Consider the following 60,948-nt stretch of genomic DNA (forward strand, 5'->3'; position numbering starts at 1 on the left):
AACGAATCTGGATCACTTCGTTTGTAGTATCTTTACAACAACTTGTAACAACTATAGAATAGGTTGCATCCAATAGTGTTACCAGAATAAGGTACCCAACCTTAATTATATACTATAGACCGTTTTGGCTATTTACTCGAACTTGATCCATTTTTATGTCTCTACATAAAGTTCAAGTATTCATATAATAGTTGTCACACCCCCTCCCAGATTATCCTTTAAACCTGCAAGGAGATGTGACTGCAGTAGTTACCAACCCTCTCCCTGGCACTTACTACCACTAACCTACTTAACCTGACTTTAAGTCCTGAAATGCATATATACTCAACCATAACTAAAGAACGTGGCAACCATTAATAGAGTTCCACATTACTCTTCAATAATACAACATAAACACTTTACATAAGCAGTGAGCCTAAGACACTCAACTAGTCCCTACATGACATAATACATGTGTATTACTTTATACATAACCCATGCTTAGACTTTCTAACTTATGGCCTTGTGTGGTAGAGCAACAACAAAATCGTCTTCTGGGGAGTAACCACTACCTGTGTAGAAGACATTTAAACAGGGTGAGCTAGAAGCCCAGTGAGTGACTAACCTTTGAAACATAAAAGACATACATATCAATCATACTTAACAAAGAGATCATGAACTGAAAAGTGTAGCTGAAAATTGAGACATTAGTCGAGCAAGTATTTACATAAAACTTCTTTACTAGAATTAAACATAACATAGACATCATAGATATCAGCTCTGGGAGGCCCTTATGCCTCAACTTCCACATTAAATATCTTTACAAGAGAGCGACTTCCACTACAACCTTAGTCGAGGTATGTCACTTCTGACCATTTCTTATATCTTTAACTGTAACTCATCGAACAACTTCTATAACACTTGAAGCATAAAACATAGTAACATTCTGTGAATACCTCTTAAATTTTAGTTAAGAACGAGCATTCATTGCTCAAACTCCCAACGTCCATATCACACTAAGAGACCCATACTTCGGCCTCAGGTTACCGAAATATGGCCTAGGAGACCCATACTTCGGCCTCTCACATATGGCTTAACAGACACATACTTCGGCCTCCCAAATATGGTCTAAGAGACCCATACTTCGGCCTCTTCTTTAGAATTTTCTACGGGAAAATGGAGTTACTAAGTACCGTTAACACTTTAGGTACTTCCTGGACACATTCCTTGCTTTCAGTATCCGACTTACTAAAAACATATCATGCTTTAAAAATCATACATATTATGAATCTTTCTGGACATGGCTTTAAGCTTAGCATTTGTAGAAACTTAGCTACAGTCTTTAGAACGCATAGTTCAATATAGAATACTTAATCTGAAATAAGACTAACATATCACCTTGGCATGCGATAAAACACGTACATACTTGAGGAAAATGCTAAGCAATCTCATGAAACTCAATTGCTTGAAAACATATAAACTTATCAACAATTATCATTGAAATCACATAGTTTGTTCTTCTTCATAGTTCTTTCTAACGCGAAACCAATTCAACGCATATCATTCTTCATTAACCAGTTTTATTGAAACTTGAGTTCATCCCTTGGGATGTGGCTCCTCTATCCATCACTTTCCCAGTCCCACTTGCCCTACGTGTATGTAGCTAGAATCCTATCATCAATCATCTTTAAGCCTGGTTACCACTTCGAGGTATTGAGCTAAACATACTTTACTAAGTGTCCTTCACATAAACCTCACACTTAGATTTGTCTTATAGACTTAGCTTTCCCTAATGGCATACGCTAACCATTTGAGCTTTGTCTAGGGGAATATACTTTACAAGCATTAGACATTAATCACTTAAGAACATCATAGCTGGACCATACCTATCCATACTTTATAAGTTATTAATCTATCAAGCATTCATAAACATCAGTAAAGTAAATAGCTTGGCCAACGTTTGAGGCTAACTATCAATAAGTAACTTTCATAAAAGCATGACTTGCTAAATCATTCATAAACATTTGTAGATATTAGAGTCACTCAGAGTCTTTGGGAAATATTTTTAAGATTGATGAGCTTCTCCTACTAATGTCAACCCTATGAACATATCAAAATACTTTAGTTACTAGCCATGGTTTTCCTTTTTAGACTTGTTTTCAGAATTAAGCTCACATTTATTCCTTTCGCTTTCAATTCTTCGTAACTTTCCTTAGGGCATCGTGTACTTAGCCGAATTTGAAAGGGCTTTAAACTTCAATTGGTTGCCTCCTTTCTAATGCACACACTTTTTACTTATTAGGATTTTTGGGGCGCCAAACCCACGTTTAGCAAATAGTTGCCTGTTCGCCCAACAAATTCCAGATCCAGCTTCTAATGTCAATAACTCAAAATCCACAACTCATTTTAAGAAACTTCCATCTTCAAACTTGTTCATAATTGTTTTAACATATTACCTCAAAATATTAGCCTAAAAATCTTTGTGTCTTGGTCTGGAGCTTTAAGTTTTCTTTTATCTAGGTCTTCTACAAAGCTAACATCCACATATCCATAGAGTTCTTCATTAGAAGGATCATTCCTTTTGCAGATTAGTTTAGAACCCCTTGAATACTTTAGGTATCTGAGAATCCATTTGGTAGCTTCCTAATGTCATTTGCCTGGAACAGCTATATAACAACTGAAGGGAATCGAATTCCCGCGAAAGCGTGAGATCGTCTTGCATTTTATTTTTCAGTTTTTAAGGAAACAAAAGCAGCAAAGAAAGCAGAAATAATAATGAATAAACATTACAGAAAGCATGCTTTAAAAGAAGAAACAAAAGGATAAAGCAACAAACCTTTGTCGAATCCCGAACTCTTCACGTTTTGCTCTCTATCTTCTCATGAACATTTCTTCAATGAACAAGGGACACCACCGCAAGTGCAACCTTGTTATTCTCTAGGAATGCAAGGGTAGAAAAGTGGTGATGCATTTTGATGTGTTTTATCTATACGATGATTTAAGCGTTTTGTACTATCTAATAAACGCATTTTTTTTAGCTAGTTAGACTAAAGTATAAATCCAACTAGAATCCTGATAAGTCCAGGGTCGAACTCAGGGATTGCGTTCTTTTGATGTGGCCCTAAATCGAAAAGTTGCCTGCTTGTTCAACACTTTCTAGGTTTAGCTTCCAAAATATGTAACTCGAACCCTAGACCTTTTCTTGCTAAAGTTCCTTCTACAAACTTACTTGAAATGGTGTTCACGATAATACTTTAAACTTTTGGCTTGAAAATCCAAGTGGTTCGGTCTATATCAACGTTTCTTCGTCGAGTTCCTGGAAATGCTCAAAAATGAGCATTCGACTAATTGATAAAGAAGAATACCATAGAGACTAATTGATACATAGAGGAATTTTCAAAGTAAAAAAGCGGTAACGTGTAATGGAGTAATTAGTGGAGGTGCTGATTTTGGTACGGGAAGGAAAGTGGTAGCGTGTTGGAGATTGAGCATTTTTCTGCGGAGTTTATCAGTCTTGGCATCAATGAGGACGAGTTTGTCGCCCAGATCTTGAGTAAGGATGGTTTGAGTGACGGCCATGCCGACATTTCCAGCGTCGATGACGGAGATTTTGGTGTTGCGCTTAGAAGTCGATGGGGGAGAGATGTCACAGATTGGCTTGAAGAAGACTTGAGAAAGGTCGAGGCTGCCTGGACCTAAGGAAGATGTTGAAGAACTCTTCTACGTTGTGAAAAAAGGTTTGGAGATATTGATTGGTGGTGGAGTTGTTGCAGAGAACTTGGCAGATTTTAAGAAGAAGAAAGTTGGGAAAGTTGAAGAGAGAGAAGAGGAAAGTGTAAGAACAGTTTTTCAGAGATCTTTCAATGGGGTTGACGGTTCAGCTTTGATTCATTTCATTGGTTATTGTGGGTCCCACTCTGCTAATGATAAAGAAAAGTAGAAAACTCAAAAGAATTTGCAAGAACTCTTGAAATAGAAACAAGATTCAATTACTTTATAAATCCATAGACAAATTCATGAAGAATTACAAGTTATTGATTACAAATAAAAAAGAAATCAAAATCTAACTTAGGTAGGAAACAAAATTACCATAGAGACTAATTGATATAGAGAGAAATTCTAGCCTCCATCGTAATCGTGCTTCCTCTCTTCAGCAAAAATGAAAGAAAACTATTTATACTTGTAGGCATAGCGTCGCGACACCAAGGATAGCGTTGTAATGCTAAATCGTAGAAAAGCCAAGAAGCACTAGGCTAACATTGCAACGCTACGCTGACCCTTGGTTGTGCAAGGCTGGGATGAATCGCGTAAAAATCCAAAGCGTTGCAACACTGTGGGAAGCGTTGCAACGCATCGAGTTTTGCAGCAAAAGCGAGCATTCTGTCTTCAAGCATTGCTCGACGCTTGTTCTAAGGTCATGACGCTGAAACTTGATGGTGAAACTCAATATTGATGCAGATGGCCTTTACTCGATGCTCGATGCTCGGTTACTTGATAGCATTTACTCAATTGAAAAAGAATAAGAAGAAACTCAATAGTACTTGATGGTACTCGATTACTCGATGCTTGATTATATTCGATTACTCGATGCTTGATTATACTCAATGGCATTTTGGTAATTTTCTGATTTTCTTCAATTTTGTTTATTTTCTTGGTCATTTTTTATCCTTTTGGAATAATTTTCTCTTAATGACTCCTAAACGCCTCAGGGACCATTTTACCTACAAAATTAGCATTAAAAGTAAATAATCAACACAATTTTGGAGAAATTAACATAGAAAATATACATCATTTAAAAACCTAGCACCATAATAACTCTTATTTCTATAACAATTAGTCACCATTGGTACCCTTCATTTTAGATTCTAGAATTATGCCGCAATGAGCCAACTGTAGGAAAAAACCGATTGGGATAAAAACTAAAGTAATTCCATCCATTTTTGAAGTTTGTGTAAAATTTCATGCAAATGCCTTCTGTAGGGGGGACACAAGCAAAGGTGTCTTAAGTCCAAGCATGAAACATTACAAAAAACCAATGAAGGAGACCGCGGGATGTGTTGACACATGTCCCTCTCCCACTTACTATAAACACTCTCTCCATTCACCTTGGTATTGACCTATGCAAACACCATTCGTAGGGGGCTACAAGCAAAGGTGTCTCAAGGTCGAGTATAGATCTCACGGTGTGAGCTATTTAGGGAGAAACATGAAAGGAAATTAACATATCATATACATCATTTTCCTCCCACTTAGTGTTTTAAATCTAGGGTTTATTAACTTAGGTAAATCCGGCTAACGATTTAACGATTTAACATATCATATACATCATTTTTCTCCCACGATTTAACAACAAACCAATGAAGAAGACCGCGGGATGTGTTGACACATGTCCCACTCCCACTTACTATAAACACTCTTTCCATTCACCTTGGTATTGACCTATGCAAACACCATCCGTAGGGGGATACAAGCAAAGATGTCTCGAGGCCGATTATAGATCCCACGGTGTGAGCTATTTAGGGAGAAACATGAAAGGAAATTAATATATCGTATACATCATTTCCCTCCCACTTAGTGTTTTAAACCTAGAGTTTATTAACTTAGGTAAATCCGGCTAACGATTTAACTAAGTGGTTGTTAAATTTTCCTAATATAACTCTTATGTCAGATAGTTTAACAATAATCATTCTTGTTTGTTAAACACTTTAATAACCTAATAATTTATTTCATACTTATAAAATAATTGTCTAATTCGCCTTCCAGGTCGATTCCCAGGTAGGGGTATTATGTTTCCGTTAGCTTAAATACCCTAGCCTAGACAGAACATTCCTTAGACAAATGTTCCTTATAGACAATTATGTTATAAATTTAATCTTTTATTAATCTAATTAATCCTATTAAAGAGAAAATTGAATATTAACTTATTTCTAATCTCATTAAACATAAGTTAATATTCAATTTTCTCTTTAATAGAATTAGATTAGATTAATAAAAGATTAAATAGAAATATTTTAACATAGGTCTATGTGAGTCAATTTTAAACCATTTAAAATTAAATTTAACCTATGTTAGCATGCAACTCTTGATTATAGATTTTAATTCTTATAACACTTATAAACAATAATGAAACAATTAAAACCTATAAACATGCATCTAATGATATACATGAAATATAACAATTATAATTTCTATGTAGTGTCATGTTTCATGCATTCCCAGGTTCATTACATAACATAACTCTTATATCATAAAGTAATAAGAATAAACACACATCCATCATTCAAACTATATAATATAACAATTATAATATAGTATGATGCAGGGATATGTTATTCATGCATGCAATCATATAATATAACATTTATATTAAATATGCATGAGCATACTTAATTTATTATGCAACCACACTTATATTAAAAAAATGATGCATGAATTTATGTTTATCCTATGGTGGGATTTTAATCTATATGGCATACAATATGTAATAAAATTTAATCATACATCACATGTATAAATTAATAAATAGAAACATTGGACCAAAATTGGCATCCTAAACAATTAATTAAATTAATATAACTCTTATATTAATTTAATTAACGAAAAAACAATTAAATTACAAACTAATTCAGAGAAAGCCTAAAAAACAAATGCTCCATGGAATCGCTACCACACTCGAACACACGATATAGAGGTCGCCTGGTGTGCACGAGTCACACTCGAAGTATAACGACGCTCCATGACATTGTCGTTATGCTAGCTTTTACCTTGCCACAACGTAACGTTATGTTGTTGGAAGTGTAGTTACATTAGTCTAGAGCTTGCCATAGCATAATGCTACGCTCCACGCACCGTTGCTACTCTGCCTCAAACGCTGCTGTCGAGCGTAGCTACACTGGGCATTCTGCCTTACAGAGTAATGTGCAGTGTAATTACATTGTGCCTTACACTCCAAGGTAGAATGTAACCTCTACTTCAATCCTTTGTCCATTTTGCTCTGTTCTTGCTCCAAATTTCTCCAAATTGAAGCCTAATTCTTGGTATACAATTCACCATGAGCGACACAGACTTATAGACTCGATTGCAAGAAAATAAATGCCCAAAAAAACATCGAGCCCTTACAAATCGAATTGAATTAAAGCAATAAACTAATGAAAATTTTTTAAACATCCAAGCGTAAACCTAAGCATACATTAACAATATTGTGCTAATAACCCACCAAAACTCTGAAATTAAGTTACAAAAAAAAAAAAAAAATTCAAAGACACAATTTGGCTCTAATACCAGTTGAAGGGATTGGAATTCTCACCACAAAAGTGTACGAACGCTTTGTTCTCGAATTTTGTCTTTAAAACTCAATAAGACAGAGAGATAGAAACACAAGATAAACAATAAGTCCTAAACATTCTTTTTTTTTTTTTTTTTTTACTGAATTTATAGAGAAGAATAGAGAAATCGAATACTAATCCTTAAAGAACCTTTCTTCGTTAATTCCTCTTCGGTGAATGATCACGATCCGTGAAAACCTTCTCTGCATCTCATGAACTCTGCAACATAGCAGAACACCAAAGCTTCCAAAACCAAACAGCACCCCAAGACTATCTTGTTATTCTCTAGTTGAGAATCACAAAGAGATGTGAGCTTCTGTTTAATTTTAGTGAAGGGAGATAAAGTGTGTTCTAGAGTGAATTTTGGTAGAGGGATGAAGATCTTGGAAGAAGTTTTATGTGAAAATTGAAAACACGTAATGAAGCTACTGAACAAATCTTCTGCCTTATTTGCACATTATAAGAGATGGGAGGGAGTTGTGGAATAACTCCATGGGAGTTATAATTTAAAATTCAAAATCAAATTTAATAATATTAAATGTTAATATAATTTAATTTAAATTATATTTTATATTTTATATTATATATAATCTATAGTTTAGCATATCTCATATAATAAACCCTATAGTTTATAATCTCTCATATAACCTATAGTTTTAATTAATATGAATCATATTCATATTAGTTTTCACCTATGATTTTTATATGAATCTTATTTATATAATTAATATTTGAATCATATTTGAATATTTATTTCTCTTATTTAAACTTTAAATTATAATGTATCATATACATTATATTAATTGTATGCATTTAATTAATTTAAATAATTCAAATTAATCCAAAATTAATTTGATTCTCATTAATCCTTATTAAGCTAACAAGGGACCTTATGGACCTAAAAATTAAAGTTGCAATGATATGAGATTAATTAATTAAAATCTTTAATTAAATTAATCCACATTCATTAACTGTCGGTCACTTTACTAAAGACCGATAGCTACACTCTTCGTATTGTAGATATATTTCTGTCCATTGGATATAACCAATCAACAGTGCATTGACCATTCACAAATTACTCATAAGTATAGCTAGGTCAAAATTATTGTTTTATTCCTATAGTTACTTCTAACTCTTTAAGTACCACCAATCCCTCTAATGATTAATTAGTCATAATCTAACTATAACCGAACTCCTCTCAAGCTAGGAAAGGGTATGGTGCCACATTATTCAATACCCGAAATCAGCTCTTAAGGGAGCAATTTATCTACTTACCTTAACAACGAGAAAGAGTGAATTTCTTCTTGTGTAGTTGTGTTCCCAGCTCCCCAATCAGATGAATCCACAAAATGGTAGGAAAATTGAGTCGGCGAATCTGACCACTTTTACCCATGCAGATCAAAGGACCGTCCTCATAGACAAGAGTTCACAACTCACTCAGGATTAGGGTCAAGTCACCTATGGTCATCTCGGTGAAATGTAAAGCTCTTATAGTAATAATGTTATAAAGAAAGATTGAACATTCCACGGTTCGGTCTTATACGAACTCTTTGTATGGATACCCCCGCTTACATGTCTCCACATGAATTATCAGGATCAGATCATTTGTAACACTTTACAACGATTGTAACAATTACAAAGCGGGTCATATTCGTAGTGTCATCAGGATAAGGTACCCAACCTTATCCATCGATTACAGACCGTTTAGGTTATTACTTAAATATGATCCACTTGTATACCACTACATACATGTATAAGCTACATCGAATAACCTTGGATGTTTATTGGTTTTGAGTTAATGCAACTAATTTGAGTTAATGCAACTAATGTCAAATAAAGTGACACTTATTTTATTAAATAAATAATTTGTTTATACAAATAAAATTTACAGTTTTAAGGAATCAACCCTAACACATAAGAGGATTCAGTACTAGTAGCTAGCAAGTGGAAGACAAAGAAAGAGTTCATGCAAAAAAAAAGGGGGTTGCTAGGAACGTGGGTAGTCTAGTGATAACACCTGAAATGTGCTATCTTAGTGCCTCTAATCTCACTCAATTATGATAATTAATGTGATTATATTTTCATATTTGTAACAATTCGAGGACATCATGCATTCCAAAGTATAAGGGGTTGTTCGGGGGTAATTTGGAGCAATTAGAAGCTAATTAGAGCAACCGAGCTTTAAAGAAAAGAGAAAAGAATAAATTAGAGCAACTGAGCTTTAAAGAAGAGAGAAAAGACCAAAATACCCCTAGGAGGCCTGGCCTCACAGCGTTCGTCTATTGAGATTATTGCCCTAAATCTCGTGGATCTTATGGTTTGTAAATTGTATAAACAAAATTTTAAATTAATAAAATAAAGAGTTATTTTATTTGTGCGCAATTCAATTCAATAAACTAAGATCCAAGGTTATTGTATGTAACTTGAACAGCATGCGATAAACATATACAAGTGGATCATGTTCAAGTAATAACCTAAAAGATCTATAGTATATGGATACGGTTGAGTGTCTTATTCTAGTGATCCTATGGATACTGCCCACTTTGTAAATATTACAAGAGTTATAAGTGTTATAAACGATGTGATCCAAATGGTTTATATGGAGACATGCGAGTTGAGGTATCTTATATAAAGAGTTTGTATAAGACAGGATCGTGAAATGTTGATTTCTCTTTATAACACCGTTGGTAACTCGTTCATAATCCTGAGTGAGTTATGAACTTCCTGTCTTTAAGGGCATTCCTTTGATTTGTATGGGTGAGAGTGGTCAATATAGTCGACTCAATAAACCTACCATATTGGAGATTTATCCAAGTTGGAAGCTGGGGACATTGCTACACATGATGAAATTCGCTCTTTCCTATCTTTAGGGTAAGTAGATGAATTGCTCCTTTAAAGGTTGGTTCCGAGTCTTGAACAATGAGGCCTCACCCTCTCATTGGCTGAAAGGGGTTTAGTTTACAGTTGTACTATAAACCGATTGTTCGTTAGAGGGATCATGATACTTAAAGAGTAAGAGATAATTACAGGAATAAAGCGATAATTTGATCCAACTGTAATTACAAGTAATTCGTGAATGGTCGACTTACAATAATTGGTTCTATACATGGACACATAAATATATCTATAGTGCAAAGAATGCAGTTGTGGGTCTTTAGTAGATTGATTCACAGTTCATAAATGTTGATTAATTTAACTAAAGAATTTAATTAATTAATCTCGTATCATTGGAGCTTCTAATCTATAGGTCCGTTAGGTCCCCTTACTAGCCCACTAAGGATAAAACAAGAATCATTTAATTTTGTTTTAATTTGAATTGTTTAAATTAAATAAGGGAATGGAAATTAATTGTATGAGATACAATTAATATAATGTATATGGATACATCATAATATAATGTTAATTTTGAATGAGATTAAAAAATTGAACTTTATAATATATATACACACACATATATATTCAAATATTAATTATATTAATGATATTCATATAAAATTATAGGTTAAATTTAAACGTGAATGGGATTCATATTAAAACTATAGGTTATGAGAGAGGATTATATTTGAATATGATTTAAATATATTTTTAATTAAATATGTGATATTTATTTAATTAATTAATTGTTAGTTAATTAGCTATTTTTAATTATTTATTAGATTAGATTTAATAAAATTAAATAAATACAAAAGATAACTCCCGAGGGAGTTATCTATTGCGTGAATGGAGGGAAATTATAGCTCCTCCTTTAGTTAATCTCTCTCTCTATTATTATTTTGTGAGAATTGCAAAGGAATTAAAAACACAATGTAATTTTGGAGAACTCTCAAAATAATTTTCTCTCACTCTCACAAATTTTACAGAATAATTTGTCTGTAGAATTGATTCCCAATATCGATAACATCGAGGATCCCACAATCTGATTCTTGTTTGAGAATAGAAAAGAAGACATTAGTGGTAGTATTCCTTTGGTACTTTTCGTGGAAAAAGTTTGTGTTCGTGGGAGATTCGTTACTGTTTGTGGGAGTTTGTACTATAGAAAGGAAATTCATTGAAGACAGTCTTCAAAGATAAGGTTTCTTTTCCCCTGTAAAAGCATGCTTAAATGTTTATCCTGTGTTTATGTTTTCTCAGTTTTTCATGTTTTCCAAAATTGAATTCAATGGCACTCGAATTCATGTGCTTTCGCATAGGAATTTGATTCCTTCATGGTCGGCACCACGTGCGGCGCAAAAACCAGTAGGCAACAATAGGAAAGAGCATCGCGGTGCTTCAGACTTTGACGAAAGTTCAACGCGTTTGTGCTCACACACACTTAAGGTGAAGGGCATCGCAACGCTTGCCCGATACTGTGGCACAACGCTGCAAAAAATGAGCTAGAGTGCTACGATGTTATAAATATATTCTTTTGTTTTTAGGGTTGAGGAAGTGACTTAAAAAGCGATTTCAAAGCTTTTAGCTTGGCTTTGGCCATCCTTAGCCAAAACCCATGAAATTTCTTTTGTTCTTGCTTTGCAGTCAACATTATAGTATCAGAATTCAAGATTTGATGACTGACTAAAGGCCCCAAATGTCGATTTTGAAGTTTGTGGGCACTTTTCTATGGTTTAATGAGATTTTGTTCGATATTCTTGGAATTTTCTATTTGTTTTTGTTTTCCTCTCCTTGTAATGAATTCATATACAATTTGCGTTTGATTAATGTGACAGATTAGTCATTTTAAGTATAGGTTGTGTATGTATGCTATGCATGCTAGAGGTTTTTAACGAAAGCATGCTTAATTGGTGTAACAAATAGGTTTTAGTTATAGTTATGGTTTGACTTCTAGCATTTTTAGGGTCCCGAGACGAAAGGTAATAAAATCTAAGGAGTGAAAAATGCGTTAGGTTATATTTGACCAATTTAATCTAATGTTCTAATATATCTATGAGCTTAATGCGATTAACTAAGTAAATAGGCTTGTGTGACAAAAGGATCGACATCCACGTTGGTTTTCTAAAAGGAGTCTATCTAGCTTTTTTAAATAGTGAATTAGGCTTGATAATCAGTTAACCCATGAAATCGATTCGCATGGTAATTCAATGAGTTAATCCATAGATAGTCCAATGATCTCTTAACTGAAAAAGGTAATCTCATGTATCGGTTTCTGTCTCCTTCAATCTATCCTGCTTTCTTGCACTTTAAATTCCTGCATTTAATTTTCCTGTCAATCAAAACCAAAACCCCCTGTTTTTTACTGCTTTCCAAAGGCAAATTTAGCTCAGAGAGATTTTATCTTAGGCTCCATCATGTGGTTCGACCCTTTCTTACCACTAAGACTACAAGTTAGTTGAAGTTCTTGATTGGAGATTATAAATATTATTTAAGTTTCGGAAAGAGGTCTACGACACTCTTTCTTCGATCTTTCATCTAGAGACATAAAAAAGGATTGTACTAATAAAGCAGATTCGTCAAAAGACTCTGAGTCGAATGCTAACTCATCTTCATTTCCATGGAAGATGACAACCCGTTCTTCTGAAGAAAGACAAAATGCATCCTCGTGGTACATCCGCTTTACCGTGATAGAGGATGTGATGTCAGTTTCACAAGTTTGCACACGAGGCATTTATGTCGATGACTGAAGAACTTCCGAGTGAGCCAAGTAGGTAGAAGTTGCACCATAAATTCCAACAAGGTTTATCAGCTTGTGACGAAAAAGGAAAATCTTGGAAGGTGAAATGGTCTACCCTTTATGGTGAAGTAAGTTATAATTCTCTGAATTGAGAATTATGATTGTCGGTGAAGACAATGAATGTACTAGAAGTTGTGGGTTCTTCAAATATCTTGCCAAGATAGAATTTGTTCGATTTAAGCAAAATACTAGAAGTGCAGTTGTCCCACATTTTGTTCAAGAAAGTCATGGGTTTCAAGCTCAATAAAAAGAGTATATGCCTTTGGTTTCGTATTTTTCCAATTAGAAACATTTTAAGCTTAGGTGTGTTAACTCTAGTTAAATTTCCTTTTGGATTCTCTAGTTTGAGAGTGGGAAAAATGGTGTGCGTAGTCAAAAACTTTGAGAGAGGGATTTTGTAGTTGGGTTGGGGAAAGATTTATGTGTGATCATAATAATTTCACATAGTGGATTTTTTGGTCTGGGTTTTTTGTCTACTTTGAAAATTTTCCACGTTAATTCTTATGCTTCTAGTATTATTGCTTTCTTTTAATTTATATGTTATTTTTTTGCTTATTAATGTCGTAGTAGAGGGAGGTTTTTTCCAACAATTTCTCACACCATTTTGTTGGGGATGATGAAGAAAATTTTAGTGTTATATTATATAGTTTGAGGAATTGGAACTGTGTTTATTGATGAAGGAATAATTGTCCTAAAGCTCTAGTGTATACTGATGCTAGTCGTTTTGTACTTACTCTCACTTTCTGTGTTCTTCCTTAGAAATGTTTGTTTCCTGGTTGGAGTCATTGACCCTTTTCTTACTTTTTACTAAGTTTTGTTTCATGATATTTGGTGGCTAATGTATTTAGCATCAAATTTTAAAATGTCGATTTCAATGGAAATACGAGGTTTTAATTTTATGAAATTATCAATGGAAATATCGATTTCGATGGATATTTCTGAAAAAAAAATTAAAAAATAGAAAATTAAAAAAAAATTAAGTTAGTAAGTAAATATTTTATGATTTTTAAACAAGTTAACATATTTATTATTTATATTAGTGACATTTCGTTTTTTTTTTTTTTTTATGTTTCATGGATTTTTCTAAGATGTAATGGAGATATCATTCACTCCTCATATCAATGTTGAAACTATGGAAACGTAGAAATATCAATAAAAATATTAACATGTCGATCGAAATTTAATGCTATATTTAGCACTAAGATTTTTGAAGTGGAAATATTACCTTATGCATTATTTTTTCTTCTGTTCGTCTATTTAATTTCAAGATCAAGGGAAATTATATTATATGACAAAAAAATTTAAGGATGATTTTCAAAAATAGAAAAATAGGAAAAATTATTTACACAAAATAATAAAATTTTATTCTTCTTTAATAGAAGCTGATAGATGCTGATAGAAGTCTATCAGTAATAGAAACTAATAGAAGTCTATCACTGATAGACGCTGATAGAAGTCTGTCAGTGTCTATCATTGTTTTTTTTTTTTTACTATTTCTGTAAATAGTTTGACATTATTTCTATATGTGAATTATTTCCGAAAATCAACTTATTTACAATGCAAAAATAGCAAGCTGGCTTTCAGTATCAATGAATTCCAATATTACCCTATTAAGAGTTATTCCTTTCTTCTTCTTCTTTACTATTTCTAAATTTTGCATATGCATTTTTCCTTAATATCATATGAGAATTTCCATACCCAAATTTTTCGAGTCGTACCTCTCGAACGAGTTTTTTCTTTTTTTTTTGTCGTTGCAGCCAATGTGATCTCTCAATTTTTATTTTTTTGTTTAATTTTCATATACTATGGTTGAATCTTCCTATTGATGAGAACAAAAGTAAGACCAATATATCTCTGTTAGAAAGCTGAGCTACCGCTGAAGAAATACAAGGTGTGTTTAGAATACATTTTCAAGTGTTTAATTTAAAAAATAAGTCATTTTGGAAGAAATTTGAATATTTAGTAACCATTCAAAGTAGCTTTTTCAAATGTATTTTAATCGATTTTTATAAAAGTGTTTAAATAAAAATGAATTTTTTGAAAAAGACGAGCACAACAAACCCACGTAACAATAAGCAAAATTCACAATAAACTTATCAAACCTCAATGGTCAAAATTAACCCCATTGATAAACTAACATACCCAAATTTTTCGAGTCGTAACTCTCGAACGAGTTTTCTTTTTTATCGTTGCAGTCAATGTGATCTCTCGATTTTTTATTTTTTGTTTAATTTTCATGTACTATGGTTGAATCTTCCTATTGAAGAGAACAAAAGTAAGACCAATATATCTCTGCTAGAAAGCTGAGCCATCGCTGAAGAAACACAAGGTGTGTTTAGAATATATTTTCAAGTGTTTAATTTAAAAAATAAGTCATTTTGGAAGAAATTTGAGTATTTAGTAACCATTCAAAGTAGCTTTTTCAAATGTATTTTAATCGGTTTTTATAAAAGTGTTTAAATAAAAATGATTTTTTTGAAAAAGACGAGCAGAACAAACCCACGTAATAATAAGCAAAATTCACAATAAACCTGTCAAACCTCAATGGTCAAAATCAACCCCATTGATAAACTAACACCGATGTTAATATCACTCAGTGATATTTCTATTTTATACTCATAAAATCAACTTCTTGTAGTTCTAAATTTCGAATCGACTCTTGAATTGTATTCAACGGATGTCATGATATGTCTAATTCAATTCGATTAATCGATGAATCCTTGAGATCCACCAATACATTTTTGAGCTCTTCGTTCTTACTAGAACTCCAAATAGCAAAAAAATTGAAGTCCCTAAGCATTTTGGGAAGGAAAAACAACAATAAATCAATAAAAATTTAACAAAGAAACTAAAAAATAGTGAATGAGACCAAGAATTTACAAGAAGGAAGAAATGAAGAAAGCATAAGGGACTATTCGAACTCTTGAAGTTGTTTGATTGATAGACATTGTTAGACTTTGACAGACATTGATAGATCGATATTATTTGATTATCAAATTGCACAAATAATTTTGGTTGTCTCCTTGGTCGAACTATCATTGTATATAAGACAATTTAGATTATATAATTGTCCAAATAATTCTTTAAATCAGTGATAGTCTGATAGAATATGTTTGAAAATTGTATTTCTTGTCAAATTTTTTAAATCAGTTTACTTCTTTGAATAGTCTACAACTGATAGTCAATGATAGAAAATGTTGGAAAATTGTAGTTTTTTTAATAGACTTTTTAAAATTAGTTTACTTCTTTAGATAAGTCTATCACTGTAGTTAGTGATAGTTTTCTATTATTGTCTATCGGTGATAGAATATACCTACAAATTATATTTTTTGTAAACTTTTTAAAATCAATTTACTTCTCTTGTTTTATTCTCTTCATCATCGATTACTTTCTAAAAGACTTCACTACAAGAAACAGACGATCTCTCGACATTAAAAACACCATCGAGAGTCCAAGTCAGGAGATATGCTATCTCGAGACGCTATAAAATCACCGTCGGGAGTTATAAGTAACTCTCGACGAAGTGTAACCACTATTGAAGGTTATAAGTAACTCTTGACGGGTTAATTAGCACGTTGGGAGTTATATGTAACTCCTGACACTGATCTACCATGTCGGGAGGTAGGCTGTGAACTCTCGATGAATGAAGTTATTCGTCTAGAGTTATCTCGACACTTACATTTTAAGCGTCGGAAGAAAGCCTTTAAATCTTCCAAACTAGATCTGAAAATCAATTTTGCAAAGCAGCTAGGGTTTGTGCATCGATTTCTCTCCTTCGGATTTTGTTGCCTCTCGTCGTTCTTATGTTTTTTTGCCTCTCGTAGGTGTCCGTCAGTTGATCGTCACCATCATCCGTCGATCTTGAAGGTGGGGATCATTAGTGCCTTTCACCATCACCCGTCAATCTTGAAAGTAGGGATCACCGCCATTACTTGTCGCCCATCACCATTGCCGGTGCCTATTGAGCTTCAGTCGAGCGCCACCGTTGAATGTAGGGTTGTTGTGGTTTATATATCGTGTTGTATGTTGAATTATGTTATCGGTATCTCATTGTAGTTGTTTTTGTGATTTAACTCAGAATTAGCTTTGTTCCTTTTTCCTGTTTTTGTAGATTTGTAGGGGTGGAAAGATTTGTTGGAGAAGATTAAAGGGTGCATTGTTGATTCTAGAGGAGTTGATCTATTGAATCCTTAGGTTTGTGAGTTGATAGCTATAGAATCTTAGAACAATGTTTCACCAATGATCTGAGGATCAATTCTAGATTATTTACTGCTTTCTTTCAACTATTGGAAAAATATCTGGCATGTCAAATTGTAAATGAAACTTCATTCATCGTTGAAGTTTGCATCACAATGTAGGATTTAAAGGTGAAAATTTAGTAGGAACTGGTTATTGCTCTTCGTATATCATATGATCTCAACTTCAATATCTATCTATCCTTTTGATCCCTCTCTCTTTTTTATCTTTCATGTTTTAATTCCAAATTGTTTAGATTAGATTAAAATGATTGTGTTTGGAAGTTTTCTTCTTGATTATGATACTCAAGATCACATTGAAAAATTTCAATGTGATCTTAGCCGCTATCACTGTTTGCATGTTTGTTATAGATTTTGGATTATTCATGTGGATTTTTGAAGAGATTAATGGACTTTTTATTCATAATTTTTTTAATATATTTTTCTCTTTAATTTCTTATTCTTGGTGTTTTGTTTTCTATAATTTGTAGTTGAGAAACGCACCCATAAGTATATAATAATTTCATTCTTATTTCTATGAGCCTCTAAAAGTTAACCACCATTCATTACGTACACAACATAGGTTATAATTTGTTTTGGATTACAAGTTGGGTCAGAAAATGTTTATTTTTAAGGATAAATAAAGAATGGATCAAACTTAGAAATAAGTTGTCAGTCGAGTATAGAGAAGAAGTATCCCAATTTTTAGATATGGCAAAGTTTCATGTTAATAATACTAGATGAATAAGATGCCCATGCAAGAATTGTATGAATTCAATGTGGGAGTCATTAGAAGGTGTAGAACGACATCTATTAACATATGAAATATCCCCCTCATATTGTGAATGGATATATTACGGAGAGCCAGTCAACTTGTCTAGAAGTTTTGAAAGACATATAACTTATTCAATACATAATGATGAAGAAACTAACATAGAGTGTAATGTTGTTGAAGAAAATGAAATGTTGAATCTTATAAACGATCTACAAGTTCCAATTGAAAATGAAGATACAAATTAAGAAGAGATCGAGAATGAAATGTTCTCTAATGGTCAAGAGAGAGATACCACAAACTTATTTGAGGATTTAATGGCTGAACTATATCCTTGTTTGTTTGCTTTGTTACTTATGTGAATATTTTTTTACTTGCTTAATAATGTTATACATTTTAGGTCATTCAGATCAAATTAAAAATAAAAAAATGGCTATCTCCCGACGACTTACTAGTTGTCGGAAGATTTAAGAACTCTCGACAATGTTTGTACATGTGTTAGGAGTTCCAAACTCTCGACGCTGTATATCAAGTGTCGAGAGTTTGACATAAACTCCGGACGGCATATGTTGCCACGTTGAGAGATGTTCTCCCAACGAATATATCTCGACCAAACTCCCGACGACTAGTTAGTCGTCGAGAGTGGATCTCCTGATGCATTTTTTCCCCATTTTCTAGCGATTTTAAGTATAAAAAAAGGGGTGCTTTCTTGTAGTATTGTTTCTTAAAGTTAGAAGATACATTATTACTAAGATAGTGATAAGAATCTAATACTAATAGACAATGATAAAAGATTACCAGTGACTATGTAGTCCTGATAGATAGTGATAATATACTATTATTGTCTATCAGTGATAGACAATCATCATAGATGAGAGAAGCGCTTAAGGCATGGGTTTTTAAAACTACTCGAGCAAATTTTTACTAAATTTTGTGGATGGAATTAGTATCATCTCTATATTTGAAAGATTGTACAATTTTTTCTACCCTTTTGTTTTTTTTCTTTAAGGAGAGAAATACCAATCCTACCTCCTTTTTCCACTTCTCTTTCTCTTCCAATGATACTTGCAAATTAAGGTAATTCAAAAGTCACTTTCATGCATACTTTTCCTTTTCCTTTTCCTAAATTCTTTCTTTCATGACTTTGAAAAAGTGAAGTCCACCACCAATAACTCTTCCCCATTAAGAATAAAGGAAAAGGCAAGAGCAAATAGAAAATATTATTTATTCTTCTTTTGTCTTGACCGTTGGAAGGAACCATGCAACTTCATCCCATCCCTAAATCATCTTATATATATATATATATAATTATATTATTGATGCCCTTTTGTTTATTGGTCCTAAATAAAAGATACCCATTTCTATTCATTTTTTTTATTTTATCATTAAAAAAAAAAAAAAGCTAAATCGTGACCCCAAAAAGAAAAAGAGAATTTTAATTCTTTTTAGTACAAATTAATTTTTTTACTCTTATGGATGTGGTTCGTTTCAAATTTACCACAACTTTTTGATTTGTTAAAAACAAAAACACATTATTGGCAATTATCTTTATAATTGAAACTTTCATCAAGTACGGATAAAATTTCACATTAGTTAGAGAAAAAATGATCGTAGATTTATAAGTAAGGACACTTATTTTTATTGGTATAAGACCATTTAGGTAATTCTAAAAATAAAACCACGAGAATGTATGCACAAAGTAGACAATATCATATCATTGTGGGGAGGGGGGGCTTGGTCTTGGTTGGTCCATGCATTTCTTTAATTTGATGACAATTTGTGTTTTCTCTAAATGCCCCGATAAAGTTTGAATCAAATAACAAGTTGTATATTCTTGCGTTTGTTCTATTTGATGTATCAATTTAATCAAAGTATGAATTTAGTAAGCTTGATTAAAATTTTATATTCTTTTTATATACATATATATTGCAATTATGCTACTTTATCAAAACATGAATTTAAGTAAAAGTTTTTTATTCTCTTTCTTATGACAAACATCGATTTGAATTTTAGTAGAATTTGTACTACTTATTCAAAGTTGAATTTGGAATGAAATTGAACTCCTATATCCAAGACACATGTTCTGCATTTGGAATAGAGGATAAAACCTAAGTTTGAAATTCAGAATATGGTCAAACTAAAATTCAAGGTAAACTTGAGACCTTATCCACAATTTAATTTGTCTTGAGGATAAAAACTTAAGTTTGGATTATTTGAATTTGGAATGAAATTTGAAATATAACCAAATTTTAATTTGAAATAAATTTAAATTTTTATTCGCAATATAATTTGATAGGAGAATAAAAATGATGATATGAATTGGGACAACATCTCACATGAAATTTATGATAATTTTGATCAATACCCAACTTTAGATTTGATTAAAAAAAATAATAATAATAAAATGAATCGGCCATTGTTACTTTAAATTTCATGATAAAAGGCAATTCTTGAGCTTTCTTGTAGGGATATGATTTTAACTTAACCATTCTCTTAAATTTCCTTGTTCCACCTCGAGGTTCATCCATTGCCGCTATTGTTTCATTATGCTAAGAAATGCTGCTAGCTAAACTCACAAAACACTTAGCCTTGGAGATTTGAGGCTATTTTCTTTTACAAGTTTTCACTTTTAAGCAACGTAGATTATTATTTGTGTTTATCTGTATCATGATAAACACATATAATATTTTATCGCAGTGATATTTTGCTGTTATTTGTAAATATTTTCAACAATTTTATCATTTAAAATAATATTTCTATATATATATATATATTCTCATACAATATTTTTTTTCTTATAAATTTCTTTCCAATATAAATAAATTGATAAATAAATAAAATAAAAAATTGAATGAGTAAGAAAAAGAAGGCAGTTCTTTAGTTCATGCATTTTAAATTGATGAGGAATATAAAGGACATTGCAAATATTTTGATAACCAAGTGTATACCAACATTTTTTTAAAAAAATATTGTAAATATAGCAAAGTCTATAAGTGATAGACTTTTATCAGTGATATGGTCTATCACTAATAGACAATCTAAATTTTGTCATATTTATACTTTTTTTACACTATACTATATCTGCTAATACTTTGAGTCTAATTACTATATTTGTAATTATTCTTCTGATAATCATTCAAATTTCATTCCTATTATAAATGAAAATAAACATCATTATTTATTAATAATATAAAACAAACATCATTAGTGACTTTTTAATTACGATTCTAATTTACTCTTAAGATAAGTATACGACATCAATCCAAATATAATTACATATATATAAATATATGTATGTACATTTAAAAAGAATATATAATATTAGAAATTACCGCAAAATGCACCCTTAAAGATGACACGAAATGACTCCAAAAAGAGAATCAAGAGTGAGGTTAGGAGCCATCAACTTCAATCACTTCACTTCATTACCAAGCTTCAATCTTTGCCTCCAAGAAAACCCCTACTCCAATAATGCAAACCAAAGATTTACTCCAAAAAAAAAAAAAAATATTTTAATGATAAAGATATTAAAAATATTAATAAATAATATTAAAATATCACATAAACTACTATCTATGTTTATCTAGTAATTTATTGCAGCTTATCGTAGATAGAGTGAAATTTTGCTAATCCTTATAAATATTTTGATTTATTTTTATATATTTAAAAGACGTCTGAAAATAATAAATAAATAAATACATAATATGTACGGAAAAAGAAAAAGAGGTTAAAAAGCAGAGAAATAGCTCATTCCCACGTCATCTCAATGACATAACTCATATTCTTTCTTCTCCCAGAACCCATTGTTTCCCTTTCTCCATAAATACACAGCCAAACAAATCACTTTACTTCTGCTTCAAAACTGAAAACACATCTTCTTCCTCTTTCTCTTCCAGGGTCTTCAAATTTGTAAGTGCATTTTATACTCTTTAATGGTTACTTTCTATCTCTGTTTTTGCTTTCTGGAAATGGGTTCTTTCTCTTTGTTGTTGCATTTACATTTACTTTAGTGTGATCATCATGTTTCTGTTTGTTTCCCTTGAAATTTCTGTTTGGTGGAATTTTCTTTTCTTTGGTGTTACTGTTATGATCACTACCTGTTTGTCTTTATGCTTGGAGACTTTAGTTTTCTCTGTTCTTTTTCTGTTTGCTTCCCTACAAAACTTTGTATGAGTTTTAGGAAGAAGGAAGATGAAAATATTGGAAACAAATTTGTGGGAGTGGTTTGGGAATGCCAAAACACCTCCCCACTTTGAATTTTCAAGTTGAGTAGGAATGGTAATAAGTGAATTTTGTGAGGAAGCACATTTGTAGAGTGCTTTCAGAAGGGATGATTGATTGGGATGCACTTTGAGAGTGAGTATAGAACCAAACATCAATATAACTGCTTATTATATAACATCACTATAATGCACTCTCAAATCCCAAAGTGAGCACCTTAGAATGAGTTCATCAAAACTGTGAGATGAGTTAACTTTGATTAAGAATCAAAATTAAATTACTCCTTACTCTCCTCTTCCTTGTTGTAATTATTTCATATTCTACCAAAATCTCAGTTCCAAGTACAGAACAACTCTCATTGTTGTTGTTCTTGTCACTTCTAATTCAGACACCTTTACCATAGGGCTCCATACTAACATGAGGGTCAATCACTGCATCTTCTGGAATGAACTTCCACCAAAACCAGTGTGTGTTCCACACTCTGTTCATTTCCTCAACTGGGACATTCTTGGTCTCAGGCTAGAACCAGTAAGTGAAAATGGTCATAAGTGCCAAAAACCCTGCAAAGAAATAGAAGAGACCAAATTTCATGTGGCAAAGCATCGAGAGGACGTTAGCAATAGATACCATTGTTGCGAGGACGTTAGCATAGATACGATTGCCAAAAACCCTCCTCCATGGAACAGAGCCTTTCTGCCAAACTTGTCGACTGTAGCAATTGATACGATTGTTGCAAGGATGTTAGCAACACCGGTTATAATAGCAGACATAAGTGAAGCATTATCACCAAATCCTAGAGATTTAAAGAGAATCGGTGCGTAAAATGTAATCACATCGATTCCTGTAAGCTGTTGGAAGCATGGGATGACGTAGCAAATGACGAGTTGAGGCTTGCATCCCTTGCGTAGTTAAATGGACATCTCTAGTTGAGTTATATTTGCTTTTGCTAGTTTATTAACACTATTTTTTTTATAAGGTAGTTTATAAACACATTTAGTTCCTAATCAGGTTATTGATTTACATACTTAAGAAATTCCATTAAATCTTTATAATACTTTTTTTACAACTTGGACATAATTTTTACCAAATTAATAGTATAAGAACTAAATTGTTATAAATTGGTTATTTAACCTAGTTTAAATTGTTATTTCCATGAAATTTTGGGAAACAAAAATATTATTTAACCTAGTTTAAAAGTATTAAATAGAATTATAAATTACCATGAACCCCACCCTTGAATCTGACATGACTGACAAAGAGACTCAAAATGAGAAGAGAAGGCATCAACTTCAATATTGAGTCTTCATTCATGACTCAATTTGATAACCATTTTGTTTTTTGTTTTATATTTTTGAAATTTGAGCTTATAAACACTACTTCCATTTTTTTTCTAAGACGAGAACATAACAAGAAAACAATAACCACAAACCATTACTCCTTATACTCTTCGTCAAGAATGAGGGAGTGAGTACTATCTAGAAAAATCTCTTTTCAGGTCAAAGAACAATCTTGAAAGGATGTGAAAATGAAATGAGGGAAGTAGGCATATTTTTAGAAATGGAAAACTAAAAATGAAATGGTTATCAGATGGAGTCTTAGGAAGAAAAAAAGATGAATCGTAACTGGTAAGGAAAAGGAAAATTAAAATCAGACATAGCTCATTCCCACATCATCTATATGACATTCTTCATATTCCTTTTCCCAAAACCCAAAGGCCTCATGCCAGTCTCCTTTGTCTCTATATAACACAAGCAGACGAACCACGCTAAACTCTACACAACTTATAGTAGCAGAATTCATCGGAACACTCAAAGTATGGTGGGATTTCTACCTAAATATAGACAAAGTACACAAAATCTTGAACCATAAGGTTTCAAAGAAAGACACCAAAAAATCAAAGTAGAAAGATCTGAAGCCACCACAGAGGTAGTAGTTGAGGAAGAGGATCAAGATGTAGTAAAACACCTAGCTTACAGCATTGCTTTCAACTTTGTTGGAAGCCCAACCATGTACCGGGTGCACAAAGATGAGAGATTTCAAATGGTTTAAAGACGTTCATAACCAAAGTCAAGTCAACAAAGATGGAAGGAATATTTTATAGACGACCTTCCAAGTTTTATGTCAGAAAGAGTGTACAACTATCTAAACAAAGAGTATGAGCATGAGATACCATGGGATGATCTCACTTATGGTCAACTCACTACCTTCATAGTAGAAAAAGGATTGGAAATCTGCAACGAGATCAAAGTGTAGAATAAAATCCAAAAGCTCTTAAGCTCTCACAAAAAAAGAGATGACCCTTTTCTGTGAGCAATATGGATGTGGAAGAATAGAATCACCCGCAATGTCGAGAAAGAAGGCATCGCATAGAAGGACAAGTTACCATAGACCAAAATTCAGGTCATACATGGATTAGTTTCAACAAAAGAAATATCATCTTTATCACTAAAACACCCAAAAGGGATTACCAAAAGGGAGTAACTTCAAAGAGGAAATTCAATAAAAGAAGAGCTTCTAATGAAAAAGGAAAAGGAATATGATGCTACAAATGCAGAGGTGCGGGACATTACACCAATTGATGTCTGGGAAAACAGAAAGTCAATGACCTTGAGATCGATGAAGAATTAAAATGTCAGATTCTCAATAGATTAAACTCGAAATCAGATTCTTCAAATTATTATGACTCTGAGGAACTGCCTAATGAAGGAATAAGAACCAGGGGAGGAGCTTATACTAATGTCTTAACTGCTGAATAAGGTTTTATTCAAAGTAGCTAATGAAGTCAAGGATGTGAACTTAAAAATATTAGTCCCTGAGACACTCAAAATTTCGTTGGAAAAGAAACCAGTTGATACATCAAGAGTAAGAGAAAGGATTCAAAAATCTAAAAAGGTTACAGATGAAGACTTACCGTCTGAAATTAAACAACCCAAGCACGAAATTGCCCAAATTCGCTTTGATCATAAGGTTGAAATCTCAACTATCAAAAATGAGATTGAAGGATTAAAATCTCAAAATATAATAGAAGACAGTGAAAGAGAAGAAGAAATCCCTGAACCTACAGAAGAGCGAATTTCCCAATCATATCACTAGTATTCATTACCAGAAATGACTCTCCATGATAACACTAAAAATTCAAGACTTCTCAATTACACCAAGGGCATTAATTGATTCAGGAGCATATCAAAATTGCAGACAACAAGGATTGATTCCTACAACGTACTTCGAGAAGACAACATAATCTCTTTGAAGTTCAAATGGACAAAGAATGATGATACAATACAAATTGACAGATCCTCATATTTATAATGAAGGGTATTTGTTTCATTAATTCTTTCTTATTAGTGAAAGGTCTGGAGAAAGCATTGATTTTAGGAACCCCATTCCTAACTCAACTATATTCAAAATATCCGAACTAGGGATAAGTTTCCGAATTGCTGGACAAGAAGTAATGTTCAAATTTATTACTCTAGTAGTACCTCATGAGGTAGGAAATCTAGAGGTGTCAAAAGGAACTAACTCATCAAGAGGAGACAATAATAGATTTAGTGTTCCTCAAAGAACAACTGAGCTTCAAAAGGAGAAGAAAATCGTCAAGAAGCTATTATGCAAAATAAGATCAAAGACCTCCAGTCCAAGATCAGATCAGAAATTTGTTCAAGTATCCCAAATGCCTTTTGGGAAAGGAAGAAGCATATCATTGACCTTCCATATATTAAAGGTTTTAGTGAATTAGAGATTCCGACCAAAGTGAGACAAATTTAGATGAACTTAGAGCTTTTGAATCATTATAAAATAGAGATACAAAACCTGCTACAGCAACGAATGATCATACCTTCAAAGAACACATGGTCATGTGTTGTGTTCTACATCAACAATCAAGCTGAAAAAGAACGAGTCGTTCCCAGGTTAGTAATTAATTACAAACATTTGAACAAATTTTTGGAATAGATTATATCAAATTTCCCAACAAAAAAGATTTACTCAAATGCATTTCAAATGCAAAAATCTGTTCAAAATTTGATATGAAATTAGGATTTTGGCAAATCCAAATTTCTGAAAAAGATAAATACAAAACAGCTTCCAATGTTATGTCATTTGGGCTAAAGAATGCCCCATCAGAATTTGAAAGATTCACGGATGACATTTAGAATGATTTGTAAGAATTTTCAATAGGCTATAGAATGCCCACTCCCTTCAAGTGGGAGATGGAAAAAAGGAACTCGATCATAACACTAAAATCTATGTGCTTGGCTAACTAGTCAAAGCACCCCCAAAAAAGATGTTCCAAATCAAGCGGAAGTAAGTACAATCGTACAATAAGTGATCGAATTAAAAAAAAAGGCCCAAGGACGACATCTTCCTCAAGAACCTATCCAAGGTATTAATTCTTCCATGAATGGCCTGTGCCAAATAAAGAACTTCACCTTCTTCAATATTTTCACTTTCCAAAGAACAAAAAAACTTGCAACTATAGGAAGAAGATCAAGTAAATACTGAAAAATAGAAAAACCCTCAACTTTTGTTGTGACCCTATTAGATAAAGGACGACGAAAATCGAATGGAACACAATAGGAGCTCCCAAAAAACATCATAACACACCATCTACATGTTTTTGTTTGTGTTTGTTCTGAGATTCTTCTGTTTTCTTTGCTCTTTTCTGTTGGCTTCCTCATAAAAATCTTACAAAAATTAGTATGAGAGAAATTTTTTCTTTTTTTCCCTTTCACTTGGTGCCACCGTTATGATCAATACTACACGTTTGAGTTTATTCATGAAGTCTCTAAATCTCCTCAGTTCGTTTCTTTTTGGTTCTCCCTAGAGTACTTTGTATGAACCTTAGGAAGATGGAACGCTACAATGATAATTCAAAAAAAAAAAAAAAAAAAAACCTTGTGCGAGTGCTTTGGACATACCAAAACGCCTCCCATAATAAATTTGTGAGGAAGCACAGTTGTGGAGTGCTTTTAGTACAGGTCATTGATTGGGAAGCTTTTAGTGGAGATGATTGATTGGGAAGCACTTCGAGAGCGAGGATAGAACCAAACATCAAAATCATATTTCTTATTAAACTGCTTATTATAACATCATTACAAAGCACTCTCAAATACACCGATAAAAAGTTCAAATTGAGAGCCTTAAAATGAGTTCATCAAAACTGCGAGATGCACTTTCATTCAGAATCAAAATTAAGACAACTTTCTCTCCTTATTGTAATTATCTCCTATTCTACCAAAAATCTCAGTTCAAAGCACAAAACAAATCTCATTATTGTTGTTCTTGTAACTTCTAATTCAGACACCCTTGCCATAGGGCTCCATACTAACATGAGAGCCAATCACTGCATCTTCTGGAATGAACTTCCCCCAAAACCAATGTGCCTTCCACACTCTGTTCATTTCCTCAATTGGGACATTCTTGGTCTCAGGCAAGAACCAGTAAATGAAAATGGTCATAACTGCCACAAACCCGGCAAAGAAATAGAAGAGACCAAACTTCATGTGGCAAAGCATCGAAAGGAACAGTTGACCAATGATGAATGTCCAGAACATGTTCACAGACACGTTTATTGCTTGTCCAGCTGATCGGATCTCTAGCGGGCAAATTTCACTTGGTACCAACCAACCCAACGGGCCCCAAGACCATGCAAATCCTGCCACATATATGCAGATTAAAGCCAATAGGATATCTGCTTCTAGTCCTCCTGACATTGTTCCTTCACCATTGACTCCGAAGCTTTTCCATATCATACTTCCCACTGCAATCTAGGAATATGTAAAGTTGTGTCGGTTGGATAGTCTTTATGATTTAAAGGAGTATGGAATAAAGATTTGTTGGGGCAGAGCAATAAGAATATCTATAAAATATTAAATATATAGGTCACTAGCATCACTAGCATTTTGGATCAACTTAAACTAGTTTATTACCTGCGAGATAAACATTTGGGCGCCTCCTTCAAGGAACAGAGCCTTTCTACCAAATTTGTCAACTGTAGCAATAGATACGATTGTTGCAAGGACGTTAACGGCACCAGATATAACAGCAGACATGAGTGAAGCACTGTCACCAAAACCTAGAGTTTTGTAGAGAACAGGTGCATAAAATGTAATCACATTGATTCCTGTAAGCTGTTGGAAGAATGGGATGATGCAGCAAATGACGAGTTGAGGCCTGTATCTTGGTTGCAAAATGTTCTTCCATGGGTGTTGCACTTTCTTTGAAGCCTCACATGCATCGACGAGATCTTGAAATTCCTCGTCCACGTTATCCAATCCTCGAATTTTTTTCAACATCTGTCTTGCCTTCTCCATGTCGCCTCGCTCGAGGATTGAGTTAGGAGTATCGGGTAGAAAGAATGCTCCCACAGTCATCATTATGGCTGGAACAGCTGCAAGAGCTAAAGAAACCCTCCATCCCCAACCATCTTTAATTTGAGCCGTTCCATAGTTAACAAGATTGGCAACCAAAATGCCAATGGTAATGGCCATTTGGAAACCAATATTTAGGGCTCCTCGAATCTTCGCCGGTGCCATTTCCGATAGATAGACTGGAACAGACTGCATTATAAGAAAAGTGTACTTCAGATATTGATCGGTGTGAAAGATTACAAGATATATGATTGTAGGATAACCATTACCTGATTGGCAAAGCCAATGCCAACACCAAGCAACAAACGACCGATGATCAACATTTCAACATTGACGGCAGCACCATTTAAGATCGCACCCACCAAAAATACTAAACCCCCAACGAGCATCGACATTTTCCTTCCAAACGCCCTAGTTACCGTTGAAGCAAAGAAGGAAGCAACTAGTGCTGCCAAGTATAGTGAAGACGTGAATAACGTCAGTAGTTGGCTATCAAACTTGCAGTACTGGTTCCCTCCTGATGCATTGACTTCTTGTTCATAAACTAATGGAAAAAACTTCTTGAGGAAGGGTGCCATTGAAGTCACTCCACCTGAGAAGAGACAAAGAAACAAAGAAAAGAACGATATCATACCATATCATATTGGAGACTTGGAGAGATCCATTGTTATAACATGTGTCGTTGCACATACTTTAATCGTTTCTTTCTTTGTTCATTGAAAAGATTGAATTTCACATTAGAATGACAAAAAACACGAACATGTAACATTTTTTATATATTTTGAGACATAAAAGATGAGTATAAAACAATTCCAACCTGAAATTCCAAGATCATATCCAAAGATGAGACCGCCCATTGCGGCAACCAGACAAGTGACAATAACAAAAGTAGTGACCCCTCCCTCATGGTGTGTACCACCACCTTGAGAAACAAATCCACCTCCTGCCATCTTTTTACTTTTCTCTCAATTTTTTTACTTTTAACCCAAGATATATATGTACTTTTTTGTTCTCTTCAACAAAAAAAGTATAAACAGAAACGAAAAATGCACATACAAAAGAAAAAAGAAAAAGAAAAGAAAATCCTTGTTTCTCTAGATTTATTTTTCATTATTTGTACGGTTTGGATCAAGATTTGAGGTTTATATAGCGCATTAAGTGGTTGTTAATCGCCGGGATCTGTTGAATTTGTGGATCTCATAACAACTTTTGCTGCAATTAAGGCTGTTAATTAGTTTTGAAAGTTGTTGACAGTGATTTTAATTTGCTGATAATTTTTACTCATTCAACTTCTTGGGTATTTTACGATTGTGCCATTGTTGAATTTATGATCTTTGATCACTAGGTCGGGTATCATTGTTTCTTATCCAAAAAAAAAAAAAAAAAAAAAATGCTCCTTCATTTTATCAAAACTCATCCTTGGCTTGTTAGTAATCATGTATACCCAAACTATCCTTTCACCTTTTGGTTGTGGTCAACTCCTAAGACCGGCACTTTTATAATTTTTTTTAATATTTATTTCCCTCTTTTATATTTTATTTATTAATTTTGTTATTTACAAAAATAATTCTACAATATTTATATTTTATTTTAATTTTGAATTTTAAAATTCTCCAATATTTAGATTTACATAAATTTTGTTGACTAAGACATTCATTTAACTTAAAAAATAATTTACAACCACGACATTTACAGAATAATATAATTAAATTTGATTTGACTTGACATCATTTAAGACAAATGATTTGAGTTAGAGATGCCAATCAAATTTGAGCAACATATGAAGGATAGGATACAACTTTGCTATTATATTAGTTCATTGTGATTTACTTATATCAGATGATAAAAACTTTCGATAATATCTTTTTTAATGTTTAATGTATGACATATCTTTTTTTTTAAAAATATTATATTGTTACAAAAAAAATAAAAAACAAGAAACAAAAAATAGTTATCAAACAAGTTTCTGTTTCATTTTTTGAAGAAACAAGAAACATGAATTGTTATCAAATAGAATTTTGATGGTGTGCGAAAACTGGGAGAAACATGAATTGTTATCAAATAGAATTTTGATGGTGTGCGAAAACTGGGTGTGGATCATTTTGGCAAACTCAATGTAGATAGTTAAGAAAGTATATCTAGGTAAAACGGGAATAGTCATCAATAAATAATACAAAAATAGTAATCATTGACATTAGGAGTAGGTGCAGGGCCCGCCCAAATATCAGAGTGAACCAGACCAAACGGGGTATCACATAATGAAGTAGAAGTAGAAAAAGACAGAGCAGGTTGCTTCGCATGTTTGCAATGTAAACAATCAAAAGTACTTATTCCAGTTTCATTGGAAAAGTAACCAATTGATACATCTATAGTAAGAGAAAGTCTAGAACCCTACAATCTCTACATAATCCTCAAAAGGATTCAAAAGCCCAAAAAGGTTACCGTTGAAGACTTATAATATGAAATTAAACAACTCAAGCACGAAATCACCCAGATTCGCTTTGATCATAATGTTGAAATCTCAACTATCAAAAATGAGATTGAAGGATTAAAATCTCAAAATACAACAGAAGTAGATAGGTAAGAGAACAAGAAATACCTAAACCTGCAGAAGAGCAAGGATTTCTCAATCATATCACTAGGATTCATTACTAGAAATTATACTCTATGATAACACTAAAAGTTCAAGACTTCCCACATATGCTAAGGGCATTAATTGATTCAGGAGCAGATCAAAATTGCATACAGCAGGGATTGATTCCTACAATATACTTGGAAAAGATAATAGAATCTCTTTGAAGTGCAAATGAAAAAATAATGATGATACAATACAAATTGACAAATGTTCATATCTGCAATAAAGGGTATTTGTTTCGTTAATTCTCTCTTATTAGTCAAAGGTCTTGAGCAAGAATTGATTTTAGGAACCTCATTCCTAATTCAACTACCCAATAAAAATATCCGAACGAAGGATAAGTTGTCGAATCATTGGACGAGAAGTAATGTTCAAATTTATTACTCTAGTAATACCTCACAAGATAGGAAATCTAGAAGTGCCAAAAGGAATTAACCTCATCAAGAGGAGATAGTAATAGACTCAGTTCTTCTGAGCTTCAAAAGAATAGAAAATCTTCAAGAAGCTATTATCCAAAGTAATATCAAAGACCTCCAGACCAAGATCAAATCAAAAGTTTGTTCAGGTATCCCAAATGCCTTTTGGAAAAGGAAGAAGCATATCGTTGATCTTCTATATATTAATGGTTTCAGTGAATTAGAGTTATCAACAAAAGTGGGAACAATTCGGAACTTTTGAATCATTGTAAAATAGAGATACAAAACCTCCTAGATAAAAAAATGATCGGGCCTTCAAAGAGCCCATGGTCATGTGTTGCATTCTACGTCAACAATCAAGTTGAAAAAAGAACGAGGCTTTCTCAGGTTAGTAATCAATTACAAACGTTTGAACAAAGTTTTAGAATGGATTAGATATCCAATTCCCAATAAACAAAATTTACTCAAATGCATTTAAACTGCAAAAATCTTTTCAAAATTTGATAAGAAATCAAGATTTTGGCAAATCCAAATTTCTAAAAAAGATAAATCCAAAACAACTTTTAGTGTTTCGTTCAGACAATAGGAGTGGAATTTTATGGCATTTTGGCTAAAGAATACCCATCAGAATTTCAAAAAAATCATGAATGACATTTTCAATGATTTTTAGGAATTTTCAATAGGCTAAAGAATGCCCTCTCCCTTTAAGTGACGGATGGAAAAGGTACTCCTCAATCATCACACTAAGGGGGCATTTGGTAATTTTGGGAGAGTTCAGTTGGGTGAACAAAAAAAAAGCCCAGCATTTGGCCCACTGATAAAATAAAATAACCCACCGTTTTACTTCCTCTCAACACCCTTTAAATCGGTGAGTTCTCTCTAACCCTCCTTTTAACTCCCTCATTACTCTCCTCTATCGTTTCTCTCTCTCACTTTTACCCATTTCTTCACATTACTTCCATTGTTATCTCTCTCATCTTCTCTCTTCTTCACATTACTGTTATGGGTTTTGGATCTATCTTCTCCTCATGGTTTATTGTTCCTTGTATGTTCAATTTGCCAACGATTTTGGATCTGTAGAGCTTTTTTTTTTTTCTTTCAATGGATTTTTGGGTTTTGATTTTTTGAGAATATGCTAAATCTGTAGGGTTTTTTTCATTAGATATTTTGGGTTCCAATGGAGAAAAAATATGTCATACAGCTGAGTGCTAAAAAATTAAATTCAAAATTTTGTGTTTAGTATATGAACACTTTGTAGAGAATTTGTTATGCTTTAAGAATGGAGAAGAAATGGAATTTTTTTTTGTCTTAAAAAAGTTAGAAAATATGTGTATAGTTAAAAATTAAAAAATCAACAATAGCAAAAAAAAAAAAAAAAAAAAAAATACAAAAACAAAAAAAACAAAAGAAAAAAACAAAAAGACAAAATCAATTTTATTTAGAAAAACTATACTAGATACCTCAACTCAACTCTGCAACAGACTTTTTGACTCAACTCAACACTCCAAACACAGATAAACTCTAACTCACTCCAGATGATATTACTAAGATATTACTAACTCCAGATGATATTACTAACTCAACTCTAACTCACTCCAGATGATATTACTAACTCAACTCTAACTCACTCCAGATGATAATTACTAACTCAACTTATGCTCCAAAAAAGATGTTCCAAATCGAACAGACATAAGTACGATTTCAAAATAAATGATCCAAGTCTTCCTCCATCCTCCGTCAAAGAATATAAAAAAGGGGCTCAACCAAGGACGACAACTTCCTCGAGAACCTTTCCAAGGTATTAATTCTTCCATGAATGACCTACCAAATACAGAACTTCAACTTCTTTGATATTTTCACTTTCCAAAGCACGAAAAAACTTTGACTCCACCAACAAAGAAGATTGAGTAAATATTGAAAAATAAAAAACCCCTTAGAAGGGTAGACTCCACCAACAAAGATCCTCTCTCTTGCCTAACCACAACATCCCTCAATAAAGAAAGGAGAGTCATGCAACTTCTGTTTTTTCCTTATTGGATAAAGGACGACGAAACCGAACAAAACACAATAAGCTCCCTGGAAACATCAGAACACACCATCTACATGTTTTTGTTTGTGTTTGTTCTGAGATTCTTCTGTTTTCTTTGCACTTTTCTGTTGGCTTCCTTATAAAAATCATACAAAAATCAGTATGAGGGAAATTTTATCTTTCTTTTTCTTCACATCACTTCGTGTTACTGTTATGATCACTACATGTTGAGTATATTTGCGCAGTCTCTAAATCTCTGTTCGTTTCTGTTTGGTCTCCCTAGAGAACTTTCTATGAGCTTTAGGAAGAAGGAAGCTAAAATGATTTTTTTTTTAAACACACCTCCCACAATAAATTTCCATGTTGAGAAGGAATGTAAATTGTTTCTCGAGAAAAATTCAAAATCATTCTCAAGTGCTTTGTGAGGAACCACAATCGTGGAGTGCTTTCAGTGTAGGTGATTGATTGGGAAGCACTTTGAGAGAGTATAGAACCAAAAATCAAAATCATATTTTTTTACTAAGTTGCTTATTACGACATCATTACAAAGCACTCCCAAATACACTCAAATTGAGAGCCTTAAAATGAGTTAATCAAAACTGTGAGATGCAATTTCATTCAGAATCAAAATGAAGACAACTTTCTCTCCTTATTGTAATTATCTCCTATTCTACCAAAAATCTCAGTTCAAAGCACAAAACAAATCTCATTGTTGTTGTTCTTGTAACTTCTATTTCAGACACCCTTGCCATAGGGCTCCATACTAACATGAGAGCCAATCACTGCATCTTCTGGAATGAACTTCCCCCAAAACCAATGTGCCTTCCACACTCTGTTCATTTCCTCAATTGGGACATTCTTGGTCTCAGGCAAGAACCAGTAAATGAAAATGGTCATAACTGCCACAAACCCGGCAAAGAAATAGAAGAGACCAAACTTCATGTGGCAAAGCATCGAAAGGAACAGTTGACCAATGATGAATGTCCAGAACATGTTCACAGACACGTTTATTGCTTGTCCAGCTGATCGGATCTCTAGCGGGCAAATTTCACTTGGTACCAACCAACCCAACGGGCCCCAAGACCATGCAAATCCTGCCACATATATGCAGATTAAAGCCAATAGGATATCTGCTTCTAGTCCTCCTGACATTGTTCCTTCACCATTGACTCCGAAGCTTTTCCATATCATACTTCCCACTGCAATCTAGGAATATGCAAAGTTGTGTCGGTTGGATAGTCTTTATGATTTAAAGGAGTATGGAATAAAGATTTGTTGGGGCAGAGTAATAGGAATATCTATAAAATATTAAATATTATAGGTCACTAGCATCGCTAGCATTTTGGATCAACTTAAACTCTTGGATTAGTGTTAGTTTAATGCAGAGTTTATTACCTGCGAGATAAACATTTGGGCGCCTCCTTCAAGGAACAGAGCCTTTCTACCAAATTTGTCAACTGTAGCAATAGATACGATTGTTGCAAGGACGTTAACGGCACCAGATATAACAGCAGACATGAGTGAAGCACTGTCACCAAAACCTAGAGTTTTGTAGAGAACAGGTGCGTAAAATGTAATCACATTGATTCCTGTAAGCTGTTGGAAGAATGGGATGATGCAGCAAATGACGAGTTGAGGCCTGTATCTTGGTCGCATGATGTTCTTCCATGGGTGTTGCACTTTCTTTGAAGCCTCACATGCATCGACGAGATCTTGAAATTCCTCGTCCACGTTATCCAAACCTCGAATTTTTTTCAACATCTGTCTTGCCTTCTCCATGTCGCCTCGCTCGAGGATTGAGTTAGGAGTATCGGGTAGAAAGAATGCTCCCACAGTCATCATTATGGCTGGAACAGCTGCAAGAGCTAAAGAAACCCTCCATCCCCAACCATCTTTAATTTGAGCCGTTCCATAGTTAACAAGATTGGCAACCAAAATGCCAATGGTAATGGCCATTTGGAAACCAATATTTAGGGCTCCTCGAATCTTCGCCGGTGCCATTTCCGATAGATAGACTGGAACAGACTGCATTATAAGAAAAGTGTACTTCAGATATTGATCGGTGTGAAAGATTACAAGATATATGATTGTAGGATAACCATTACCTGATTGGCAAAGCCAATGCCAACACCAAGCAACAAACGACCGATGATCAACATTTCAACATTGACGGCAGCACCATTTAAGATCGCACCCACCAAAAATACTAAACCCCCAACGAGCATCGACATTTTCCTTCCAAACGCCCTAGTTACCGTTGAAGCAAAGAAGGAAGCAACTAGTGCTGCCAAGTATAGTGAAGACGTGAATAACGTCAGTAGTTGGCTATCAAACTTGCAGTACTGGTTCCCTCCTGATGCATTGACTTCTTGTTCATAAACTAATGGAAAAAACTTCTTGAGGAAGGGTGCCATTGAAGTCACTCCACCTGAGAAGAGACAAAGAAACAAAGAAAAGAACGATATCATACCATATCATATTGGAGACTTGGAGAGATCCATTGTTATAACATGTGTCGTTGCACATACTTTAATCGTTTCTTTCTTTGTTCATTGAAAAGATTGAATTTCACATTAGAATGACAAAAAACACGAACATGTAACATTTTTTATATATTTTGAGACATAAAAGATGAGTATAAAACAATTCCAACCTGAAATTCCAAGATCATATCCAAAGATGAGACCGCCCATTGCGGCAACCAGACAAGTGACAATAACAAAAGTAGTGACCCCTCCCTCATGGTGTGTACCACCACCTTGAGAAACAAATCCACCTCCTGCCATCTTTTTGTTTGTCTTTCAATTATTAAATTTTTAACACAAGATAATTTTCTTTTTTTTTTTTCAACAAAAAAATATAAACAGAAATTGAATATACAAAAGATCAAAAGAAAAGGAAAAAGAGAACCCCTTGTTTCTCAAGGTTTAGATTCCATTATTTGTACAGTTTAGATCATGAGTTAAGGTTTATATATGGGATTGAAATGGATGATAATGGGTGGGTTTGTAGAATTTGTGGCTCTCATAACAACTTTTGCAGAAATTAAGGCTGTTGATTTGCTGACTGTTGCTCTATTTGATTGATGATTTTACTCAAGCAAACTTTTTGGGTCTTTTAAAACTATGCCATGTAAATTTTAGCCTCTAAAATTGGCAACCTTGACCAGCATGAATCTCTCTTTATTGTGAAGTTTTCTTTATTGGCCATGATTTTAATGCTTGCATTTCTGATTGCAAAATTGGTATATTAAACTAAAGGCTAAATATTAAAGCTTGCCTTTAATGTTCAGACATGTTTTTTTTGGTTGTCCCTAATCTTTTCATCTTTATCTATGTTGTCTCTTATTTTTCTCTTCAAATCTTATTTTCACTATCGAATTTATTGACAAAATGATGATATGATATCACATTATATTTTATTAATTTTTATTAATGCAACAACTGTGGGGATGGGAGATTGGACCTTAGACCTCTACGGAGGAAGGTCATGTCAATTACTGTTGAGCTAAGCTCGCTTTGGTAAATGGATTCACATATAAGATTAAAAAATATCCATTTCATATGACATGACCCATGTATTAACTTACGTAACTTGACAAAAAACGAGTATAACTTAACTGACATATAGTATGTGCTAGTGACCATTAGATGTATGGTTCAAATCCTTACCCCTATTATACTAAATAAAACTTACCTAACTTGAGATGTCACGCTATTATAAAAGAATATAATCCGTTATAATTGTTTTTATGTTTACAACTTATTACCTCATAAATATAGACACACTTTAAATTTACACACCATCATTCCTGTGATGATGGAGGTTTTGATGTTCATACTTCACATTTGTTGTGCTAAAAAACAAGTAGTAATAATAATAAAAGTGTAAATAATACCAATTTGAATATAGCTCAACGATATTTGACATATATTATTTTACTTGAGGTCAAAGGTTCAAATGTCTATATCGTTGTACCTAAAAATTTGTCTAAATTGCTATAGAAAACTTAGAATAGGCATGGAGATGATGGTTTGCATGTGCACTTGCTCGTTTAATTTTTGTTAAAAGAATTGTCAAACTTTTATTTTCAAATAATTCTGAAAAATGTTCTCAAAGAGTCTAATTTAATTTTGTTCCAATTTTTCATCTCTTTTTTAGATTGAAATTATTGTAATAATTTTGGGGTTTCCGTTATGCTTATTCATTTATCTCACTCTATGCACTCATCATTTTTTAAAAACTTGCCATTAATTTAATTTGAGGATAATTATTTTAAATGACAAAATTGTTAGAAATATTTTCAAATATAGCAAAATGTCACCATCAGATTGTGTCTAATAGTGACATTTTGATATTTGTAAATAGGTTGTCTCATTTTCCTACATTTGAAACCAACCTCTAATTCAAATTATCAAAATTTGATATCATGATTATTAATTTCATCTTTGAGTTTTTTAATAAATGGTAGAAAGATGCTAAATTATACCAAATATTTTGTACTTCATGTCAAAAATATCCTTAAACTTTCAAAGGTTTCAAAAATATCACCTTTAAACTTTTTTTAATTAAAAAAAATTCAAAAAACCTTTCTCATTAGTTTTAGATGAAAACCATTGGTATTTTATTTAAAAAATACTATTAAACTTTCGAAAGTTTAAAAAATACTCTAGAATTAGGAAAAAAAAAAAAAAGTTAAAGAATACCCAATATATGGACGCAAATTGCTAGTATATGGACATAAATTGTTAATACTCATTTCAAAATATTTTTGAATTTTCAAAAGTTACAATAATACTCTTAACCTTATAATAAAGATAAAGTTTAAAAATGCTCCTATCATTTGTATTCTGATCAATTTGTTTTTTTTTTTTTTTTGCTTCTTGTATTCGAAAATAACCCGTTTTAAAACAAATTGTATGGGTTTTATTAGGTAACTATTTTTTTTTTGGTTTTTTATTTCTAAAAATTAAGCCTATAAGCACTTCTTCCACTTTTAAATTTCTTACTTTATTATATACTTTTTACTAATGTTTCCAAAAAATAAGCTAAAATTTGAAAATTAAAAGAAAAAAAGAATAGTTTTTTAGAAACTTTTTTTTGTTTGAATTGGCTAAGAATTCAACTCTTTTACTTACAGAAAATGTAAATCATGGTTATAAATTGGGAGGTAACATGCTTAATTTTAAATAATTAAACACAAAAAACGAAATGGTAATAAGGTCATAGATATCCTGGTTTTTTTCCATCTAAATACTCTCATTTTTCTCTCTTTTGTCCAAATTCTTTTACCAATTTTCTCACAACAAAATATAAACAAAAATTTCACGTTAAAGCATAAGATCTCATAAAATTGCATAAATTTCCAAAATCAAAATCTCATTGTGAGAAATTTTGGCAAATAAAAAATTTCCACGTTATTAATTTAAATTAATGACTAATAAATTTGAAACCAATCATAAATTTACATGTGTCTAATTAAATTAAAAGACGGGAAAGTTGGCAAACTAAATGATTGCACCACTTGTCTACACATTGATCCATTGGGCAATGTTAGCTAGTCTAGTCAAATTATGCCATGCGATGAAGCTAAGTTAGTCGGTAGCCCATACTTACTATAATTAATTGGGTTAAATTTAAATAATTTTTATTAAAATTTATTAGATTAAGACCAACCCAAAAGGTAGGGTCTAAAGTAAACTAAGCTCAAACTCATACAGGGCTTCCAAAATTTATAGAGGTCACCCTTCATTTGAAGCATTTAGTATGAGAGATTCAACATTCAACCATTCGTTGAGTCATTTCCATTCCCTTATCCTATAGCCAACGTTTAGAGGAATGAGGAGCTTGAGTCTTTAATCGGAGTCTACAAGAGTTAGAAGCCAAAGATTCCAAAAGATTTCCTATGAGTGAAAGATAGCCATAGAATTGACTTTGGGACAAGGTGCAACAAGAATTGTAGGTCTCGATCACATGGTTGGGGTATCGATCTGAAGCTACTGCATACGTGAGTGACTAATTCCGCTATAGAGCTATGTGTTATGTATACGCACTACTAAGCACGTCAAGACTCTTTCGAATTTTTCATGATAAAATTGATCTTATCTTCACAACCTACAAGTTGAAGAATCAATCTCTCTAAACTCAAGAAAAAGCTTACAAACCGAATGGAAGGATAATTCTCTCCTAGAATCCAAACAAGTCTTTATTATCAATGAAAAGTTGTTTTTTTAATCAATCCAAAAATGCTTCAAGATCTTCGTTTTATAATCTTGATCATGTTCTTGATCTTGGCATTGGTTTCTCCTTGCAAGGTTTCTTTCTTCGGAATATTGTCTCAACATAATCAGAAGAAATTTTAGAATCTTGATCTTGATTGTTCAATTCTTGAAATCTTTGTCCCTAGATTCCCATTCTAATCCCTTCATTGGAGTTATTGCGATCCCTGGTTTGATTTCTTGCACCTTTTTTAGTTGGATTTTGTTCTTGTATCCTCTGTCTATCGTCTCCTCTATTTTCCAAGTGTTGCACGGTTTGTTGGTGAAAAATTGTTCTAGTTGTTGCATCCTTGTTCCCATCAAAAAATGCATATTGTCCATACTTGTCTGAGTTTCTTCCCTCGAGTTCTCGACTTCCAACAAGCGAATAGTCGTAGATTTTGGTGATAACGGCACCAGGGGATTGAGTTGGGTTTCGACGTCCCTAATTGACTAGTAATCGCAATATTCTTGTTAGTAACTCAAACCTGCAAATTAGTTTTTGAGTTGGTCTAGTCAATTCCTAGTTTCTAGGAAATAATTGAAGTTATTTTTAGTTGTAGTCAAGTCTAAGTTCCTATTCTTGTGGAGTTAGTGAGATTAGTTGCTAACATTGTGGAATCTATTTTTAGACTTAAGATATGTATTTATATGTGTCTTGGTTTGCTAGGGGCTTATTTGTAATTCTCTTATGGGCTTAGGGCTTTCTGTCTGACTATTTATTTGTATTACTTGAATAATAAAAAACTAGTCTAGATCGTGGTTTTTTCTCCCTGGCCTAGGGTTTTCCACGTAGTGTCTTTTTTCTCTTTCCTCTTTTATTTTCATCATGGTATCAGAGCCAGGCGTGAGTCTCCTTCGACGACCAATTTTGAGATATCCGACACGATTAAAGAAGCTATCCAACAGTACCTAGAGACTGCCTTACCTTGCCTTCTTCAACAAATGAGTGCCGCCAGACAGACAACCCAATCGATCGACGGACAGATTAGGTCGCGCCCAGCCAAGGAGAATCGGGGACAGATTGAGTCGCGGCCGGCCGTGGAGGAACACAAGAACCCTATCGGATTCGTTGACGTTTCGGGTATAGAAGGATCTCGGCATCTAGATCCGAACGACGCCCTCTACTTCAGCCGCAGATCCATCGATCTCCCGGGTGCAGATGACGTTCGACGAGTAGATCTGGTTGCAACCCAACCTTCCACGCACACCAGATTGGTCGATGGCGTCCAAACTCGACGAGCCTTCACCATGAATCCTAGGGTTTAGACTAGAAGCCGCGACGACTTCTTTGGCTCGACTAGCCGCAGCTTCATCGGTGGTGTCTCTGACCAGCAGCCTCTGACGGTAGATCAGCCGATCAATTCTGACTGATCCTGTCATATTTCCGACAAACTCTTCGGCAAGTGTGAATGGAGTGTGTTCTGACGAGATTAAAAGCATATTTCTTTTCCTTCATCAACAACTCGCGGATTTTGGGTCAGTTCTTGGCACAAACTCGCAAAGTGCTATGCTCCGAGAACCCGGTAAACTCTTTCCATTCTTTATCTGGATCAATGGGACATTCTGCAGGAATTATTATTGGAGAAAAGTTGAATGGCCAAAATGCAGGAATTATTATTGAAGAGAAGCCAAAATTAGACAGAAATTTGGCTATCTAACTGGGGAGGAACCACAGTCATAGAGTGCTTTCAATGCATGTGATTGATTGGGAAGTTATTAGTGGAGGTGATTGATTGGGAATTTATTAGTGGAGGTGATTGATTAGGAAGCGCTTCGAGAGAGAGTATAGAACCAAAAATCAAAATCATATTTTTTTACTAAGCTGCTTATTACGACATCATTACAAAGCACTCCCAAATACACTCAAATTGAGAGCCTTAAAATGAGTTAATCAAAACTGTGAGATGCACTTTCATTCAGAATCAAAATGAAGACAACTTTCTCTCCTTATTGTAATTATCTCCTATTCTACCAAAAATCTCAGTTCAAAGCACAAAACAAATCTTATTGTTGTTGTTCTTGTAACTTCTAATTCAGACACCCTTGCCATATGGCTCCATACTAACATGAGAGCCAATAACTGCATCTTCTGGAATGAACTTCCCCCAAAACCAATGTGCCTTCCACACTCTGTTCATTTCCTCAATTGGGACATTCTTGGTCTCAGGCAAGAACCAGTAAATGAAAATGGTCATAACTGCCACAAACCCGGCAAAGAAATAGAAGAGACCAAACTTCATGTGGCAAAGCATCGAAAGGAACAGTTGACCAATGATGAATGTCCAGAACATGTTCACAGACACGTTTATTGCTTGTCCAGCTGATCGGATCTCTAGCGGGCAAATTTCACTTGGTACCAACCAACCCAACGGGCCCCAAGACCATGCAAATCCTGCCACATATATGCAGATTAAAGCCAATAGGATATCTGCTTCTAGTCCTCCTGACATTGTTCCTTCACCATTGACTCCGAAGCTTTTCCATATCATACTTCCCACTGCAATCTAGGAATATGCAAAGTTGTGTCGGTTGGATAGTCTTTATGATTTAAAGGAGTATGGAATAAAGATTTGTTGGGGCAGAGTAATAGGAATATCTATAAAATATTAAATATTATAGGTCACTAGCATCGCTAGCATTTTGGATCAACTTAAACTCTTGGATTAGTGTTAGTTTAATGCAGAGTTTATTACCTGCGAGATAAACATTTGGGCGCCTCCTTCAAGGAACAGAGCCTTTCTACCAAATTTGTCAACTGTAGCAATAGATACGATTGTTGCAAGGACGTTAACGGCACCAGATATAACAGCAGACATGAGTGAAGCACTGTCACCAAAACCTAGAGTTTTGTAGAGAACAGGTGCGTAAAATGTAATCACATTGATTCCTGTAAGCTGTTGGAAGAATGGGATGATGCAGCAAATGACGAGTTGAGGCCTGTATCTTGGTCGCATGATGTTCTTCCATGGGTGTTGCACTTTCTTTGAAGCCTCACATGCATCGACGAGATCTTGAAATTCCTCGTCCACGTTATCCAAACCTCGAATTTTTTTCAACATCTGTCTTGCCTTCTCCATGTCGCCTCGCTCGAGGATTGAGTTAGGAGTATCGGGTAGAAAGAATGCTCCCACAGTCATCATTATGGCTGGAACAGCTGCAAGAGCTAAAGAAACCCTCCATCCCCAACCATCTTTAATTTGAGCCGTTCCATAGTTAACAAGATTGGCAACCAAAATGCCAATGGTAATGGCCATTTGGAAACCAATATTTAGGGCTCCTCGAATCTTCGCCGGTGCCATTTCCGATAGATAGACTGGAACAGACTGCATTATAAGAAAAGTGTACTTCAGATATTGATCGGTGTGAAAGATTACAAGATATATGATTGTAGGATAACCGTTACCTGATTGGCAAAGCCAATGCCAACACCAAGCAACAAACGACCGATGATCAACATTTCAACATTGACGGCAGCACCATTTAAGATCGCACCCACCAAAAATACTAAACCCCCAACGAGCATCGACATTTTCCTTCCAAACGCCCTAGTTACCGTTGAAGCAAAGAAGGAAGCAACTAGTGCTGCCAAGTATAGTGAAGACGTGAATAACGTCAGTAGTTGGCTATCAAACTTGCAGTACTGGTTCCCTCCTGATGCATTGACTTCTTGTTCATAAACTAATGGAAAAAACTTCTTGAGGAAGGGTGCCATTGAAGTCACTCCACCTGAGAAGAGACAAAGAAACAAAGAAAAGAACGATATCATACCATATCATATTGGAGACTTGGAGAGATCCATTGTTATAACATGTGTCGTTGCACATACTTTAATCGTTTCTTTCTTTGTTCATTGAAAAGATTGAATTTCACATTAGAATGACAAAAAACACGAACATGTAACATTTTTTATATATTTTGAGACATAAAAGATGAGTATAAAACAATTCCAACCTGAAATTCCAAGATCATATCCAAAGATGAGACCGCCCATTGCGGCAACCAGACAAGTGACAATAACAAAAGTAGTGACCCCTCCCTCATGGTGTGTACCACCACCTTGAGAAACAAATCCACCTCCTGCCATCTTTTTGTTTGTCTTTCAATTATTAAATTTTTAACACAAGATAATTTTCTTTTTTTTTTTTCAACAAAAAAATATAAACAGAAATTGAATATACAAAAGATCAAAAGAAAAGGAAAAAGAGAACCCCTTGTTTCTCAAGGTTTAGATTCCATTATTTGTACAGTTTAGATCATGAGTTAAGGTTTATATATGGGATTGAAATGGATGATAATGGGTGGGTTTGTAGAATTTGTGGCTCTCATAACAACTTTTGCAGAAATTAAGGCTGTTGATTTGCTGACTGTTGCTCTATTTGATTGATGATTTTACTCAAGCAAACTTTTTGGGTCTTTTAAAACTATGCCATGTAAATTTTAGCCTCTAAAATTGGCAACCTTGACCAGCATGAATCTCTCTTTATTGTGAAGTTTTCTTTATTGGCCATGATTTTAATGCTTGCATTTCTGATTGCAAAATTGGTATATTAAACTAAAGGCTAAATATTAAAGCTTGCCTTTAATGTTCAGACATGTTTTTGGTTGTCCTTAATCGCTTGCCTTTAATGTTCAGACATGTTTTTGGTTGTCCCTAATCTTTTCATGTTTATCTATGTTGTCTCTTATTTTTCTCTTCAAATCTTATTTTTACTATCGAATTTATTAACAAAATGATGATATGACATCACATTATATTTTATTAATTTTTATTAATGCAACAACTGTGGGGATGGGAGATTAGACCTTAGACCTCTACGGAGGAAGATCATGTCTATTATTATTGAGCTCTTTGGTAAATGGATTCACCTATAAGATTAAAAACTATCCATTTCATATGACATGACCCATGTATTAACTTACGTAACTTGACAAAAAACGAGTATAACTTAACTGACATATAGTATGTGTTAGTGACCATGAGGTGTATGGTTCAAATCCCTACCCCTATTATACTAAATAAAACTTACCTAACTTGAGATGTCATGCTATTATAAAAGAATATAATCCGTTATAATTGTCTTTATGTTTACAACTTATTACCTCATAAATATAGACATGCTTTAAATTTACACACCATTAGGGGTGTTCGTGAGTTGGGTTAAAAGATAAAAAATGAAATGGTTACCAAATAAGGTCATAGATATCCTGGTTTTTTTCCATCTAGATACTCTCATTTTTCTCTCTTTTGTCCAAATTTTTTACCAATTTTTTCACAACAAAATATAAACAAAAACTTCAAGTTAAAGAATAAGATCTCATAAAATTGCATAAAATTACAAAATCAAAATCTCATTGTGAGAAATTCTGGCAAATAAAAAATTGCCATGTCATTAATTTAAATTAATGACTAATAAATTTGAAACCAATCATAAATTTATATGTGTCTAATTAAATTAAAAGACGTGAAAGTTGACAAACTAAATGATTGCACCACTTGTCTACACATTGATCCATTGGGCAATGTTAGCTAGTCTAGTCAAATTATGCCATGTGATGCTTGTAAATGAAGCTAAGTTAGCCTTAGCCCATACTTACTATAATTAATTGGGTTAAATTTAAATAATGTTTATTAAAATTTATTAAATTCTATAAATAGAGGTCACCTTTTATTTGAAGCATTTAGTCTGAGAGATTCAACATTCAACCATTAGTTGAGTCATTTCCATTTCCTTATCCGGATGCCAACATTTAGAGGAATGAGGAGCTTGAGTCTTTAGTCGGAGTCTACAAGAGTTAGAAGCCAAAGATTCCAAAAGATTTCTTATGAGGAAAGATAGCCATAGAATTGACTGTGGGACAAGATGCAACAAGGACGGTAGGTCTCAATTACATGGTTGAGGTATCGATATGAAGCTACTGCATATGTGAGTGACTAATTCCGCTATGGAGCTATGTGTTATGTATACGCACTACTAAGTACACTGAGACTCTCTTTCGAATTTTTCATGATAAAATTGATCTTATCTTCACAACCTACAAGTTGAAGAATCAATCTCTCCAAACTCAAGAAAAAGCTTACAAATCAAATGGAAGGACAATTCTCTCCTAGAATCCAAACAAGTCTTTATTATCAATGAAAAGTTTTTTTTTTTTACTCAATCCAAAAATGCTTCAAAATCTTCATTTTATAATCTCGATCATGTTCTTGATCTTGGCATTGGTTTCTCCTTGCAAGGCTTCTTTCTTCAAAATATTGTCTCAACAAAGATTCCCATTCTAATCCCTTCATTGGAGTTATTGCGATCCCTGCTTTGATTTCTGGCACCTCTTTGAGTTGGATTTTGTTCTTGTATCCTCCATCTATCGTCTCCTCTGTTTTCCAAGTGTTGCACGGTTTGTTGGTGAACAAGTTGTTCTAATTGTTGGATCCTTGTTCCCATCAACAAATGCATATTGTCCATACTTGTCTGAGTTTCTTCCCTTAAGTTCTCGACTGCCAGCAAGCAAATAGTCGTAGATTCTGGTGATAACGACACTAGGGGATTGAGTTGGTTTCAACGTCCCTAACTCGACTAGTAATCACAGTGTTCTTCCTAGTCATGAGGCCCATAAATCTTGAAACACTCTAATACCAATTTGATGTGAGCAAGTTGAGAGAGAAGGGTTTCTAAGAAAAGATGCATCTTAATTAATTCTTGAGTTCAAAAGGTTCTAGTTATTATACTGGGTTTTTTATACAAAGATAGACCCCCAAAGATCAATCATCTAAGAAGATCAACAAATCTCTGGAGGAGAATTTATGCATTCGAGATAAAGAATCAGAGGATAAAAATTAGAGACGGTAACACTTATACTACGAATCAATAAATCAAGTTCATTTTCACCAATTGAATTTCCTTGTTGAAATCTCATGTGAACACTTCTGTTAAAACTTACAAAAACGATAATTTGTCATATATAAAGATGACCTATTTGGCTATTAACTAACACACTCAACTACTAACATGCAAACTTGTTAAAACATTTGAATTCTAAGGTCTTCTTGGTACGTCCATTATTCTCTTTCTTTTTGTTATAGTCTACATACCTTAATTGAAATGTGCATTCTTTTATGAGATGCACAAAGATCAAATAGTTAACAAGAGGAGGAGTAAGTGGGAAAAAAATAGAGAAGTGTGAGGTCATAGATTGAAGTAGGGGAAAGAGAGGAAATGAAAGGAGGTGATGGAGTGTAGAAGAACATTCATTTTTAACTATTTTTTAAGGTAAGGGTGGTAACGGGACTTTTAAAAGTTTAGAGATATTTTTACAACAATGTGTCAATAGTTTTTGTTCATATATCAATAGTACGGGTCTTTTTAATTTTTTTTTTAAGTTCAAGAGTATTTTTTAAACAAAACACTAACAATTTTTTTTTTTAAAAAAAAAAAAAACTTTAATAGTAGGGATACTTTTTTTAACTTTTTTTAAGTTAAAAGATATCTTTGAAAATTTTGAAAGTTCGAGAGTATTTTTTACACAAAATATAAAGTTTAAGGATATTTTTTATAATTTAGCCGAGATAAAATGTTGAGAAGAAGGCCAAACCTTTGTTTTAATATTTATTTTTCTCAAAAATTCTTTCTGTAGCAATAGATTACAATATATATTTTAAGGTGCCATTAAAAATTCTAATTCCGAAGATGTTCCAAAGTTAGTAGGAATTTCCCTTAAAAAAATTAGGTTTTATTTATTTATTTTTTTTTTTGCCAATTTACATTTTTAATTCCATGGTGAGTTTTGGAATGACTTCCGAGTGTTGTTGAAAGTCATTCCAACTTCGCTCACTAATACATATAATTAATATAAATAAAACAATAATATAATATATATATATATATATATATATATACATACATATAAAAGGAGCTTATGAAAAAAAAATTCATTTACATAAAATTCTCTAAACTCTTATGAATGTCTGTTTGTTTCGCCGGTTTTCTCAGACAAATATTTAATTTCTTTATTGTTTAACACGATTTACTTTGCAAAACTAGCATGTATTATTCAGGAACTTTAAAACCTATTTAACATGAATTTTTTAATAACTTGTGGAATTTTTATACTTAAGAGATGAACGGTAAATATGTAGCCTAATTAATTAATAAGTTAAAAAATATATATATTTGTGAGAGGATTCTTGTCCTCCATTGCAATCTAGACAAAATTCAAACTTTGCTTGCCATAAAGCTTTTTGATTTATGAGAATCTGGAGACAAAAAAGAGACAATCAATAAGCATAAGAACTTTTCTTTTCTTCACTTTTTTTCCTGTCTTTTTCTTTATGCAAAACAATATGATACTACTTACTATATGGCTTCTAGAATGTTCTTATTAACCATTTCTCATTTCTTCCTCCTTTAAATTTTAAATTACCAAACAAAATTAATGTTTCACTTGAAAAATTATTCAATTTGTTTTCTATACTTTCAACATATTTTAATGTTAAATCACCGTTCTAATCTCTAAACTTTCATGTTTGTGTCTAACAAGTATAACTTTCAATTTTGTATCTAGCAAATCTTTGAACTTTCAATTTTGTGTCTAATAGGTCTCTTAATATATTCGAAGTTATTAGACATAACATTAAATCTTGTGTCTTTTAAAACGTACCCTTAGATTCATGAGTTGTATACAGATTTGAATAGGTCAAAGACATGTTAGACACAAAAGTTGTTCATGATCTTTTAGACATAAGATTAAAAGTTTAGAGGCTTGTTAGACACTTGATAAAGCTCAGAAACATATTATACACCGACTTATTTGAGGGACAACTTGTAGTCTAACCTTTTATAATTATTAAAATATTTTTGAAGTAAAAACAATTATATAACATTTAATTCTGTAAAAAAAAATAAAACAAAATAAGGAACAGGAACCAGTACTGAAATGATTGTTTATATATATAAAAACTGCCTAATGATGTATAAGAAAGTGTAAAGTTTTTGTAATCTCTCTCATTTCAAAGTCTAACTATGATTTCTTGTCCCCACAGAGCCTGCAGACAAAGAATGGCACAGTACAGTAATGGTAGCTCATCTGTTCATCAAGGAGAATCGAGCAGCCACAGCCATTTGGTATCGGTTCCGCCCTTGATCGTCTCCTACAATGATCGCATTCGTCCTCTCCTCGATGCTGTCGACAAGCTTCGTCATCTCATGATCATGAGTGAAGGCATCCAACTGCCTACCATAGTTGTTGTTGGTGATCAGTCATCGGGTAAGTCGAGCGTCCTCGAGTCGTTGGCCGGGATCAGCCTACCTCGAGGTCAGGGAATCTGCACCAGGGTCCCTCTGATAATGAGGCTCCAAAACCACTCCAATCCTGAAACCGAGCTTGTTTTGGAGTACAGTGGAAAAATGATCCACACCGATGAATCCTTCATCGCAGAAGACATCAGTACAGCTACAGAGGAGATTGCTGGCAATGGAAAAGGGATATCAAAAACGCCATTGACGTTGATTGTGAAGAAAAATGGTGTTCCTGATCTTACAATGGTTGATCTCCCTGGAATTACAAGAGTGCCTGTTAAAGATCAGCCTGAAGACATTTATGACCAAATAAAAGATATAATCATGGAGCATATTAAGCCAGAAGAGAGCATCATCTTGAATGTTTTGTCCGCAACTGTTGATTTTCCAACTTGTGAATCGATACGGATGTCTCAGAGTGTTGACAAGACGGGGATGAGAACGTTGGCAGTTGTGACCAAGTCCGACAAGGCACCAGAAGGCCTACATGAGAAGGTCACTGCAGACGACGTCAATATCGGGCTTGGTTATGTTTGCGTTAGGAACCGAATTGGCGATGAGACGTATGAGGATGCTCGAGTTGCGGAAGCCAAACTTTTTGCAACTCATCCTCTTCTTTCCAAGATTGACAAATCTGTTGTGGGAATTCCAGTCTTGGCTCAAAAGTTGGTGCAAATTCAAGCAGGTACTAAAACTAATCCCAAACGTAATGTCCAATTATGAATGATATATATATATATATAATCTTGTTACAGGTAGCATAGCAAGATGCATGCCGGAAGTGGTCAAGCAAATCAACGAAAAGTTAGCTACAAATCTTGCAGAGCTCAACAAGATGCCGAAGAAACTATCGACGGTTGCTGAGGCAATGACGACATTTATGCAGATCATAGGACAAGCCAAAGAGTCCCTCCGAAAAATTCTCCTTAGAGGAGAATATGATGAGTTTCCCGACGATGAAAAGATGCATTCCACAGCTAGGATGGTCGAAATGATCAATCAGTTCTCTAGTGAGCTTCACAAATGCATCGGAACCGACAACACGGCCAACTTTCTAATAGAAGAGATCAAAGTCTTGGAGGAATCCAGAGGCATTGGACTTCCCAACTTCCTCCCCCGCGCCGCCTTCCTCTCGATCCTGCTGAGGAAAGTGAACTTAATATCAAATTTACCAGTTGAGTTTGTGATGAAAGCTTGGGATTACATTCAGGGCATTGTCCTTGCCGTGTTGATGCGCCATTCTGAACACTATCCACAGCTACAACAGCCCATCAGACGAGCAGGGAAAAGTGTCGTCGAAGCGATGAAAGACCGAACGGTGAGTTGGATAACAGAGGTTGTAGAAATGGAGAAGCTCACAGACTACACCTGTGATGCTGCATACACAACAGAATGGAACAAGCTCATGGCCCAGCAAGAGACATTCTTAAATCAGGTGCTGAGAAGCGATTACCGCCCAGCTACCGTGTTCCTCGAGGGGTTCGGACACATCGAAGTCGGGAATTTGTGGCAGCATCCTGATGTTCTTCAGCAGGCTTTTGATCTGAAGATGAGGATGACGGCGTACTGGAAGATTGTATTGAGGAGAATGGTGGACAGCACGGCGCTGTACTTGCAGTACGGTGTGCAGAATCTGGTGAACAAGGAGATCGAGAAGGAGACTATTGGCGAGCTGATGAATCCGGCCGGGGGTGGGATAGAGAGGATGTTGGAGGAGTCGCCATCGATGTCTGTGAAAAGGGAGAAGCTGAAGAAGAGTATCAAGTTGCTGAAGGAGTCCAAGGAGATTGTTGGGAGCATTGTGGATTCTGTTTCTGTTTCCTTTAGTGATCAGGAGTGATGTGATTTCATGGTAGTTTTCATTTTAAATGCTTTGGAGTTGTCTTTTATAATGTAGTTTTTACTTTCACTTGTGTTTTCTTTAATGTAGTTCATTTCCCCTGGATCTACTTCCAAATTTCTAATTGATTCAAACTTTGTGATGAAATTAGAACTTATCTATTAGAAGGCCAAAAGTTCAAATTCAAATGAGTTATATTCGACCTAAAGAGGTATGTGATTTAATCATCTCAAAAAAATTAACTACTGTATTTCATTTTTTAAGTTAGGCATTTTATTAACATAATTAAGTTAGCCAATCTAACATGATAAAATTTAAGATACAATTTAAATTTAATTATATTTGAACAATAAGAAGTTTAAATTTGACCACTTTTACTATATTAAAATGACAAATTTAAAGTAGGTAAAGTTTAGTTCTTGAACTTTTATGGAAGTAACGATTTAGTTCTTGAACTTTGGTTTGGTTTGTAATGTTTTAGTCCTTACACTTTTAATTGTATAGTAATTTAGTCCTTGAACTTTAATATGTAACAATTTAGGGAGCGTTTGGGGCGCTGAGTGGGTTATAATAGTCAGTGTTTATTATAGTATGTGGGTTATAATAGTCTGTGTTTGTGGGTGTACATTATTTTAATTTGTGTTATAATAGTCTGTGTTTGGGGATGTACATTCTTGAACTTTGGTTTGGTTTGTAATGTTTTAGTCCTTACACTTTTAATTGTATAGTAATTTAGTCATTTGTAACAATTTAGGGGGCATTTTGGGCGTTGAGTGAGTTATAATAGTCAGTGTTTATTATAGTATGTGGGTTATAATAGTCTGTGTTTGGGGGTGTATATTATTTTAATCTGTGTTATAATAGTCGGTGCAGGTTATTATAGTGGCATAATAATTTGTGTTTGTTTTATAGGTTATTATAGTCTGGGTTATAATAATTTGTATTTGGGGTGCAAATTATTATAATAGCCAATTATAACAATATAAAATTTAAATGTATGTTATCTTAGTATATATCACAATTGATTCTACTTCTCTGTATATCAAAGGAAAATTTTAAATAAAATATCATATTTTCACGAACCTAAATAAAATTGTTTGTTCCACCAATTTGTATAAAATGTGTTGAACGTTGCATTATCCTTATTCCACCAATTTTAACCTTGTTTGACGTATCAAACTTCGTGAGCATCAAATACAATTCCATTCTCTTCCAAGGATATTAATCATTGCCCAACACATTAATATATATAGAGATAGAGAAATTTCACAAACAATAAAAAAAGAAAACCAAATCACATTCATGTCCATGAAATAGTACAGAGTGAAACATAAAAAAATATTATAAAGTACAAGCCATAATTTAGATATGTTTAAATTAAACATGGAAAAGCAGGTGATGAAAATAGTTGGTCAAGCGTTGTCTAGAAGAAGAAGCTCGCAATACTCCAATTTCATATTCGTTGGAACAGACAAAAAACTCTCTGTATTATGCACATTGCGGAATATGATATTCATAAGCTTCACCTACTATCGGGTTTGCAATTCTGGAATATCATTAAGTTCATTCACAACCTTGACACATAACTCAACCTCTGTTGCATGCTGCTCTTTCGGCCATTCAACAATGGACTTCAGTTGGTCATTTGCAAAGTCCATTGCATTTTTAAAAACCTCAACCAACTTAGACTGATATCCATAACATTTTCTCTTACTACCCCTCGATGAATTGCCTCATTCGAAACCAAAACCAGTCGGGATTCCATCAAACTCATCCTGTGACACAAATTATGTTCCTATGAATTGCCAGTAGGAGCACCTTCATGCATAGGCCCTGGCACATTTGAGGCCATGTCACCAGGTGTCTCTGCCCCTTCTCCAGTTGCCCGGTCCTTGCCGAAAACATAGGGTAAGTCATCAAAATATGGGAATGACTTGTTCCGGAGCCTTTTTGCTGCAGGATGGCTCTACATGAAGAGTGTGGTTGGTCAATATAATGGGTGACGATGAATGGAAAAAAATGTTTATGAAATTTTACCTTCACCCAACCATCAAACGTCTCTTTCTCCGCAGTGATGCATTGGAATTCTTCATCCCAACCAAACCCACTACATCAGGCCTCACATTTCTACTATAGCTCGGTACGTTCTTTCAAGGCCTCTTACCCTACAATCTATGGTGGGGGTCTTTTGTATTCTACAGTCAGGTATCTTATCAACTATCATACGCTGTAACTGTGCCAAGTATCCAGAGCGAAAGGTCCCATTGTCTGATCTCCATCCACCAGATTCAACCAAAGTCACCAAACATTCCACTAACTTCAACTTTTCCTCCCTCGTCTAAGTGTGCTTTTGAGCTCTAGAAGAACTTGTCATCCTGCTACATGTACACTGTAGTACTATTTAAGTTGTAAAAAAAGAAATTATCATGCGATGTGTTATGTATAAGAAATGTAATTATATTAAGAAATTCGGAAATTGATTTCCAAAATCGCATCATGAAATTAAAAAAATACATTGTAAAAGCCACAAACTAAACATGAAGCTACTGATTGTTACGTAACTCCCAGTCAGAAAACATATTATGTGTCAATTCATCTCTCCATTGTGTCCATTCGTTTGAACTCTCAATATAATTGATCTCATCCCCACCAATGGTAGCAGAATGTGAGTCCACATCGTCTAGATACCCGGACATTTCGGCAGTATTCATCTTCTTATTAATAAGATAATGAAGAAGGCAACATGTCGTGATCATCCGAGTTTGGACTTGCACGGGGTAGTATGATTTTTCGCGGAGTATTGCCAATCTCCCTTTCAACAACCTGAATGCCCTCTCGATGACATTCATTGCAGAAAAATGATTCATGTTAAAAAATTCTCTTGCAGTTGTTGATGCATTCCCTCCTCCACGCCATTCCAAAAGATGATATCGTTCCCCTCTATATGGTGCCAAGAAGCCCTCCGCACTTGGGTACCCAGCATCACATAGATAATAATACCCTATACAATGTCCAATTTTATGAAATCATAATCGTTGAGTACTACGATGTACGACAAGAAGTTGTTTGTGTAAGTTGTTACCCTTTGGAACCTTCAATTCGTTAGGTCGTGATATTGCATCTCCAAGCACACGAGAATCAGCTGTAGAACCTTCCCACCCAGGCAAGACAAACACGAAATCGCCATCAAACACTAAGAACATTCGTGGTGATTTCACCCTTCCTCATCCTATACCTTGGTCGATCAGTGGCACTGACGTTGACTTTTATGTACGTACCATCTAACGCACCTAGACAATCCTGTGCAAACATAACGATGTAGTGAAGATGAGGTTGTCCTCATAGTTGTAAGAAAAATAGATCTCATTTATAGATAAGAGAAGATATTGACATTCTATGTGATAGGTAGGTCAAATTTAGGTGTATCTATGGTAATAAGTACACCTTGGAAACCCCACCTAGTGAAATAAAGTGAATAGTGTACCATTGATGTGAACCAAAGAAACCACTACTATCAATCACATCAACAGAGTACTTGCAAACCACTACTTGCAATCAAACTAGAATAAACCAAACAAGAACAACTTGGGAACCAAACAAGAGTTATGACATAGTTGCAATGAGATTGAAAAAAAAAAAAAAAACAATGAAGCCAACAAACAATCAACTATCCTAGTATTATGCTAGACAGTAAGAACTAGCCTCAGAGCAATGAAATTCTTTCTTAAGCCGTTCTGAATTTCGAATAATATGATGTATAATGGTAAATTAGATACATTGATCATTAAAGTCAATGCAAAAATAGTAATTGAAATAGTAGCAAAATAATCAAAGACCGATAATCAAAGACCAATAACAGTAGCAATGCAAAAACAAACATTAAAATAGTAGCAAAATAATCAAAGACGAAGAACAGCAGCAATGCAAAAACAAACATTGAAATAGTGGCAAAATAATCCGACCAATAATCGAAGATCAATAATCAAAGATAGAATAGAACATAACACTGTAATCAAGCATAGAGACCGATAATCAGACAAAAATAGACATTGAACAGAACAGATGCATTGATCATCAGAGATTGATAATCAAAGACCAAAAACAGAACACTGAAATCAAGTATAGAGCAAAATAATCGGAGTAAGCTGAAAATATGTGTAAAAAAAAGAAGGAAAAAGAATATACAATGGCTCATCATCGACTGGTGAAGAGAAAAAATACCATTGGATCTAGTAACCCTACCAAGATCCGAACACCATCCTCCATTCCCTACCATGCTCCAAACGAGGATCTCCATCCCCTACCAGGCAAGATCTGAGCTCCAACATGGTTGTACAATTTCGGACATAGATAGACAAGATGGACAATAAAAAAGATTGGAGAACCGAAAGAAGTGGCAAGGAGAAACCCTCGTTTGGAGCAAAGAGAGCAAAGAGAACCGAAAGAAGCGACAAGGTAAAGGAGGAACGGGAGTGGCATTCGAAACGGCAAGATGAAAGAGGAAACCAAAAGAAAGAGTTACGGATCTAGAGAAAAAAACACAGATCTAGACTACTAAACATACTGTAGTCTAGATCTGCGAAGGATTTATTCAAATCCGACCAAAGAGAACTACAATGGCAGTCGATCGGCAAGAATAGAGAAGAGGAAGCTCCAAAACCCACTAGGAATAATGCCAATCGGGAACAATGGCGAAACCCTAAGGAGAAGAGATGGGAGGAAATAGAACAAAATAATCGAATAATAATTGAAGTAAGCAAAACGGGGGAGAGCAAAATAATCAAGCCAAATAATTTGTGGGCTAAGTGAGATTTGAGCGCCAACTAAAATAGTTGGAGTCCCAAACATTGGGTGGGCTATAAGAGCTCATCCCTCAACTCTAAATAGGGGGCGTTCTTATACTTTCAAAATTGTATCAATTTAGTCCCTAACATTAAAAGAAAAATTATCAAAATTAGATGTCAATTTTTAATACTTTATGACATAAACATTGTATTTTGTAAAAATATTAAGTCTCTAATTAGTTTAATGAATCTCATTAAATCTTAACATTAATTTTTATAATAAAAACTAAAACGTTGCAAATTTTAAAGTTCAAGGATTAGATTATTATATAATAAAGTTTATGTAACAATGTAACTGTTACATAGAAGTTTTGTTTATTTTATGCTAAAATGATAGGAAAAAAATGTCCAACCCAATTATTAAAATGGAAAAGTCCAAATTGTCCCGACTTTTCGCACAGCTATAAGCGCATGACCGAGGAGCTATTTTGGAAGGGGATGAAGAAGGATGTAAAGAAATATGTGGTGGAATGTGTAATTTGCCAAAGAAACAAAACAAAGGTGGTGTCACCTGCAGGGTATTACAACCATTGCCAATATCAGATATATTTATGGACTTCATGGAAGGTTTGCCTAAGTTCAAAGGAAATGATGTAATCGTGGTTAGAGAATGATGGATACTACTTTTCATATTTCTATAAACACTACTCCATTGAATGTTGTGTATGGAAGACAACCGCCACCGACGGAAAGGGACCATGCCCGCATGGCTTTGAAGGAACAACTATGGGTGCCACAACAGCATCCTCCAAACATTCGCCTCCTATCACTAATGTATATTGATAGACATACATTGAGGATACTCAATCCTCTAGAATGCGCTACCAAGTGTTAGCCTCTTTTTATATTTTACTTGTAATCATTTTATTTATCAAGAATAACATAACAGAAAATAAAACAATATGGAAGAACCCCTTCGGTTCCTAAATTGATTAAAATATAGTTCAAGTAAACAATATTAAAAATATTGTTCTCATTCTCATTTTTCATACAAAAATTATTTTAAATGTCAAATTATCAAAAATGTTTTTAAATATACCAAAATATCACAAACTATCAATGATTGATACTGATAGACATCAATAGACATACATTGATAGATCGGAGTTCTTGCGCATGCGGCGTCCCCGACCAGTGTAAGCCATCTATAACACCCTCGAGTTGGACTGGTTTCGCCCTCCCATGGGCTCATCAGAGGAGAGGGAATAGCTCCCGACCAGTGGTGCCAAGGTAATGCGCCCATCCATCAAGATCCCTCAAGAGTAGGCACACGCCTGTGGCACGTACTCCGCTTGTTCGCTATCCCACACGCCCCAATGAGCGTATATTGGGACTAACCATCTCACTAGTGTCTTGCCACGACTGTCACGATCTTTGATCCATGACACCCTCCCCGACACCCATCTCTCGGGTGCGAGGCAGCGTGCGTTGGCCCAACGACTTCCTCATCCGCATACTCATTCAATATCAATATCTAACGGTGTCTATCACTACTATATTTATAAATATTTTGGTTCATTTTTCTATATTTGAAAACAATCTTGTTTTCATATCAAACATATATTTTCTTTTCTTTTCTCAATAATAATAATAATAATAATAATTGTTACAATACTCCCTCACTCTCATTCTAACAGATCTGGAATCTGTGGGACAAATATAATCCATGTGTGTCATTCTGTTATTTTGACAAAATCAGCCAATATGTAATGTGTAAAGCAACAAAGTAGCGCAGAAGGGCTGAATACAAGAGAGTGAACACTTAAACATTCTAAACACCAAAAGCCATATATCACAAGATCCAAGTAAGACAGAAAAGTGGTTTTTTAGCAACCTTCATCACAAGAACAGAGTTGTTTCTTTGCTTGGGGAACTTATGGCTTGTTACTGGAGACCACAGTCTCCGATGAGGGTGGCTCCCGGCGTAGTTCCTTGACAACAGCAGCCAGTGCTTCAGGGTTCACACCCATGTCACAAAGGGCAATGAGGACAGAGAGAGTGTGGCGATCAATCCCCGCATCGAGTACGTTAGACATATGAAATGCAAGGTCTAGTGATTCCCGAGCGGTTCGTGCAGCCTCTGGATCCATTTAGAGAATCTAATAAAGGAGAAAATTACATTATTCACAAGCTTCAAGTCTTCTTTTCTTACTATTATTATTTTAACAATGGTACAAACAGGGATTTGAACATTCCAATCCATGATAAAACTAAAAATAAACTAAACTTGGCCAACATGTAATCCCTACTATCTTCAAAAACATAAAAAAGAAACGAGGTTCAAGACATTCAGGTAAAAATTAGTGTGGTTTCTCCATTACTACAGTACAGGGAAAGGCAAAACGCTCCTCAGAGCTTAAAATAGCCAAAGCAAGGGGCAACTTTCATTCAATCTCTCCTTATTTTTTGGTCAAATCATTCATGTACAAACTAGAAAATATAATCCAATTACACATCCAGTCATATGCAAATCAAGAAATAAGAACATCAATGTTTCAGAAAATATAAACACGGCAAGGTTTCCTATACTATAAATGGTTACCATTTTCTACAAGTATTTTCATTTTTATTGACATATTCTCATTCCGTTAGCAAAATCAAGCCTCTTTGTGTGCGTGCCCACGCACAATACACATTTCATCTAAGCTATCAACACAAAAGAATGAAAAGAATATATATATATATTACACCAATCACCTAAAAAATGAATGTATAGCCATTGAGAAAGGAGACAAGGAGGGAAGACAAATTTAGCTAAGGGTGAAAACAGAACTACAATTATAGGGCTGGGGAAAATTGGTTTCCTTGCCGCTCAAATTATGAACTTCTAATTGAGTCGATTTCTAAGATCAAAAATAGAAAAGGGCTCAAAGCCCTTCCCCTATACTTTCTTTTCCCATTCTATTTCAATGTTTGATGTAACAACCCGATTTTCTAAGACAAGTATCCGATCAACTAGGAGAAAACAGTTTGGCTTAGAGGAAACATGAGTATCATTGAATCAATTTGTTCAAATTAAAATAAATTTTCTATTTGGGATCACCGAAGAAACATTTAAAAGAGAGGTTTATAAAAATAAGGGCAAAATTGCCAGTTCGGAAACTTTTATTATAACACTGAAAACGTTTAGAAACATGAACTAATGCAGAACACCAACACTATTAGTCCCATGACACCGTTAATACCCAAATTGCGGCTTGATCTAAATCAACTTCAAACCTTAAACAATGGTTCCAACATATTCATAAACCAAGAATAAGGATTAAAAACTCACTTTCCAACAACTATAATTAATCCAAAAGGGTTCTAAAGTCCCAATACACAACAAAACATACTAAAACGCTCTTGATCTTGTTGGACAGCGGATCCAACACTTTCCAATCAAGATGCTATGATCAAAACAGAGTGGGTAACTTAATCTGAAGCCAATAATATCCAAAAACTTCAATGGAAAGTTACCGACACACTAACCGGCGAAGATGCGACGAAATCACTGAAGAATATGATCCAACAAAGGGGGAAGTGCTGCGAAACCGAAACCCATGAGAGAGGGAAAAACGAGAGACGCTGAATAGCCCACCAAAGCGTGCGGCTGCTTTTTTTTTTCCCTTCCAAACCCCATAACTAAACAATCTAGTCTAAAGCCCAAATTCTTTCGGAAATTCTCATTTAATAAGTTCAATTAGCTTAAAAAGAAAAATCACCTCAACTTAATACTTCAAATTGGACTTTAGACCCCAAAAATTAAAAGACAACGAAAACAAAATTCAATAATTTGAAAAAAAAAATAATAATAACTTAAAGTTTAGAGAAATGGTATAAAAAATGAACACAAATACAGATCATTTTGACAAAATGGCCAAAAAAAAATTTGAAGAAAAAAAAAACTGAAAAAACAAAGTAACCAAAAATTCGATTTATGCATAAACCTAAAATCAAACGATCCCGTTATCTTAAATCACCAATTCATCCAAAAACTTAACGAATAGATGAAGGCAAATTTAATTATATCATTTAACACTCCCTCAACCCATTAGAGGGAAATCCAAAGGTGCAGAAACCAGAAATGAAATGAAAGAAAATAAATAATAAATAATAAATAAATTCACAAAAATCCATTCATTCGTTCATTCGTTCAATCGCGATAGTCTGTGGAGTAGCGATGGTACACAAATGATTTAAAACCAAAACAACTGGGAAACGAAAATGGGACTATATTCATTAAACTAATCAGCTTGATAATCCAAACCAGAAGCATGTTTTTAAAAAACCCTAGTGCGTGCGTATTCAGAGAAAAACAGGGGAAAACAACACGATTTGATGGATGGAAAAGCATGATTGATTATTAGAAAAGTATGAAAAGAACCAAAATCAAAGAAATCGAAAATGAAGCATTTGATGTTACCAATTTGAAGAGAAGGAGGATGAGGCGGAGGTGATTATTATGTATGAATTAAGCTGAAGTTTGAATCTGCTTAACAGTTAAGAGAGGGAGGGAGATGAGTTTGTTGCGCACTCTGGAAACTGACTGAAATGAAATGATGATGATGCTCAAATGAAATAAAACTCTCTTTTTCCTTTTTTTTTTTCTTTTTTTTTCTTCTTTTTTTTGTTGGTGGTATATTTTTATGGTTAAATTACGAGTTTAATTTTTAAATTTTGAAATTCATGTTAAAAATTTACGTCGTTGGATAATTATTTTATTTTTTATTTTTATTTTTGAAAATTATGTCTATGAAAACTACTTCCACTTTCAAATTTCTTTTTTTATTATCTACTTTTCACTAATAATTTAAAAAACTAAGTCAAATTTTGAAAACTAAATTTTTTTTTCAAAAAATTATTTTTATTTTTGGAATTTGACTAAGAATTTAATCATTGTACTTTATCATGGTAAGAAATGTAGCCAAATTTTCAAAAATGATATACTTTATCATTTTAAAATTTTGAAATTCATATTAAAAATTTAAGTTTCGTTTGGTAACTATTTTTTGTTTTGTTTTGTTTTTGAAAATTATGCCTATGGACAATACTTCCACCTCCAAATTTCTTTCTTTGTTATCTAT

At 33.9% G+C, this 60,948-nt stretch overlaps 5 protein-coding genes across 8 annotated transcripts; 1 reads left to right on the forward strand and 4 right to left on the reverse strand.

The window, feature by feature from the left end:
* The first annotated feature begins 21,709 nt into the window (after positions 1–21,709).
* DRP4C (Dynamin related protein 4C) lies at positions 21,710–51,226 on the forward strand. Of its 3 annotated transcripts, XM_039033268.2 has the most exons (4): positions 21,745–21,888; positions 32,290–32,487; positions 48,943–49,883; positions 49,954–51,226. In XM_039033268.2, exons 3-4 carry the CDS (start codon positions 48,959–48,961, stop codon positions 51,036–51,038), a joined length of 2,010 nt encoding a protein of 669 aa, XP_038889196.1. In that variant the 5' UTR covers positions 21,745–21,888; positions 32,290–32,487; positions 48,943–48,958; the 3' UTR covers positions 51,039–51,226. The 3 variants fall into 3 exon arrangements, with proteins under 3 accessions (XP_038889194.1, XP_038889196.1, XP_090170881.1); XM_039033266.2 differs by lacking the exon at positions 32,290–32,487 and having other exon boundaries at positions 21,710–21,888; XM_090314755.1 differs by lacking the exons at positions 21,745–21,888; positions 32,290–32,487 and adding an exon at positions 44,991–46,749.
* Positions 27,240–30,098, reverse strand: LOC120079076 (sugar transport protein 10-like). Its single transcript, XM_090314758.1, has 4 exons — positions 29,386–30,098; positions 28,838–29,160; positions 28,128–28,757; positions 27,240–27,965 (listed from the first exon to the last, which is right to left on the reverse strand). Exons 1-4 carry the CDS (start codon positions 29,516–29,518, stop codon positions 27,495–27,497), a joined length of 1,557 nt encoding a protein of 518 aa, XP_090170884.1. The 5' UTR covers positions 29,519–30,098; the 3' UTR covers positions 27,240–27,494.
* LOC120079077 (sugar transport protein 10-like) lies at positions 34,137–37,020 on the reverse strand. The gene is made up of 4 exons (XM_090314756.1): positions 36,302–37,020; positions 35,754–36,076; positions 35,044–35,673; positions 34,137–34,854 (listed from the first exon to the last, which is right to left on the reverse strand). Exons 1-4 carry the CDS (start codon positions 36,432–36,434, stop codon positions 34,384–34,386), a joined length of 1,557 nt encoding a protein of 518 aa, XP_090170882.1. The 5' UTR covers positions 36,435–37,020; the 3' UTR covers positions 34,137–34,383.
* Positions 39,325–44,189, reverse strand: LOC120079075 (sugar transport protein 10-like). The gene is made up of 4 exons (XM_090314757.1): positions 43,860–44,189; positions 43,312–43,634; positions 42,602–43,231; positions 39,325–42,412 (listed from the first exon to the last, which is right to left on the reverse strand). Exons 1-4 carry the CDS (start codon positions 43,990–43,992, stop codon positions 41,942–41,944), a joined length of 1,557 nt encoding a protein of 518 aa, XP_090170883.1. The 5' UTR covers positions 43,993–44,189; the 3' UTR covers positions 39,325–41,941.
* A 6,200-nt stretch (positions 51,227–57,426) lies between the features above and the next one.
* Positions 57,427–60,427, reverse strand: GIP1 (AtGCP3 interacting protein 1). Of its 2 annotated transcripts, XM_039033608.2 has the most exons (3): positions 60,288–60,426; positions 59,354–59,407; positions 57,427–57,981 (listed from the first exon to the last, which is right to left on the reverse strand). In XM_039033608.2, the coding sequence occupies exon 3, from the start codon at positions 57,970–57,972 to the stop codon at positions 57,757–57,759; it is 216 nt and encodes a 71-aa protein (XP_038889536.1). In that variant the 5' UTR covers positions 57,973–57,981; positions 59,354–59,407; positions 60,288–60,426; the 3' UTR covers positions 57,427–57,756. The 2 variants fall into 2 exon arrangements, with proteins under 2 accessions (XP_038889536.1, XP_038889535.1); XM_039033607.2 differs by lacking the exon at positions 59,354–59,407 and having other exon boundaries at positions 60,288–60,427.
* Between the last annotated feature and the right edge of the window lie 521 nt (positions 60,428–60,948).

This window comes from Benincasa hispida, chromosome 6, assembly GCF_027475165.1.
Source record: "Benincasa hispida cultivar pf3 chromosome 6, pf3_genome.v1.1, whole genome shotgun sequence".
NCBI classification, from domain to species: Eukaryota; Viridiplantae; Streptophyta; class Magnoliopsida; order Cucurbitales; family Cucurbitaceae; genus Benincasa; species Benincasa hispida.

Coding starts and splice junctions, on each gene's coding strand:
- LOC120079076 (XM_090314758.1), bottom strand. CDS start 29,518: ATGGCAGGAGGTGGATTTGTTTCTCAAGGTGGTGGTACACACCATGAG. Junction 29,161..29,385: donor ATATGATCTTGGAATTTCAG/GTTGGAATTGTT, acceptor GTCTCTTCTCAG/GTGGAGTGACTTCAATGGCA. Junction 27,966..28,127: donor CCCAAATGTTTATCTCGCAG/GTAATAAACTAG, acceptor ACATATTCCTAG/ATTGCAGTGGGAAGTATGAT.
- LOC120079077 (XM_090314756.1), bottom strand. CDS start 36,434: ATGGCAGGAGGTGGATTTGTTTCTCAAGGTGGTGGTACACACCATGAG. Junction 36,077..36,301: donor ATATGATCTTGGAATTTCAG/GTTGGAATTGTT, acceptor GTCTCTTCTCAG/GTGGAGTGACTTCAATGGCA. Junction 34,855..35,043: donor CCCAAATGTTTATCTCGCAG/GTAATAAACTCT, acceptor GCATATTCCTAG/ATTGCAGTGGGAAGTATGAT.
- LOC120079075 (XM_090314757.1), bottom strand. CDS start 43,992: ATGGCAGGAGGTGGATTTGTTTCTCAAGGTGGTGGTACACACCATGAG. Junction 43,635..43,859: donor ATATGATCTTGGAATTTCAG/GTTGGAATTGTT, acceptor GTCTCTTCTCAG/GTGGAGTGACTTCAATGGCA. Junction 42,413..42,601: donor CCCAAATGTTTATCTCGCAG/GTAATAAACTCT, acceptor GCATATTCCTAG/ATTGCAGTGGGAAGTATGAT.
- DRP4C (XM_039033266.2), top strand. CDS start 48,959: ATGGCACAGTACAGTAATGGTAGCTCATCTGTTCATCAAGGAGAATCG. Junction 49,884..49,953: donor GTTGGTGCAAATTCAAGCAG/GTACTAAAACTA, acceptor ATCTTGTTACAG/GTAGCATAGCAAGATGCATG.
- GIP1 (XM_039033607.2), bottom strand. CDS start 57,972: ATGGATCCAGAGGCTGCACGAACCGCTCGGGAATCACTAGACCTTGCA.